Below are 72,089 nucleotides of genomic sequence, written 5' to 3'. Positions count from 1 at the left end.
TGGATGATGCTCTAGTGTATGATGGGCCCTAATAATGCTCCATATATAATGGGCCCCATTTCTCATGCTCCTGTGTATAATGGGCCCCGTACGTACTGCTCCAGTGTCTGATGTCCCCAATCTGGAATGCTCCAGTATATGATGGGCCTCATGGATGATGCTCCAGTGTATGATGGGCCCTAATAATGCTCCATATTTAATGGGCCCCATTTCTAATGCTCCAGTGTATCATGTGCCCCTTAGATGCTGCTCCAGTGTCTGATCTGCCCCATTTATAATGCTCCAGTATATGATGGGCCTCATGGATGATGCTCTAGTGTATGATGGGCCCTAATAATGCTCCATATATAATGGGCCCCATTTCTCATGCTCCTGTGTATAATGGGCCCCGTAAGTACTGCTCCAGTGTCTGATGTCCCCAATCTGGAATGCTCCAGTATATGATGGGCCTCATGGATGATGCTCCAGTGTATGATGGGCCCTAATAATGCTCCATATATAATGGGCCCCATTTCTAATGCTCCAGTGTATAATGGGCCCCGTACATGCTGCTCCAGTGTCTGATGTCCCCCATTTGGAATGCTCCAGTATATGATGGGCCCCATTTAAATTAACCCAGGCATCGTATGTGAAAAGAGCTCCATGGAGTAATCTGAGGTGTGTGCTTCCACATCCTTCACTTTTGGTGTGGGTGAAGGACACAAGGAAAGGGGTTGCTCCTGACCAGAAGCCTGCAGTTACGACTCAATGCTTGCATTTTGTTAAACTTCAGAAGAGGAGGTGATAGAGTTGGAGGCTGTTTCAGCAATGTAAGGCAAAAACAGTTCCTGATGCTCCAGCTTTAAAAGCAGTCTACCTACTCCCAGAAAACGGAGCTTTACAGGCCTTCCAGAGCTACACCATGACGCAGGCTCAACACCTCCTACCTTAGCTGCTATTGTGTTTTTGGCACTACCAGCAGATGCACCACCCTCACCATCAGTACCAGGTGGCCCCCCATTCCCATGTCTGCATCCTCTTCCACCATACTTCCTCATGTTTTGGAAAATGGACCCAAAGTACCAGCAGATATATGGTACTGTATCAGAAGCGTACAGCTCTATACAGTCCAGGGATAACAGTAAATCTCTGTATATATTTCATGAGTCATACACAGACACTCACAGGCTCAGTATGGATTACCCAATAAAATAAGAAGTTGAAAAAGGGTACAGTATCACCAGATACAAGGTATATATAGTATAGTGTAAACATTCTGAATCTCCGTATACATTTCAGGAGGCAGACACAAACGCTCTCAGGCCCAGTATGGAGTACACAAAAATGTGAAAAGCTGTAAATGGGTAATGTAACACAAGCGTACAGCTGTATACAGTGTTGGGGTAATCTTAAAGCTCCAAATATATTGCCGGAGTAACAGACAGCCATTCACAGGCTCATTATGGATTACACCAGAATCTAAATAGCTAAAAAGGTTACTGTATCATAAGCGTACAGCTGTATACAGTGTTGAGAAAAACCATCAGTGCACAATTGGACATAAACGTCTCATGCACCGCAAAGAACCAGAGAAACCAATAGGTCCGTTAAAAAATTCATGCTTTATTAATACAAGTTTATTTCCATATATGAAAAAAAGGACCAATTGTTACAAATAATAAACATGGTGCCAATCTAAAAGACCATACAAGCATTGCAAAATAGCACCAAAAGAATAAAAGGGCGTATTGCATTAAACCACTTAAATCAAGTTGCCCAAAATAGGTGTATAAAGGCAAAAGCTCTCTTGATGCAATACAGCATATATACCTGGATAAAAGATTTTAACCTTAGTAAATTTCCATGCAATTGCCTAGCAAAAAAAGGAGCTTAGAGTTATCCGTATTACCTTAGTTAAATATCAGTGGTGTACACGAGTGGATAAAGTGCTGCAGTGCTAGTAAGTTCCTTCAAACCCCGACGTATGTTTCGTCACTTTCTTCCTCAGGGGGCATATGTGAGTATGGGGAGTTGTTTGGCTTTAAGTAAGGGTCATCAACCAATCACACATCACTCAGCAGATTTACCGCTTAATGCAGCTGTAAGGAAAAAGCGACTGTCTGGATCTAATTAGCGCACCGTCCACTCCGCACATGACCGTATCATAGGTCCACGTCCCCGGTAGTTGGAGCACAAGAAGTCAGCGCCGTCAATAGATGACGGCAGTGCATTCCAGCAACCATGAAACCGGGAGCCGTCAGACCCTAGTCACTGCGCAGTGAGCGGCGCGCAGCCATCAAGACAATCACTTGCCCGGCAAATATAGTTCACCTGCCATGAAATTGTAAAACGCATTAAAGGTCTAAAAAAACCGCTCTTTGTGATTATTGCACAATAAGTTAACAATTCAAAATTACTTATTATATTGACAATAAGTGAAAAAACATGATATGGTCAATAATATGTGCAACAATTCCCTAAGGTATTTGCCGGCCATATAGTTTTAAAAAATCAGAGTATATATCTAGTTAAGTCTTGCAGAAAGGAATAACTGCTCTTTATGTGCAACCTTAAAAGCAAGAACCATCAGACCCTAATCATTACATGGTCAGTAGCGCATAGTAGTCAGGACAATTACAGTACTTGCAGGACAGTTCCACACAGCGATTGCCTGTAATATATGCGTAACGTGTTGTGTGCCTGAAAGAACGTTCTATATATTTGTTAGTATTGATCTATTTAGGCAAAGATAACCCAGAATATTAATAGTTGGTAAGAATAATTTCAAGAAAAACAAACCAAAACCAATATTACGTGGAATAATTCCATGGATAATTACCATCTAAGTTATACATGCTGATCAAGATATAGAAACGCTCCATATGTATGATGCCCTATCAAGTAATTAGGCCAATCACAATAGTGTAAGGTCAAGAGCTATAAATAACATATATTATTAAAGAAAGGAAAAGTGAAAAATCAACCCAAATCAAAAACAAAATATCCGTAATGATTATTCATAATAAAATATATAAATAAATAAAAAACATATAAACCGAAATAATTATCACCCATATGCAATAACAAAGCATAAATACATACATATATATGAAAAAAATAATATATATGAGTGCAGGTATATAAAATAAATAATAATATAATGAAACAAAACACATTAAATAAATAATAAACAAATGCCAAAGTGTTAATATAAATAAATAATATGTCAAAGGAACAGATAAATAAACATATGAAAGCTTTGATTGTAGTGATCTTCATATTCATATCCAACTGACATATAGCCCTTAAGATGAATAATTCAGAATATCAATCTGATCCAGATGGCAGTATATATCTGAAATAAACAAAATACATTAATACCGAACCATAAAAACAAAAACCCACCCATAAAAATGCTACTGAAATAAAAGATAATATGTAGGTGCAAACATGGGCGCTCAAACTTGTTTGCCCAAGCGTGCACACACATCCATATAATAACATCAGAATCAAAGAAATGCACCAAAACCAAAATTCTCGTTTAAACCCATGGGTGCTAGCGTCCCTAGCCGGTATATCCATTTGCTTTCTGTTTGAGCCAAAATTTTGCCCAAATCACCTCCCCGTGAACCTAGGGAAACAATATCAATAGCTTTTACCTTCAATAGGCTAGAGTTACTTTGATGATGAATAGAGTTGAGCGACTTTTGCTTTTTTAGGGTCGCGTTTCGTTTCGTGAAACCCGACTTTTCCAAAAGTCGGGTCGAGCAAGATCGTCCGATTATAGGGAAAAGTCGGGGTCGTCCCGAAACACGAAACCCAATGTAAGTCAATGGGGAATAAAAGTCGGCAGTGAGAGGAGGACAGGAAACACACCTACAGTGCCCATTTGAATGCCAAAAGCATCAATTCTTCTTACTTAAGCTTGTCAACCTTAATTAACTTCATAATCCAAGTTACGCACTGAAAAATGGGGGTTATTTGGCTAAATTTGTGGGGGGGGAGGGCTGGCTGCAGGTTTTCATGTGCCCTGGGCGAAAGAGCGCCCCTTTAACACATACCACAACTCATCATGCTCCGATACGGCAGAGAAATAGCGGTATAGTACAATGAAAAATACCTCACTTTTTACATCTCATGATGAGGCCCATCTATTTCTCCATACAAAATCATTGGTCCCATATAATGTTTGAAACAGTATATGATGAGCTCCACATAATGCTACAGTATATGTTGGTCCCCATGGATGAAGCTCCACTGTCTTATTGGCCCAAATAATGCTCCAAACATAATGGGCCCCATTTCTAATGCTCTAGTGTATAATGGGCCCTGTAAATGCTGCTCCAGTGTCTGATGTCCACCTTTGGAATGTTCCAGTGTATGGTGGGCCCCATCTATCATTCTCCAGAGTATAGTGCTCCCCAAAAATTGCTGTCCCAACATAGAAAACAATCAAATAAGTCTCCTCGCTAGGGAATCCCTGTACTTGTCTGGACAGGTGCTGTAGCTTGCTTAACAGCTCGCCAGCCGTTCTCACGCCCAGTATGGATTGCACGTGATTGCACAAAGGTTAGAAAGGGTACCGTATCCCTGGATAACATGTATGGATAGCGTACACATTCAAAATATATGTCTATACAGCATGAGGCAGGCTCAGACGGTGTTAGGCCCAGTATGGATTGCATGTCATTGCACAAAGGTTAGAAGGGGTACCGTATCCCCGGATAACATGTATGGATAGCGTACACATTCAAAATATATGTCTATACAGCATGAGGCAGGCTCAGACGGTGTTAGGCCCAATATGGATTGCACGTCATTGCACAAAGGTTAGAAGGGGTACCGTATCCCCGGATAACATGTATGGATAGCGTACACATTCAAAATATATGTCTATACAGCATGAGGCAGGCTCAGACGGTGTTAGGCCCAGTATGGATTGCACGTGATTGCACAAAGGTTAGAAAGGGTACCGTATCCCTGGATAACATGTATGGATAGCGTACACATTCAAAATATATGTCTATACAGCATGAGGCAGGCTCAGACGGTGTTAGGCCCAGTATGGATTGCACGTCATTGCACAAAGGTTAGAAGGGGTACCGTATCCCCGGATAACATGTATGGATAGCGTACACATTCAAAATATATGTCTATACAGCATGAGGCAGGCTCAGACGGTGTTAGGCCCAGTATGGATTGCACGTCATTGCACAAAGGTTAGAAGGGGTACCGTATCCCCGGATAACATGTATGGATAGCGTACACATTCAAAATATATGTCTATACAGCATGAGGCAGGCTCAGACGGTGTTAGGCCCAGTATGGATTGCACGTCATTGCACAAAGGTTAGAAAGGGTACCGTATCCCCAGATAACATGTATGGATAGCGTACACATTCAAAATATATGTCTATACAGCATGAGGCAGGCTCAGACGGTGTTAGGCCCAGTATGGATTGCACGTCATTGCACAAAGGTTAGAAAGGGTACCGTATCCCCGGATAACATGTATGGATAGCGTACACATTCAAAATATATGTCTATACAGCATGAGGCAGGCTCAGACGGTGTTAGGCCCAGTATGGATTGCACGTCATTGCACAAAGGTTAGAAGGGGTACCGTATCCCCGGATAACATGTATGGATAGCGTACACATTCAAAATATATGTCTATACAGCATGAGGCAGGCTCAGACGGTGTTAGGCCCAGTATGGATTGCACGTCATTGCACAAAGGTTAGAAAGGGTACCGTATCCCTGGATAACATGTATGGATAGCGTACACATTCAAAATATATGTCTATACAGCATGAGGCAGGCTCAGACGGTGTTAGGCCCAGTATGGATTGCACGTCATTGCACAAAGGTTAGAAGGGGTACCGTATCCCCGGATAACATGTATGGATAGCGTACGCATTCAAAATATATGTCTATACAGCATGAGGCAGGCTCAGACGGTGTTAGGCCCAGTATGGATTGCACGTCATTGCACAAAGGTTAGAAAGGGTACCGTATCCCTGGATAACATGTATGGATAGCGTACACATTCAAAACATATGTCTATACAGCATGAGGCAGGCTCAGACGGTGTTAGGCCCAGTATGGATTGCACGTCATTGCACAAAGGTTAGAAGGGGTACCGTATCCCCGGATAACATGTATGGATAGCGTACACATTCAAAATATATGTCTATACAGCATGAGGCAGGCTCAGATGGTGTTAGGCCCAGTATGGATTGCACGTCATTGCACAAAGGTTAGAAGGGGTACCGTATCCCCGGATAACATGTATGGATAGCGTACACATTCAAAATATATGTCTATACAGCATGAGGCAGGCTCAGACGGTGTTAGGCCCAGTATGGATTGCACGTCATTGCACAAAGGTTAGAAGGGGTACGGTATCCCCGGATAACATGTATGGATAGCGTACACATTCAAAATATATGTCTATACAGCATGAGGCAGGCTCAGACGGTGTTAGGCCCAGTATGGATTGCACGTTATTGCACAAAGGTTAGAAGGGGTACCGTATCCCCGGATAACATGTATGGATAGCGTACACATTCAAAATATATGTCTATACAGCATGAGGCAGGCTCAGACGGTGTTAGGCCCAGTTTGGATTGCACGTCATTGCACAAAGGTTAGAAAGGGTACCGTATCCCTGGATAACATGTATGGATAGCGTACACATTCAAAATATATGTGTATACAGCATGAGGCAGGCTCAGACAGTGTTAGGCCCAGTATGGATTGCATGTCATTGCACAAAGGTTAGAAGGGGTAACGTATCCCCGGATAACATGTATGGATAGCGTACACATTCAAAATATATGTCTATACATCAGGAGGCAGGCTCAGACGGTGTCAGGCACAGTATGGATTTGACGGCCCAGATTACACAGCGGAGGAGCAGGGAGAGGTAAAGATTGCAAATGCTGGGGCCCTGGCCAAGCAAGGGGGGCCCACTCGTGGGCGTCGGTACTGGCACTGGGCCCCTCATAGTACAGCGGTGTGTCTGACGGCGGGTGTGCACCACCACCGTCAGAGACACTTGATTGCACTATGAGGGACCCTGTGCCAGTGCCCGCGCCCAAGAGTCGGCCTACCCACCTGTCCAGGGCAACGGCACTCGCACGGTGTCGTGCGCTAGGTGGTGACCCCGGCCATGGGAGGGGAGGCAGCACAGTTAGGGAGTTTTAGAAAGTGGCATATGTTGATGTTGGACATTCAACTGATGCAAAAGGCGAAATAGGTGAAGTACCAGGAAGAGGTGGACCAAAGCAAGCCATTTTTCTGTCACCCTATGTGTCATCAGGGGAAGGTGGGACAAAATCCTTGGAAACCCATGCGTGGTTCATTTTAATGAAGGTTAGATCATCCACATTTTGGGTTGACAGACGGGTCCTTTTTTCTGTCAGGATTGATCCAGCTGCACTGAAGACTCTTTCCGATAGCACACTTGCAGCTGGGCAAGCGAGCTCCTATAAGGCATATTGGGCCAATTCAGGCCAGGTGTCCAGTTTAGCGGCCCAATAGTCAAAGGGGAATGACCTGTGTGGGAGAACATCGATATGGGAGGAAAAGTAGTTTGTAACCATAGTTGACAACTGCTGTCTCCTGTCACTTTCCATCGATGCAGTATTACCAGTTGTGTGAGCGGTATTTGAAAAATCAGTCCACAACATTGTCATGAAACCCCTGTCTCCAACGCCACTTCTGCTGTGTGCACCACGAACACCTCTGCCAAGCTGCCCCCGGCCCGTACGGCTTGTGTGAGAACCATCACCGCTGCTGTGTGCTGGGAATGCCTCAAGCAACCGATTTACCAGAGTTGCTTGTTTATTAGCCAATATTAGGTCAAGGTTCTCCTGTGGCATGATGTTTTGTAATTTGCCTTTATAGCGTGGATCCAGGATGCTGGCCAACCAGTAGTCGTCATCGTTCATCATTTTGGCAATGCGGGGGTCCCTTTTTAGGATCCGCAAGGCATAATCTGACATGTGGGCCAATGTTCCCGGTGTCAATGATGCACTGCGAGTGCTGGGTGGAGGAGCACTTTCTGGCAAATCCACATCCCTCCAGTCACGCACAAACCCTGTACCAGACCTTGCCACGCCAACATTTTCACTTGCCCCACGAGATGCATCCTCCTCCCCTAAGTAATCATCCCCATCATCCTCCTCCTCCTCCTCCTCTTCTTCCTCCACCTCGTCCAGGAGAGGTCCCTGAGCAGACAATGGCTGAATGTCATCAAGGATTCCCTCCTCCTCTTCCTCCTCATCAACATTGGCTGCAGACGCCTGCTCCTTAAGGTGCGTCAAAGTTTGCATGAGCAGACGCATAAGTGGGATGCTCATGCTTAGTATGGCGTCGTCTGCGCTTACCAGCCGTGTGCATTCCTCAAAACACTGAAGGACTTTACAAAGGTCTTTCAGCTTCGACCACTGCACGCCTGTCAACTCCATGTCTGCTCTCAAAGTGCCTGGCCGTGTATCCTCCCACAAATGCATTATGGCCTGCCTCTGCTCGCACAGCCGCTCCACCATGTGCAGGGTGGAGTTCCACCTTGTTGCAATGTCGATAATGAGGCGGTGGTTGGGAAGGTGGAGCAATCGCTGCAGCTTCTGCATACGAACGGAGTGTACAGGCGACCGGCGGATGTGCGCGCACAGTCTTCGCACCTTCTGGAGCAGGGCTGTTAACTCCGGATAATTTTTGAGGAAGCACTGCACCACCAGGTTCAAGGTGTGAGCCAAGCAAGGTATGTGGCTGAGTTTTGAAAGGGCTATGGCTGCCACAAAATTACGGCCGTTATCACTAACTACCTTGCCTGCCTCAAGATGTACACTGCCCAGCCATGACTCAGTTTGTCGCTTCAAGTACTCGGCCAGCACCTCGGCGGTGTGTCTGTCGCCCAAACACATCATCTGCAACACAGCCTGCTGACGCTTTCCACTAGCTGCTCGATAGGGGGACACATCGTGTGCAACAGTGGCAGCTGCAGATGGAGTGCTCGTACGACTGCGCTCTGTGGACGAGCTGTCGCTTCTGGAGGAGGAGGAGGAGGAGGAGGGTCGAACGCCTACAGCCAACTGTTTCCTAGACCGTGGGCTAGGCAGCACTGTCCCACCACCGCTGTCCCCTGTGGACCCTGCATCCACCACATTAACCCAGTGCGCAGTGATGGACACGTAACGGCCCTGGCCATGCCGACTGGACCATGCATCAGTTGTGAGGTGCACCTTTCCACTCACTGACTGCTTGAGTGCATGGACAATGCGGTCTTTCACATGATGGTGGAGGGCTGGGATGGCTTTGCAAGAGAAGAAGTGGCAACTGGGTAGGTCATAGCGTGGTACTGCATAGGCCATGAGTTCACGGAAAGCTGTGCTTTCCACCAACCGAAAGGGCATCATCTCAAACGAGATTAGTTTGGCAATGTGGGCATTCAAACCCAGTGTACGCGGATGAGAGACTGAGTACTTTCTTGACCTACTCATAGTGTCTGGGAGGGTGAGCTGGACTTGAGAGCTGCATATGGTGGAAGTAGCGGTGGACAGGGCGGACTGAGAGAGGGTTGATGATGGTGATGGAGTTGGTGTTCTTTCTGATGGCCTAGAATCAGTCTTTCGTTGATATAACAGTGGGATTCCCTGACTGCTGTGGCCTTGCAACGACACCTCAACATTTGCTGCTGTGCTAACCGGTGGGCTTACAGTGGGGGAAACAATGTAGCGTTGCTGACTACCTTCGTTGTGATCAGTTGCACATGTGGCACTTGAGGTTTGGTGTTGTGTCCACGCTTGCAAGTGCATGCTGGTTAAATGTCTAAGCATGCAACTGGTATTCAAATTTTTCAGATTTTTCCCTCGGCTAAAGGTCTTTGCGCACTTCTTACAGATAACCTTGGCCTGATCATGAGGATTTTGTTCAAAAAACTGCCACACTGCACTCTTCCTACTTTGGCAGACATTTTGCGGCCTAGCACGCTGTGATCTTTTGACCCTCTGGACAAGCTGTCCAGCAACTCTTTTGATGTTTGGAACCTGTCTTTGGAGTGCTCCGGGTCTGCCAGATAACAGCTGTTGCGATGTCGATGTCTGCTGTGGATGCTCCTCATCTGAGCTATTGGAAGCAGCACCCTCTTCCCCCAATGGATGCCAATCTGGGTCAACAACTGGGTCATCCATCACCTCCTCTTCTATGTCATGTGCACCTTTCTCTGTGTCACCGTGTATGGTGGTATAGTGTGCGGGAAGGGGCACCTGAGTCTCATCAGGGTCAAAATCTGGCTCTGTACACTGCAAGGACAATGTAGTGCTCTGAGTGAATGTACCAGCAGAATCATCCATCAGCGGCTGTGCATCACTGCACTCCATGTCAGATTCATCTTGGCCTGGGTAATTCACCATTTGACTTGATAATCCAGGCATGGTATGTGAAAACAGCTCCATGGAGTAATCAGTAGTATGGCCTGCGTCATCCTTCAATCTTGGTTGGGGTGAAGGACACAAGGAAAGGTGTGGTTCATGAACATGAGCCTCCAATGACGACTCAGTGCTTTTACTTTTTACAACTGAAGAAGAGGAGGCGATAGAGCTGGAGGCTGAGTCAGCAATGTAAGACAAAACTTTTTCCTGATGCTCTGCCTTTAAAAGCGGTTTGCCAACTCCTAGAAAACTAAGCGTTCGAGGCCTTATGTAGACAGACGATGACGCAGGGTCAGCACCTCCTGCATTCGGTCCTATTTTGCTCTTGCCACTACCATCAGATCCACCACCAACACCATCATTACCAGCTGCCAACCCCCGCCCAATTCCACGGCCTCTTCCACCAGCCTTCCTCATTTTTGGTAGAAATGTAGACAAAATCCAACAAACTATATAGTAATGTAAAACAAGGTACAAGGTGTCTATAGGACAGGGGAGTTTTAGAATTTCTGCACACACTTGTGGACAGTGGACACTTGTGGATTGTGTGCGGCCCACTGATATCTGAGCGCTATGTGACACGCTCGATGGCACAGCTGCCTGTGACCAAAGTGACGAGAGGATAATGGAGATTTTGAATCTCTGCGTACACTTGTGGACACTGGACACTTGTGGATTGTGTGCGGCCCACTGATATCTGAGCGCTATGTGACACGCTCGATGGCACAGCTGCCTGTGACCAAAGTGACGAGAGGATAATGGAGATTTTGAATCTCTGCGTACACTTGTGGACAGTGGACACTTGTGGATTGTGTGCGGCCCACTGATATCTGAGCGCTATGTGACACACTCGATGGCACAGCTGCCTGTGACCAAAGTGACGAGAGGATAATGGAGATTTTGAATCTCTGCGTACACTTTTGGACACTGGACACTTGTGGATTGTGTGCGGCCCACTGATATCTGAGCGCTATGTGACACGCTCGATGGCACAGCTGCCTGTGACCAAAGTGACGAGAGGATAATGGAGATTTTGAATCTCTGCGTACACTTGTGGACAGTGGACACTTGTGGATTGTGTGCGGCCCACTGATATCTGAGAGCTATGTGACACGCTCGATGGCACAGCTGCCTGTGACCAAAGTGACGAGAGGATAATGGAGATTTTGAATCTCTGCGTACACTTTTGGACACTGGACACTTGTGGATTGTGTGCGGCCCACTGATATCTGAGCGCTATGTGACACGCTCGATGGCACAGCTGCCTGTGACCAAAGTGACGAGAGGATAATGGAGATTTTGAATCTCTGCGTACACTTTTGGACACTGGACACTTGTGGATTGTGTGCGGCCCACTGATATCTGAGCGCTATGTGACACGCTCGATGGCACAGCTGCCTGTGACCAAAGTGACGAGAGGATAATGGAGATTTTGAATCTCTGCGTACACTTGTGGACAGTGGACACTTGTGGATTGTGTGCGGCCCACTGATATCTGAGCGCTATGTGACACGCTCGATGGCACAGCTGCCTGTGACCAAAGTGACGAGAGGATAATGGAGATTTTGAATCTCTGCGTACACTTGTGGACAGTGGACACTTGTGGATTGTGTGCGGCCCACTGATATCTGAGCGCTATGTGACACGCTCGATGGCACAGCTGCCTGTGACCAAAGTGACAAGAGGATAATGGAGATTTTGAATCTCTGCGTACACTTTTGGACACTGGACACTTGTGGATTGTGTGCGGCCCACTGATATCTGAGCGCTATGTGACACGCTCGATGGCACAGCTGCCTGTGACCAAAGTGACGAGAGGATAATGGAGATTTTGAATCTCTGCGTACACTTTTGGACACTGGACACTTGTGGATTGTGTGCGGCCCACTGATATCTGAGCGCTATGTGACACGCTCGATGGCACAGCTGCCTGTGACCAAAGTGACGAGAGGATAATGGAGATTTTGAATCTCTGCGTACACTTGTGGACAGTGGACACTTGTGGATTGTGTGCGGCCCACTGATATCTGAGCGCTATGTGACACGCTCGATGGCACAGCTGCCTGTGACCAAAGTGACGAGAGGATAATGGAGATTTTGAATCTCTGCGTACACTTGTGGACAGTGGACACTTGTGGATTGTGTGCGGCCCACTGATATCTGAGCGCTATGTGACACGCTCGATGGCACAGCTGCCTGTGACCAAAGTGACGAGAGGATAATGGAGATTTTGAATCTCTGCGTACACTTTTGGACACTGGACACTTGTGGATTGTGTGCGGCCCACTGATATCTGAGCGCTATGTGACACGCTCGATGGCACAGCTGCCTGTGACCAAAGTGACGAGAGGATAATGGAGATTTTGAATCTCTGCGTACACTTTTGGACACTGGACACTTGTGGATTGTGTGCGGCCCACTGATATCTGAGCGCTATGTGACACGCTCGATGGCACAGCTGCCTGTGACCAAAGTGACGAGAGGATAATGGAGATTTTGAATCTCTGCGTACACTTTTGGACACTGGACACTTGTGGATTGTGTGCGGCCCACTGATATCTGAGCGCTATGTGACACGCTCGATGGCACAGCTGCCTGTGACCAAAGTGACGAGAGGATAATGGAGATTTTGAATCTCTGCGTACACTTGTGGACAGTGGACACTTGTGGATTGTGTGCGGCCCACTGATATCTGAGCGCTATGTGACACGCTCGATGGCACAGCTGCCTGTGACCAAAGTGACGAGAGGATAATGGAGATTTTGAATCTCTGCGTACACTTGTGGACAGTGGACACTTGTGGATTGTGTGCGGCCCACTGATATCTGAGCGCTATGTGACACGCTCGATGGCACAGCTGCCTGTGACCAAAGTGACGAGAGGATAATGGAGATTTTGAATCTCTGCGTACACTTGTGGACAGTGGACACTTGTGGATTGTGTGCGGCCCACTGATATCTGAGCGCTATGTGACACGCTCGATGGCACAGCTGCCTGTGACCAAAGTGACGAGAGGATAATGGAGATTTTGAATCTCTGCGTACACTTTTGGACACTGGACACTTGTGGATTGTGTGCGGCCCACTGATATCTGAGCGCTATGTGACACGCTCGATGGCACAGCTGCCTGTGACCAAAGTGACGAGAGGATAATGGAGATTTTGAATCTCTGCGTACACTTTTGGACACTGGACACTTGTGGATTGTGTGCGGCCCACTGATATCTGAGCGCTATGTGACACGCTCGATGGCACAGCTGCCTGTGACCAAAGTGACGAGAGGATAATGGAGATTTTGAATCTCTGCGTACACTTTTGGACACTGGACACTTGCGGATTGTGTGCGGCCCACTGATATCTGAGCGCTATGTGACACGCTCGATGGCACAGCTGCCTGTGACCAAAGTGACGAGAGGATAATGGAGATTTTGAATCTCTGCGTACACTTGTGGACAGTGGACACTTGTGGATTGTGTGCGGCCCACTGATATCTGAGCGCTATGTGACACGCTCGATGGCACAGCTGCCTGTGACCAAAGTGACGAGAGGATAATGGAGATTTTGAATCTCTGCGTACACTTGTGGACAGTGGACACTTGTGGATTGTGTGCGGCCCACTGATATCTGAGCGCTATGTGACACGCTTGATGGCACAGCTGCCTGTGACCAAAGTGACGAGAGGATAATGGAGATTTTGAATCTCTGCGTACACTTTTGGACACTGGACACTTGTGGATTGTGTGCGGCCCACTGATATCTGAGCGCTATGTGACACGCTCGATGGCACAGCTGCCTGTGACCAAAGTGACGAGAGGATAATGGAGATTTTGAATCTCTGCGTACACTTTTGGACACTGGACACTTGTGGATTGTGTGCGGCCCACTGATATCTGAGCGCTATGTGACACGCTCGAAGGGACAGCTGCCTGTGACCAAAGTGACGAGAGGATAAGGGAAATTGGATTGCTTTTAAAAAAGCAGTTTGCGGAGCAGTGGGTAAACAGCAATGCCAGCGTGTCAGGAAGCCTTAGAAGGCAGCCCAACAACCAACACCACTGATACACCACAATATAGCCTCCCCTTGCACTGCACACACAGTGACTTGTGTGTTGTGCAGGCCAAATCGCTAGCAGCAGAAGCAGTTTTTTTGTCTTCTTCCCTGCCTAACGCTCTCCCTACAGAATCAGCAGCAACCTCTCCCTATACTAAGATCGGCAGAAGTAAGATGGCGGTCGGCGTGCACGCCCTTTTATACCCCCTGTGACGACCACCAAAGCAAGCCAATCACTTGCATGCCCTTCTGAAAGATGGTGGTGACCCGTGCCTATGTCATCACGTTGCCCACAGTGTCCGTGGATCCTGATTGGCTGAAAAAGAGCGCAAAACAAACTTTTGAAACGCGACTTTGGCGCGTAAGTCGCCGACCTCGTGGCCGACCTCATCCTAGGGTCGGGTTTCGTTTCATGAAACCCGACTTTGCCAAAAGTCGGCGACTTTTGAATTTTTTCGACCCGTTTCGCTCAACTCTAATGATGAATGAAAAAATGTCTTGAAAGTGTTTTGAGGCCAGATGGATCTTCTACCGATGCACCTTTTTCAATGTCTCTTATATGTTCCCTTGTCCTTATGCGTAGCTCTCTTGTGATGAGACTAATATATATCTTGTCACAAGGACATTTAGCATAATATATCACTCCCTTAGAATAGCAAGAGAGATGATGTCTGATCTCAAAAATCCTATCTCCCTTAGCATTGGTAAAATTCTTACTCTTTTCCATATTATTACAGGCCTTACAATGACCGCAAGGAAAAAAGCCCTTGACAGCCAGCCAGTTATGGTTCTCATTGCTAATATATGATTCGTAATGACTTTTGACCAACAGATCCTTAAGATTTTTAGATCTTCTAGCAGTTATTAATGGTCTTTCAGGAAGACATTTTCTCAGAGTGGGGTCAGACATGAGAACAGGCCAATGCTTACGAATGATATTAACCAAATCAGGCCATTGGCTGTTGTATGTAGTGATTAGTCTAATGTCATTAGACTTTGGTTTACACTGATTGCCATTATATAGCAATTCTGCACGTGTTGCATTTTTGGCCCGATTATAACCATTTTGAATGGACCGACGTGAATATCCACGATTCTGAAATCGTCGTCTAAGGTCCAGTGCCTGATTCTCAAATAAATTGTCATTAGAGCATATCCGTTTTGCACGGAGAAATTGGCCTACGGGTATGCCTTTCACTGTGGAGGGAGGGTGAGATGATGAGGCCTGCAATAGGGAGTTTGTAGATGTCGGTTTTCGATCGATATCTGTGAGGAGCTCACCATCAGGTAAGGTATTGATTTGGATATCAAGAAATTCCAATGAGCGACCCGCTTTATGTGTTAATTTTATATTAAGATTGTTTGAATTTAATCTATTCATGAGTAAATTTAACCCAGTAATATCGCCCTCCCAGATGAACCAAATATCATCGATATATCTCATCCACTGATGAACAGAATCAATTCCAGTTATGGGGTTACTTGCAAAAATTTCCCTCTCCCATGCCCCCATAAAGAGGTTAGCATAGGATGGGGCGCAAGACGCCCTGTAATTGTAGATAGATTTGTTTATTAAAAATAAAACAATTATGGGTAAGGATGTATTTCAGTAATACCAATATCAAATCAATTAACTGTGACTTCATATTACTAGATCGTAAAAATAAGGAGACTGCTGTAATCCCATCCTCATGTCTAATGGATGTATAAAGGGACTCCACATCCGCCGTGACCATCATCATCCCGGGAGAGAGACTGACATGGTCCAATCTTTGTAGGGCGGATGTGGTGTCCCTTATATACGAGGGAAGAGTACTTACCAAAGGTTTTAAAAAGAAGTCAACAGTATCACAAATCAATTCACAAAGACCCCCGTTTCCCGAGACTATGGGTCTGCCAGGGGGGTCCAGGGGGTCCTTGTGAATTTTAGGGATGAGATATAGAGTAGGCAATTTTGGTGATAATTTCTGAAAAAATTCAAGCATTTTTTTAGGAATAATACCCTCCTGACATGCTTTTTCCAGAATAAAGATCAATTCAGCTTGAAATTCGGGGATAGGATTTGAAGAGAGTTTTTTATAGCATCCGGCATCATTTAAAAGTTTTTTAGCCTGTTTCTCATATTGAGAGCAAGGCCAAATAACTAAATTTCCGCCTTTATCGGCCGGTTTGAACAACACATCTCGCCATTGTTTTAATTCACTTAAAGCTATATGTTCATCATAATTCAGATTTGAAATTCTTTTCTTATTATTTGCTATTGATTCCAATTCAGACGTAACTAATTTGGTGAAAATGTCCACTGTTGGACAAATACTGAGAGCGGGAAATTTTTTTGATCTATTAAACAATTGATTAGGGAAATTACTGACCTCAGTAGATGTCAAATTTTCATCAAGAAGGGACTCAAGGTTACGGAGTGCCTCTTGTTCCTCACTAGTGGGGAAAAGTTCTTGTTCATCGGACTTTAGGTGTAATTTACGCAAAATAATATTTCTAGCAAATAGATGTACATCCTTTGTAACTAGAAATGGATCTAAAGAATGAGAAGGAGAGAAGGTTAATCCTCTTTCGAGCACCTGCACCTGTGTTTCAGAAAGGATGTGCGTGGAGAGATTAATTACCTTACTCCTATCCTGATTGAATTTCCTTTCTTTCCTTTGCTGTTTAGATGGTTGGAAAAATCTCCTTCTTTCCGAAAATCTAGTGACAGGGCCAGAAAATGATGAACTTTCATTTTCACTTCTGGAAACATTACTATCAGCTAGTGACACTGTAGAACTAGAAGATTCACTTCTAGAGAGGGAATTTTTAGTTGTTTTATTGTTATATTGCCAGCGAAAAATTTTATTAGCATCATAGTCTGCCACATCTCTGGAAAATTTCTTAAATTTACCATTGCTAATATCAGTTTCCCATTTTTCCAAGTCCTTCTCTATTTCTTTCAAATATTTGTCCAACGTCTCAGCCGGGATCTCTTTGTCCATAGATTCCTGTAGCTTGATAATTTCATCATCTAGTGTTTTCAATGACAGCATATTATGTTCGTTGATGATTTGGATAAATGTCAGGGAGCAGTTGGTTGCTGCTTCCATCCATTTTTTGGTAAGAGTTTCATTATTAAGATCAAAGGAAGGATATAACTGAACTCTCAGGCCCCTAGGGATAATTTTACGTTCAGAATAATTATCTAGTGATGTTTTAGTCCACCATATTTTAGTTTTCTTTAATAGTACACTCTTATATTGGCGTAAAATTTCTTTATTACTTCCAGTAGCATCGATTAACTTATTAGAGGCACCACGTTTGAAGAAATCCGAAGCTTTTGTCCGCCAGGCCATTTCCCTGGCTTTAAAATCCATAATGGTATTCATAATAAATGGACGTCTGTTTATAAACAGAAAACAATACATAAATATCAAAAAAGTCCACAAATGTAAGGTTCAATACATAACATAAGAAAAACCATCAGTGCACAATTGGACATAAACGTGTCGTGCACCGCAAAGAACCAGAGAAACCAATAGGTCTGTTAAAAAATTCATGCTTTATTAATACAAGTTTATTTCCATATATGAAAAAAAGGACCAATTGTTACAAATAATAAACATGGTGCCAATCTAAAAGACCATACAAGCATTGCAAAATAGCACCAAAAGAATAAAAGGGCGTATTGCATTAAACCACTTAAATCAAGTTGCCCAAAATAGGTGTATAAAGGCAAAAGCTCTCTTGATGCAATACAGCATATATACCTGGATAAAAGATTTTAACCTTAGTAAATTTCCATGCAATTGCCTAGCAAAAAAAGGAGCTTAGAGTTATCCGTATTACCTTAGTTAAATATCAGTGGTGTACACGAGTGGATAAAGTGCTGCAGTGCTAGTAAGTTCCTTCAAACCCCGACGTACGTTTCGTCACTTTCTTCCTCAGGGGGCATATGTGAGTATGGGGAGTTGTTTGGCTTTAAGTAAGGGTCATCAACCAATCACACATCACTCAGCAGATTTACCGCTTAATGCAGCTGTAAGGAAAAAGCGACTGTCTGGATCTAATTAGCGCACCATCCACTCCGCACATGACCGTATCATAGGTCCACGTCCCCGGTAGTTGGAGCACAAGAAGTCAGCGCCGTCAATAGATGACGGCAGTGCATTCCAGCAACCATGAAACCGGGAGCCGTCAGACCCTAGTCACTGCGCAGTGAGCGGCGCGCAGCCATCAAGACAATCACTTGCCCGGCAAATATAGTTCACCTGCCATGAAATTGTAAAACGCATTAAAGGTCTAAAAAAACCGCTCTTTGTGATTATTGCACAATAAGTTAACAATTCAAAATTACTTATTATATTGACAATAAGTGAAAAAACATGATATGGTCAATAATATGTGCAACAATTCCCTAAGGTATTTGCCGGCCATATAGTTTTAAAAAATCAGAGTATATATCTAGTTAAGTCTTGCAGAAAGGAATAACTGCTCTTTATGTGCAACCTTAAAAGCAAGAACCAAAAGACCCTAATCATTACATGGTCAGTAACGCATAGTAGTCAGGACAATTACAGTACTTGCAGGACAGTTCCACACAGCGATTGCCTGTAATATATGCGTAACGTGTTGTGTGCCTGAAAGAACGTTCTATATATTTGTTAGTATTGATCTATTTAGGCAAAGATAACCCAGAATATTAATAGTTGGTAAGAATAATTTCAAGAAAAACAAACCAAAACCAATATTACGTGGAATAATTCCATGGATAATTACCATCTAAGTTATACATGCTGATCAAGATATAGAAACGCTCCATATGTATGATGCCCTATCATGTAATTAGGCCAATCACAATAGTGTAAGGTCAAGAGCTATAAATAACATATATTATTAAAGAAAGGAAAAGTGAAAAATCAACCCAAATCAAAAACAAAATATCCATAATGATTATTCATAATAAAATATATAAATAAATAAAAAACATATAAACCGAAATAATAATCACCCATATGCAATAACAAAGCATAAATACATACATATATGAAAAAAATAATATATATGAGTGCAGGTATATAAAATAAATAATAATATAATGAAACAAAACACATGAAATAAATAATAAACAAATGCCAAAGTGTTAATATAAATAAATAATATGTCAAAGGAACAGATAAATAAACATATGAAAGCTTTGATTGTAGTGATCTTCATATTCATATCCAACTGACATATAGCCCTTAAGATGAATAATTCAGAATATCAATCTGATCCAGATGGCAGTATATATCTGAAATAAACAAAATACATTAATACCAAACCATAAAAACAAAAACCCACCCATAAAAATGCTACTGAAATAAAAGATAATATGTAGGTGCAAACATGGGCGCTCAAACTTGTTTGCCCAAGCGTGCACACACATCCATATAATAACATCAGAATCAAAGAAATGCACCAAAACCAAAATTCTCGTTTAAACCCATGGGTGCTAGCGTCCCTAGCCGGTATATCCATTTGCTTTCTGTTTGAGCCAAAATTTTGCCCAAATCACCTCCCCGTGAACCTAGGGAAACAATATAAATAGCTTGATATGGGTTTAAACGAGAATTTTGGTTTTGGTGCATTTCTTTGATTCTGATGTTATTATATGGATGTGTGTGCACGCTTGGGCAAACAAGTTTGAGCGCCCATGTTTGCACCTACATATTATCTTTTATTTCAGTAGCATTTTCATGGGTGGGTTTTTGTTTTTATGGTTCGGTATTAATGTATTTTGTTTATTTCAGATATATACTGCCATCTGGATCAGATTGATATTCTGAATTATTCATCTTAAGGGCTATATGTCAGTTGGATATGAATATGAAGATCACTACAATCAAAGCTTTCATATGTTTATTTATCTGTTCCTTTGACATATTATTTATTTATATTAACACTTTGGCATTTGTTTATTATTTATTTCATGTGTTTTGTTTCATTATATTATTATTTATTTTATATACCTGCACTCATATATATTATTTTTTTCATATATATGTATGTATTTATGCTTTGTTATTGCATATGGGTGATAATTATTTCGGTTTATATGTTTTTTATTTATTTATATATTTTATTATGAATAATCATTATGGATATTTTGTTTTTGATTTGGGTTGATTTTTCACTTTTCCTTTCTTTAATAATATATGTTATTTATAGCTCTTGACCTTACACTATTGTGATTGGCCTAATTACTTGATAGGGCATCATACATATGGAGCGTTTCTATATCTTGATCAGCATGTATAACTTAGATGGTAATTATCCATGGAATTATTCCACGTAATATTGGTTTTGGTTTGTTTTTCTTGAAATTATTCTTACCAACTATTAATATTCTGGGTTATCTTTGCCTAAATAGATCAATACTAACAAATATATAGAACGTTCTTTCAGGCACACAACACGTTACGCATATATTACAGGCAATCGCTGTGTGGAACTGTCCTGCAAGTACTGTAATTGTCCTGACTACTATGCGTTACTGACCATGTAATGATTAGGGTCTGATGGTTCTTGCTTTTAAGGTTGCACATAAAGAGCAGTTATTCCTTTCTGCAAGACTTAACTAGATATATACTCTGATTTTTTAAAACTATATGGCCGGCAAATACCTTAGGGAATTGTTGCACATATTATTGACCATATCATGTTTTTTCACTTATTGTCAATATAATAAGTAATTTTGAATTGTTAACTTATTGTGCAATAATCACAAAGAGCGGTTTTTTTAGACCTTTAATGCGTTTTACAATTTCATGGCAGGTGAACTATATTTGCCGGGCAAGTGATTGTCTTGATGGCTGCGCGCCGCTCACTGCGCAGTGACAAGGGTCTGACGGCTCCCGGTTTCATGGTTGCTGGAATGCACTGCCGTCATCTATTGACGGCGCTGACTTCTTGTGCTCCAACTACCGGGGACGTGGACCTATGATACGGTCATGTGCGGAGTGGATGGTGCGCTAATTAGATCCAGACAGTCGCTTTTTCCTTACAGCTGCATTAAGCGGTAAATCTGCTGAGTGATGTGTGATTGGTTGATGACCCTTACTTAAAGCCAAACAACTCCCCATACTCACATATGCCCCCTGAGGAAGAAAGTGACGAAACGTACGTCGGGGTTTGAAGGAACTTACTAGCACTGCAGCACTTTATCCACTCGTGTACACCACTGATATTTAACTAAGGTAATACGGATAACTCTAAGCTCCTTTTTTTGCTAGGCAATTGCATGGAAATTTACTAAGGTTAAAATCTTTTATCCAGGTATATATGCTGTATTGCATCAAGAGAGCTTTTGCCTTTATACACCTATTTTGGGCAACTTGATTTAAGTGGTTTAATGCAATACGCCCTTTTATTCTTTTGGTGCTATTTTGCAATGCTTGTATGGTCTTTTAGATTGGCACCATGTTTATTATTTGTAACAATTGGTCCTTTTTTTCATATATGGAAATAAACTTGTATTAATAAAGCATGAATTTTTTAACGGACCTATTGGTTTCTCTGGTTCTTTGCGGTGCATGAGACGTTTATGTCCAATTGTGCACTGATGGTTTTTCTTATGTTATGTATTGAACCTTACATTTGTGGACTTTTTTGATATTTATGTATACAGTGTTGGCCAAATTTGAAATCTCTGTATATATTTCCAGAGTCACCCTCAGACGCTCAGTCAGTCTGGGTTTGACCATAATAAAAAATGTTGTAAAAAAGGTACTGGATAACAAGATAGCAAGTATATATTTTTTAGGGTACAATTGAAATCTCCATATACATAGTCCCGTAGTCACTCTCAGACGCTTACTCAGTATGGATTTGACCGTAATACTAAATGTCGAACAAAGGTACTGTATAACAAGATACAAGATGTATCGAGCATAGGGTAAAAATTGGTATCTCCGATTCACTGTATATATATAAGGCATAAACCATGCATGCTCACTCACTATGGATGATACCGTAATACAAAATTTGGAACAAAGGTAATGTATCAGCACATAGCAGATGTATCCAGTCTAGGGGTAATTGTACATTTCCGTCTATACTTACAGCGTCAGACACAGACACTCACAGGCTCACTATGTATTACACCAAAATTTAAGAAGTAGAAAAAGGGAAAGGTAGTCAAAGCGTACAACAGTATACAGTGTTGTGGTACTTTTAAATCTTCGTATATATTTCAATCTCAGTAAGCCAGTCCAGACTCTCCGCTGCTGGAAACTACATGGATACAAGTACAGACGGAAAGTCGAGTGTTAGCAGAAATTTGGGAATTACTCATTGCGGGAAAACCTCCCGGAAGATGTTGCAGAGGCGATGCAGACCCTCAATTACTGTGTCTGTGGAGACAGCAAAAAAGGTTCTTTGTGAAGAAAGGATTGTTTTATCACAGTAACGTGGATCACATCACCGTTACTCGTCTCCATCAAATTGTGATCACAGGGAGAGATGTAGACATGGTCCTCTGTTGTGATTTCATTTTCCCCTTCGTCACTGAGGTCTGGTGAACTCCCTATTCTGGTGAAGGAAGGTAGTGAGCCTGATTATCAGGCACCTGGGACTAATGAGGATGACTGGCTGAGTGGAGTCACTGACTGGATATAAGGCTGCCGACGCCCTTCTGCCCTGCGGGTGATTTCTCTGTGGACTCCTAGGACACCAGTCTGATTCCTGCTTCCCTAAAGCTAAGTTTTCTGCTTTGCCTTTTGCATTTATGTTTTGTTTTCCTTGCTTTTCTGGATTCTGCCATTCCCTGCTGGGGTGAGCTGAATCTCCTTTTGCCTGTTGCTCTGTCTTCAGAATATTCCTGAGTACTGACATAGCTTTTTTGAAGCCTAGCGTCTTCAGGGCCTTTTTCACTGTCAGTCTGTTGGCTCTTATTTTCATAGGGTTTTTCACGGATTGCAGACAGCAGCCTTCCTGTCCTTTCCTATCTAGGTAGTTTGGGCCCCGTCTCTGCTCAGTCTATCTTTCTGTCTGTGTTAGTGTTTTCATCTTGCTTCACCGTCATTATATGTTGGGGGCTGCCTATTGCTTTGGGGTCTGCTCTGGGGCAGTTTAGATTTCCCCTTTCTTTCTGTAGGCCTATTTAATTCTCCGGCTGTGATCGAGGGGTCTAGGGCATCGTAGGAACCCCCCACGGCTACTGTTAGTTGTTGTGATAGGATCAGGGGTCTGCAATCCGATAGCTGCCAACTGCTCTGGTTTTCTGGACTTAGCTAGCATTTCTGTTTTTGCCTCCTACGGTGACTCAATCATAACAGTCCTCACTGCCTATCATGATGTGTCTGGTCATTTTGGAGTGCAAAAGACAGAAGCCACAGGCCGTAGGTGATTCTATTGGATTGGCATGAGAGGAGACATTGAAAAATGGTGGCAGGAATGTCACACATCTGTGACTATCACAACTGTGAAAGGTGATCATAAAGCACCACTGCATCCGCTTGTAAGTTTACGTCCATTACAAACGGTAGCCATTGATCATCTGAAGGTAGAGGCCAGCAGGACAGGCCATAGCTACATCTTAACCATCCTCGATCAATACCCCAAATTTCTAGTGGCCATACTTGTGAAGGATTTAACTGCCCAGTAGAGTTGAGCGACTTTTGGTTTTTTAGGGTCGCGTTTCGTTTCGTGAAACCCGACTTTTCCAAAAGTCGGGTCGAGCAAGATCGTCCGATTATAGGGAAAAGTCGGGGTCGTCCCGAAACACGAAACCCAATGTAAGTCAATGGGGAATAAAAGTCGGCAGTGAGAGGAGGACAGGAAACACACCTACAGTGCCCATTTGAATGCCAAAAGCATCAATTCTTCTTACTTAAGCTTGTCAACCTTAATTAACTTCATAATACAAGTTACGCACTGAAAAATGGGGGTTATTTGGCTAAAGTTGTGGGGGGGGGGGCTGGCTGCAGGTTTTCATGTGCCCTGGGCGAAAGAGCGCCCCTTTAACACATACCACAACTCATCATGCTCCGATACGGCAGAGAAATAGCGGTATAGTACAATGAAAAATACCTCACTTTTTACATCTCATGACGAGGCCCATCTATTTCTCCATACAAAATCATTGGTCCCATATAATGCTTGAAACAGTATATGATGAGCTCCACATAATGCTACAGTATATGTTGGTCCCCATGGATGAAGCTCCACTGTCTTATGGGCCCAAATAATGCTCCAAACATAATGGGCCCCATTTCTAATGCTCTAGTGTATAATGGGCCCTGTAAATGCTGCTCCAGTGTCTGATGTCCACCTTTGGAATGTTCCAGTGTATGGTGGGCCCCATCTATCATTCTCCAGAGTATAGTGCTCCCCAAAAATTGCTGTCCCAACATTGAAAACAATCAAATAAGTCTCCTCGCTAGGGAATCCCTGTACTTGTCTGGACTCCTCGTCGTCCCCATCTTCCATCTCACTGCACAGTATTTCAACTTTGCAAGTGCTGTGATCCTGAGCAAGCAGGGGGGGCCCACTCGTTGGCGACGGCACTGGCACAGGGCCCCTGATAGTACGGTGGTGTGTCTGATGGCGGGTGGGCCGAACCTGCACTTTCATCTGCAGCATCCTCTTTGTCACCGTGTAAGATGGAACTGTATATGGGAAGGGTAACCTGAGTTTAATCAGGGTCAGATTCAGGTCGTGTAGCGTGCGAGGGGAATGTAGTGGTCTGGGTCAATGTACCAGCAGATTCATCGAGCAGTGGCTGGGCATCAGTGCACTTGTGTCGCCCCCAGGAGTACGGTCGCCACAGTGGCATTACCTTCTTCCTAGGGAGTGTGATGTCATGCTTGGGAGCAACGAAGGATCTCTCTAGCAGGTTAACTGATTGGGTGGCGTTATTCCCACGAGACATGACCCTCCAAACAGCGTTCCTGAAGGCAAAGTGTTTGTTTTACGTGGGCAGTATGGTTGCAAAGCTGAACCTTAAAGGAATGTCCAGAAGGGCACCACCAGGAGTGGAGCCTATGGTTAAATTCGTCTCCACCTGGGAAACCTCAACCATGCCAGCTACAGAACAGATGCACACATTGCAAGCTTATTTCCGTTAATGAACGAGACTCCGTCATGCCCCGCGGTCCGAGTCCTGCTTACTAGAGGGACACGTGAGGCTCTGGCACATGAGATTGGCCAATAACTGGTGTGTCATGCCCTTACATGTCCGTGGCTGCATGTGCGCTACACTGAAAAGGCCAGCGTTTGTCGCTTACAGGTGCAGATAACCCGCTGAACAACGTTAGTGATGGGGATCACTGATTACAATTATTACCCGCGAACAATGATTTCCCAGTAAGTGCAGGTCAACCGCAGTTCCGGAATTAGGCCTAACCGTCATTCCTGAAAAAATGAAAAACTTACGTGTGCAAACCACAGGTGCTGTAGCTTGCTTAACAGCTCGCCAGCCGTTCTCACGCCCAGTATGGATTACACGTGATTGCACAAAGGTGAAAAAGGGTACCGTATCCCCAGATAACATGTATGGATAGCGTACACATTCAAAATATATGTCTATATATCAGGAGGCAGGCTCAGACGGTGTTAGGCCCAGTATGGATTGCACGTGATTGCACAAAGGTTAGAAAGGGTACCGTATCCCCGGATAACATGTATGGATAGCGTACACATTCAAAATATATGTCTATACATCAGGAGGCAGGCTCAGACGGTGTAAGGCCCAATATGGCTTGCAAGTGATTGCACAAAGGTTAGAAAGGGTACCGTATCCCCAGATAACATGTATGGATAGCGTACACATTCAAAATATATGTCTATACATCAGGAGGCAGGCTCAGACGGTGTTAGGCCCAGTATGGATTGCACGTGATTGCACAAAGGTTAGAAAGGGTACCGTTTCCCCGGATAACATGTATGGATAGCGTACACATTCAAAATATATGTCTATACATCAGGAGGCAGGCTCAGACGGTGTTAGGCCCAGTATGGATTGCACGTGATTGCACAAAGGTTAGAAAGGGTACCGTATCGCCAGATAACATGTATGGATAGCGTACACATTCAAAATATATGTCTATACATCAGGAGGCAGGCTCAGACGGTGTTAGGCCCAGTATGGATTGCACGTGATTGCACAAAGGTTAGAAAGGGTACCGTTTCCCCGGATAACATGTATGGATAGCGTACACATTCAAAATATATGTCTATACATCAGGAGGCAGGCTCAGACGGTGTTAGGCCCAGTATGGATTGCACGTGATTGCACAAAGGTTAGAAAGGGTACCGTATCCCCAGATAACATGTATGGATAGCGTACACATTCAAAATATATGTCTATACATCAGGAGGCAGGCTCAGACGGTGTTAGGCCCAGTATGGATTGCACGTGATTGCACAAAGGTTAGAAAGGGTACCGTTTCCCCGGATAACATGTATGGATAGCGTACACATTCAAAATATATGTCTATACATCAGGAGGCAGGCTCAGACGGTGTTAGGCCCAGTATGGATTGCACGTGATTGCACAAAGGTTAGAAAGGGTACCGTTTCCCCAGATAACATGTATGGATAGCGTACACATTCAAAATATATGTCTATACATCAGGAGGCAGGCTCAGACGGTGTCAGGCACAGTATGGATTTGACGGCCCAGACTACACAGCGGAGGAGCAGGGAGAGGTAAAGATTGCAAATGCTGGGGCCCTGCCCAAGCAAGGGGGGCCCACTCGTGGGCGTCGGTACTGGCACTGGGCCCCTCATAGTACGGCGGTGTGTCTGACGGCGGGTGTGCACCACCACCGTCAGAGACACTTGATTGCACTATGAAGGACCCTGTGCCAGTGCCCGTGCCCCAGAGTCGGCCTACCCACCTGTCCAGGGCAACGGCACTCGCACGGTGTCGTGCGCTAGGTGATGACCCCGGCCATGGGGGGGGAGGCAGCACAGTTAGGGAGTTTTAGAAAGTGGCATATGTTGATGTTGGACATTCAGCTGATGCAAAAGGTGAAATAGGTCAAGTCCCAGGAAGAGGTGGACCAAAGCAAGCCATTTTTCTGTCACCCTATGTGTCATCAGGGGAAGGTGGGACAAAATCCTTGGAAACCCATGCGTGGTTCATTTTAATGAAGGTTAGATCATCCACATTTTGGGTTGACAGACGGGTCCTTTTTTCTGTCAGGATTGATCCAGCTGCACTGAAGACTCTTTCCGATAGCACACTTGCAGCTGGGCAAGCGAGCTCCTGTAAGGCATATTGTGCCAATTCAGGCCAGGTGTCCAGTTTAGCGGCCCAATAGTCAAAGGGGAATGACCTGTGTGGGAGAACATCGATATGGGAGGAAAAGTAGTTTGTAACCATAGTTGACAACTGCTGTCTCCTGTCACTTTCCATCGATGCAGTATTACCAGTTGTGTGAGCGGTACTTGAAAAATCAGTCCACAACATTGTCATGAAACCCCTGTCTCCAACGCCACTTCTGCTGTGTGCACCACGAACACCTCTGCTAAGCTGCCCCTGGCCTGTACGGCTCGTGTGAGAACCATCACCGCTGCTGTGTGCTGGGAATGCCTCAAGCAACCGATTTACCAGAGTTGCTTGTTTATTAGCCAATATTAGGTCAAGGTTCTCCTGTGGCATGATGTTTTGTAATTTGCCTTTATAGCGTGGATCCAGGATGCTGGCCAACCAGTAGTCGTCATCGTTCATCATTTTGGCAATGCGTGGGTCCCTTTTTAGGATCTGCAAGGCATAATCTGACATGTGGGCCAATGTTCCCGGTGTCAATGATGCACTGCGAGTGCTGGTTGGAGGAGCACTTTCTGGCAAATCCACATCCCTCCAGTCACGCACAAACCCTGTACCAGACCTTGCCACGCCAACATTTTCACTTGCCCCACGAGATGCATCCTCCTCCCCTAAGTAATCATCCCCATCATCCTCCTCCTCTTCTTCCTCCACCTCATCCAGGAGAGGTCCCTGAGCAGACAATGGCTGAATGTCATCAAGGATTCCCTCCTCCTCTTCCTCCTCATCAACATTGGCTGCAGACGCCTGCTCCTTAAGGTGCGTCAAAGTTTGCATGAGCAGACGCATAAGTGGGATGCTCATGCTTAGGATGGCGTCGTCTGCGCTTACCAGCCGTGTGCATTCCTCGAAACACTGAAAGACTTTACAGAGGTCTTTCAGCTTCGACCATGGCACACCTGTCAACTCCATGTCTGCTCTCAAAGTGCCTGGCCGTGTATCCTCCCACAAATGCATTATGGCCTGCCTCTGCTCGCACAGCCGCTCCACCATGTGCAGGGTGGAGTTCCACCTTGTTGCAATGTCGATAATGAGGCGGTGGTTGGGAAGGTGGAGCAATCGCTGCAGCTTCTGCATACGAACGGAGTGTACAGGCGACCGGCGGATGTGCGCGCACAGTCTTCGCACCTTCTGGAGCAGGGCTGTTAACTCCGGATAATTTTTGAGGAAGCACTGCACCACCAGGTTCAAGGTGTGAGCCAAGCAAGGCATATGGCTGAGTTTTGAAAGGGCTATGGCTGCCACAAAATTACGGCCGTTATCACTAACTACCTTGCCTGCCTCAAGATGTACACTGCCCAGCCATGACTCAGTTTGTCGCCTCAAGTACTCGGCCAGCACCTCGGCGGTGTGTCTGTTGCCAAAACACATCATCTGCAACACAGCCTGCTGACGCTTTCCACTAACTGCTCAATAGGGGGACACATCGTGTACAACAGTGGCAGCTGCAGACGGAGTGCTCGTACGACTGCGCTCTGTGGACGAGCTTTCGCTTCTGGAGGAGGAGGAGGAGGAGGGTCGAACGCCTACAGCCAACTGTTTCCTATACCGTGGGCTAGGCAACACTGTCCCACCACCGCTGTCCCCTGTGGACCCTGCATTTACCACATTAACCCAGTGCGCAGTGATGGACACGTAACGGCCCTGGCCATGCCGACTGGACCATGCATCAGTTGTGAGGTGCACCTTTCCGCTCACTGACTGCTTGAGTGCATGGACAATGCGGTCTTTCACATGATGGTGGCGGGCTGGGATGGCTTTGCGAGAGAAGAAGTGGCGACTGGGTAGGTCATAGCGTGGTACTGCATAGGCCATGAGTTCGCGGAAAGCTGTGCTTTCCACCAACCGAAAGGGCATCATCTCAAACGAGATTAGTTTGGCAATGTGGGCGTTCAAACCCAGTGTACGCGGATGAGAGACTGAGTACTTTCTTGACCTACTCATAGTGTCTGGGAGGGTGAGCTGGACTTGAGAGCTGCATATGGTGGAAGTAGCGGTGGACAGGGCGGACTGAGAGAGGGTTGATGATGGTGATGGAGTTGGTGTTCTTTCTGATGGCCTAGAATCAGTCTTTCGTTGATATAACAGTGGGATTCCCTGACTGTTGTGGCCTTGCAACGACACCTCAACATTTGCTGCTGTGCTAACCGGTGGGCTTACAGTGGGGGAAACAATGTAGCGTTGCTGACTACCTTCGTTGTGATCAGTTGCACATGTGGCACTTGAGGTTTGGTGTTGTGTCCACGCTTGCAAGTGCATGCTGGTTAAATGTCTAAGCATGCAACTGGTATTCAAATTTTTCAGATTTTTCCCTCGGCTAAAGGTCTTTGCGCACTTCTTACAGATAACCTTGGCCTGATCATGAGGATTTTGGTCAAAAAAGTGCCACACTGCACTCTTCCTGCTTTGGCAGACATTTTGCGGCCTAGCACGCTGTGATCTTTTGACCCTCTGGACAAGCTGTCCAGCAACTCTTTTGATGTTTGGAACCTGTCTTTGGAGTGCTCCGGTCCTGCCAGATAACAGCTGTTGCGATGTCGATGTCTGCTGTGGATGCTCCTCATCTGAGCTATTGGAAGCAGCACCCTCTTCCCCCAATGGATGCCAATCTGGGTCAACAACTGGGTCATCCATCACCTCCTCTTCTATGTCATGTGCACCTTCCTCTGTGTCACCGTGTATGGTGGTATAGTGTGCGGGAAGGGGCACCTGAGTCTCATCAGGGTCAGAATCTGGCTCTGTACACTGCGAGGACAATGTAGTGCTCTGAGTGAATGTACCAGCAGAATCATCCATCAGCGGCTGTGCATCAGTGCACTCCATGTCAGATTCATCTTGGCCTGGGTAATTCACCATTTGACTTGATAATCCAGGCATGGTATGTGAAAACAGCTCCATGGAGTAATCAGTACTATGGCCTGCGTCATCCTTCAATCTTGGTTGGGGTGAAGGACACAAGGAAAGGTGTGGTTCATGAACATGAGCCTCCAATGACGACTCAGTGCTTTTACTTTTTACAACTGAAGAAGAGGAGGCGATAGAGCTGGAGGCTGAGTCAGCAATGTAAGACAAAACTTTTTCCTGATGCTCTGGCTTTAAAAGCGGTTTGCCAACTCCTAGAAAACTAAGCGTTCGAGGCCTTATGTAGCCAGACGATGACGGAGGCTCAACACCTCCTGCATTCGGTCCTATTTTGCTCTTGCCACTACCATCAGATCCACCACCAACACCATCATTACCAGCTGCCAACCCCCGCCCAATTCCATGGCCTCTTCCACCAGCCTTCCTCATTTTTGGTAGAAATGTAGACAAAATCCACCAAACTATATAGTAATGTAAAACAAGGTACAAGGTGTCTATAGGACAGGGGAGATTTTGAATTTCTGCAGACACTTGTGGACACTGGACACTTTTGGATTGTGTGAGGCCCACTGATATCTGAGCGCTATGTCACAGGCTCGATGGCACAGCTGTGACAAAAGTGACGAGAGGATAAGGGAGATTTTGAATTTCTGCAGACACTTGTGGACACTGGACACTTTTGGATTGTGTGAGGGCCACTGATATCTGAGCGCTATGTCACAGGCTCGATGGCACAGCTGTGACAAAAGTGACGAGAGGATAAGGGAGATTTTGAATTTCTGCAGACACTTGTGGACACTGGACACTTTTGGATTGTGTGAGGGCCACTGATATCTGAGCGCTATGTCACAGGCTCGATGGCACAGCTGTGACAAAAGTGACGAGAGGATAAGGGAGATTTTGAATTTCTGCAGACACTTGTGGACACTGGACACTTTTGGATTGTGTGAGGGCCACTGATATCTGAGCGCTATGTCACAGGCTCGATGGCACAGCTGTGACAAAAGTGACGAGAGGATAAGGGAGATTTTGAATTTCTGCACACACTTGTGGACACTGGACACTTTTGGATTGTGTGAGGCCCAATGAATATCTGAGCGCTATGTGACAGGCTCGATGGCACAGCTGTGACCAAAGTGACTAGAGGATAAGGGAGATTTTGAATTTCTGCAGACACTTGTGGACACTGGACACTTTTGGATTGTGTGAGGCCCACTGATATCTGAGCGCTATGTCACAGGCTCGATGGCACAGCTGTGACAAAAGTGACGAGAGGATAAGGGAGATTTTGAATTTCTGCACACACTTGTGGACACTGGACACTTTTGGATTGTGTGAGACCCAATGAATATCTGAGCGCTATGTGACAGGCTCGATGGCACAGCTGTGACCAAAGTGACTAGAGGATAAGGGAGATTTTGAATTTCTGCACACACTTGTGGACACTGGACACTTTTGGATTGTGTGAGGCCCAATGAATATCTGAGCGCTATGTGACAGGCTCGATGGCACAGCTGTGACCAAAGTGACTAGAGGATAAGGGAGATTTTGAATTTCTGCACACACTTGTGGACACTGGACACTTTTGGATTGTGTGAGGCCCAATGAATATCTGAGCGCTATGTGACAGGCTCGATGGCACAGCTGTGACCAAAGTGACTAGAGGATAAGGGAGATTTTGAATTTCTGCAGACACTTGTGGACACTGGACACTTTTGGATTGTGTGAGGGCCACTGATATCTGAGCGCTATGTCACAGGCTCGATGGCACAGCTGTGACAAAAGTGACTAGAGGATAAGGGAGATTGGATTGCTTTTAAAAAAGCAGTTTGCAGAGCAGTGGGTAAACAGCAATGCCAGCCTGTCAGGAGGCCTTAAAAGGCAGCCCAACAACCAACACCACTGATACACCACAATATAGCCTCCCCTTGCACAGCACGCACAGTGACTGGTGTGTTGTGCAGGCCAAATCGCTAGCAGCAGAAGCAGTTTTTTTTTCTTCTCAGCAGGACAAAAAAAAAAAATTGGGATTGCTTTTAAAAAAGCAGTTTGCGGAGCAGTGGGTAAACAGCAATGCAGGAATGTCAGGAAGCCTTAGAAGGCAGCCCAACAACCAACACCACTGATACACCACTATATAGCCTCCCCTTGCACTGCACACACAGTGACTGGTGTGTTGTGCAGGCCAAATCGCTAGCAGCAGAAGCAGTTTTTTTGTCTTCTTCCCTGCCTAACGCTCTCCCTACAGAATCAGCAGCAACCTCTCCCTATACTGAGATCGGCAGAAGTAAAATGGCGGTCGGCGTGCACGCCCTTTTATACCCCCTGTGACGCCCACCAAAGCAAGCCAATCACTTGCATGCCCTTCTGAAAGATGGTGGTGACCCCTGCCTATGTCATCACGTTGCCCGCAGTGTCCGTGGATCCTGATTGGCTGAAAAAGAGCGCAAAACAAACTTTTGAAACGCGACTTTGGCGCGTAAGTCGCCGACCTCGTGGCCGTCCTCATCCTAGGGTCGGGTTTCGTTTCATGAAACCCGACTTTGCCAAAAGTCGGCGAGTTTTGAAATTTTTCGACCCGTTTCGCTCAATTCTACTGCCCAGACTACACAGCAGGGAGAGGTAAGTATTGCAACTTGCAAGTGCTGTGGCCATGACCAAGCAGGGGAGCACACTCGTGGTTGAGGGTACTTGCACAGGGCCCCTCATAGTACGCTGGTGTGTCTGACGGCGAGTGGGCCCCCCACCGTCAGAGACACTGTATTGTACTATGAGGGGCCCTGTGCCAGTGCCGTCGGCCATCAGTGGGCCCATCCTCCTGTTCAGAGCAACGGCACTTGCCCGGGTGCGCCAGGTGTTGACCCCAGCCCTTGGGGGGGCAGCCCAGTTAGGGAGGTTTAAAAAATGGCATATGTTGATGTGTTGGCTGGACATTCATCTGCTGCAAAGGGCGAAATTGGGCAAGTCCGAGGAAGAGGAGGACAAGAGCGAGGCAGTTTTCTGGCAACCTATGTGTCATCAGGGGAAGGTGGGAAAAAATCCTTTGAAACCCATGCATGGTTCATTTTAAGGAAGGTTAGATCATCAACATTTTGGGTCGACAGACGGGTCCTTTTTCTGTCAGGATTGATCCAGCAGCACTGAAGACTCTTTCAGATAACACACTATCAGCAAGGTAAGCGAGCTCCTGTAAGGCATATTGTGCCAATTCAGGCCAGGTGTCCAGTTTAGAGGCCCAATAGTCAAAGGGGAATGACCTGTGAGTGAGAACATTGATATGGGAGGAGAAGTAGTTTGTAATCATAGTTGACAACTGCTGTCTCCTGTCACTTTTAATCGATGCAGTATTAGCAGTCGTGTGCGCGGTACTTAAGAAATCATTCCACAACATGGTCATTAAACAACCTTTCTCCAATGCCACTACGGCTATGTGCACCACGAACACCTCTTCCATTGTACCCACTATGGCTCGTGGGAGAACCAGCACCGCTGCTGTGTGCTGGGAAAGCCTCAAACAAACGGTTTACCAGAGTTGCTTGTTTGTTAGCCAATATTATCACTAGGTTCTCCTGTGGCATGATGTTGAGTAATTTGCCTTTGTAGCATGGATCGAGGATGCTGGCCAGCCAGTAGTCGTCATCCCTCATCATTTTGGCAATGCGGGGGTCCCTTTTTAGGATCCGCAAAGCATAATCGCACATGTGGGCCAATGTTCCAGGTGTCAATGCTGCACTGCCACTGCTGGGTGGAGGAGCACTTTCTGGCAAATCCACATCCCTACAGTCACGCACAAACACTGTACCTGACCTTGGCACGCCCACTAGAGTTGAGCGAAACGGGTCGAAAAAATTCAAAAGTCGCCAACTTTTGGCAAAGTCGGGTTTCATGAAACGAAACCCGACCCTAGGATGAGGTCGGCCACGAGGTCGGCGACTTACGCGCCAAAGTCGCGTTTCAAAAGTTTGTTTTGCGCTCTTTTTCAGCCAATCAGGATCCACGGACACTGTGGGCAACGTGATGACATAGGCACGGGTCACCACCATCTTTCAGAAGGGCATGCAAGTGATTGGCTTGCTTTGGTGGGCGTCACAGGGGGTATAAAAGGGCGTGCACGCCGACCGCCATCTTACTTCTGCCGATCTTAGTATAGGGAGAGGTTGCTGCTGATTCTGTAGGGAGAGCGTTAGGCAGGGAAGAAGACAAAAAAACTGCTTCTGCTGCTAGCGATTTGGCCTGCACAACGCACAAGTCACTGTGTGTGCAGTGCAAGGGGAGGCTATATTGTGGTGTATCAGTGGTGTTGGTTGTTGGGCTGCCTTCTAAGGCTTCCTGACACGCTGGCATTGCTGTTTACCCACTGCTCCGCAAACTGCTTTTTTAAAAGCAATCCAATCTCCCTTATCCTCTCGTCACTTTGGTCACAGGCAGCTGTGCCATCGAGCGTGTCACATAGCGCTCAGATATCAGTGGGCCGCACACAATCCACAAGTGTCCAGTGTCCAAAAGTGTACGCAGAGATTCAAAATCTCCATTATCCTCTCGTCACTTTGGTCACAGGCAGCTGTGCCATCGAGCGTGTCACATAGCGCTCAGATATCAGTAGGCCGCACACAATCCACAAGTGTCCACTGTCCACAAGTGTACGCAGAGATTCAAAATCTCCATTATCCTCTCGTCACTTTGGTCACAGGCAGCTGTGCCATCGAGCGTGTCACATAGCGCTCAGATATCAGTGGGCCGCACACAATCCACAAGCGTCCAGTGTCCAAAAGTGTACGCAGAGATTCAAAATCTCCATTATCCTCTCGTCACTTTGGTCACAGGCAGCTGTGCCATCGAGCGTGTCACATAGCGCTCAGATATCAGTGGGCCGCACACAATCCACAAGTGTCCAGTGTCCAAAAGTGTACGCAGAGATTCAAAATCTCCATTATCCTCTCGTCACTTTGGTCACAGGCAGCTGTGCCATCGAGCGTGTCACATAGCGCTCAGATATCAGTGGGCCGCACACAATCCACAAGTGTCCAGTGTCCAAAAGTGTACGCAGAGATTCAAAATCTCCATTATCCTCTCGTCACTTTGGTCACATGCAGCTGTGCCATCGAGCGTGTCACATAGCGCTCAGATATCAGTGGGCCGCACACAATCCACAAGTGTCCACTGTCCACAAGTGTACGCAGAGATTCAAAATCTCCATTATCCTCTCGTCACTTTGGTCACAGGCAGCTGTGCCATCGAGCGTGTCACATAGCGCTCAGATATAAGTGGGCCGCACACAATCCACAAGTGTCCAGTGTCCAAAAGTGTACGCAGAGATTCAAAATCTCCATTATCCTCTCATCACTTTGGTCACAGGCAGCTGTGCCATCGAGCGTGTCACATAGCACTCAGATATCAGTGGGCCGCACACAATCCACAAGTGTCCAGTGTCCAAAAGTGTACGCAGAGATTCAAAATCTCCATTATCCTCTCGTCACTTTGGTCACAGGCAGCTGTGCCATCGAGCGTGTCACATAGCGCTCAGATATCAGTGGGCCGCACACAATCCACAAGTGTCCACTGTCCACAAGTGTACGCAGAGATTCAAAATCTCCATTATCCTCTCGTCACTTTGGTCACAGGCAGCTGTGCCATCGAGCGTGTCACATAGCGCTCAGATATCAGTGGGCCGCACACAATCCACAAGTGTCCAGTGTCCAAAAGTGTACGCAGAGATTCAAAATCTCCATTATCCTCTCGTCACTTTGGTCACAGGCAGCTGTGCCATCGAGCGTGTCACATAGCGCTCAGATATCAGTGGGCCGCACACAATCCACAAGTGTCCAGTGTCCAAAAGTGTACGCAGAGATTCAAAATCTCCATTATCCTCTCATCACTTTGGTCACAGGCAGCTGTGCCATCGAGCGTGTCACATAGCGCTCAGATATCAGTGGGCCGCACACAATCCACAAGTGTCCAGTGTCCAAAAGTGTACGCAGAGATTCAAAATCTCCATTATCCTCTCGTCACTTTGGTCACATGCAGCTGTGCCATCGAGCGTGTCACATAGCGCTCAGATATCAGTGGGCCGCACACAATCCACAAGTGTCCAGTGTCCACAAGTGTACGCAGAGATTCAAAATCTCCATTATCCTCTCGTCACTTTGGTCACAGGCAGCTGTGCCATCGAGCGTGTCACATAGCGCTCAGATATAAGTGGGCCGCACACAATCCACAAGTGTCCAGTGTCCAAAAGTGTACGCAGAGATTCAAAATCTCCATTATCCTCTCATCACTTTGGTCACAGGCAGCTGTGCCATCGAGCGTGTCACATAGCACTCAGATATCAGTGGGCCGCACACAATCCACAAGTGTCCAGTGTCCAAAAGTGTACGCAGAGATTCAAAATCTCCATTATCCTCTCGTCACTTTGGTCACAGGCAGCTGTGCCATCGAGCGTGTCACATAGCGCTCAGATATCAGTGGGCCGCACACAATCCACAAGTGTCCACTGTCCACAAGTGTACGCAGAGATTCAAAATCTCCATTATCCTCTCGTCACTTTGGTCACAGGCAGCTGTGCCATCGAGCGTGTCACATAGCGCTCAGATATCAGTGGGCCGAACACAATCCACAAGTGTCCAGTGTCCAAAAGTGTACGCAGAGATTCAAAATCTCCATTATCCTCTCGTCACTTTGGTCACAGGCAGCTGTGCCATCGAGCGTGTCACATAGCGCTCAGATATCAGTGGGCCGCACACAATCCACAAGTGTCCACTGTCCACAAGTGTACGCAGAGATTCAAAATCTCCATTATCCTCTCGTCACTTTGGTCACAGGCAGCTGTGCCATCGAGCGTGTCACATAGCGCTCAGATATCAGTGGGCCGCACACAATCCACAAGTGTCCACTGTCCACAAGTGTACGCAGAGATTCAAAATCTCCATTATCCTCTCGTCACTTTGGTCACAGGCAGCTGTGCCATCGAGCGTGTCACATAGCGCTCAGATATCAGTGGGCCGCACACAATCCACAAGTGTCCAGTGTCCAAAAGTGTACGCAGAGATTCAAAATCTCCATTATCCTCTCGTCACTTTGGTCACAGGCAGCTGTGCCATCGAGCGTGTCACATAGCGCTCAGATATCAGTGGGCCGCACACAATCCACAAGTGTCCAGTGTCCAAAAGTGTACGCAGAGATTCAAAATCTCCATTATCCTCTCATCACTTTGGTCACAGGCAGCTGTGCCATCGAGCGTGTCACATAGCGCTCAGATATCAGTGGGCCGCACACAATCCACAAGTGTCCACTGTCCACAAGTGTACGCAGAGATTCAAAATCTCCATTATCCTCTCGTCACTTTGGTCACAGGCAGCTGTGCCATCGAGCGTGTCACATAGCGCTCAGATATCAGTGGGCCGCACACAATCCACAAGTGTCCAGTGTCCAAAAGTGTACGCAGAGATTCAAAATCTCCATTATCCTCTCGTCACTTTGGTCACAGGCAGCTGTGCCATCGAGCGTGTCACATAGCGCTCAGATATCAGTGGGCCGCACACAATCCACAAGTGTCCACTGTCCACAAGTGTACGCAGAGATTCAAAATCTCCATTATCCTCTCGTCACTTTGGTCACATGCAGCTGTGCCATCGAGCATGTCACATAGCGCTCAGATATCAGTGGGCCGCACACAATCCACAAGTGTCCACTGTCCACAAGTGTACGCAGAGATTCAAAATCTCCATTATCCTCTCGTCACTTTGGTCACAGGCAGCTGTGCCATCGAGCGTGTCACATAGCGCTCAGATATAAGTGGGCCGCACACAATCCACAAGTGTCCAGTGTCCAAAAGTGTACGCAGAGATTCAAAATCTCCATTATCCTCTCATCACTTTGGTCACAGGCAGCTGTGCCATCGAGCGTGTCACATAGCGCTCAGATATCAGTGGGCCGCACACAATCCACAAGTGTCCAGTGTCCAAAAGTGTACGCAGAGATTCAAAATCTCCATTATCCTCTCGTCACTTTGGTCACAGGCAGCTGTGCCATCGAGCGTGTCACATAGCGCTCAGATATCAGTGGGCCGCACACAATCCACAAGTGTCCACTGTCCACAAGTGTACGCAGAGATTCAAAATCTCCATTATCCTCTCGTCACTTTGGTCACAGGCAGCTGTGCCATCGAGCGTGTCACATAGCGCTCAGATATCAGTGGGCCGCACACAATCCACAAGTGTCCAGTGTCCAAAAGTGTACGCAGAGATTCAAAATCTCCATTATCCTCTCGTCACTTTGGTCACAGGCAGCTGTGCCATCGAGCGTGTCACATAGCGCTCAGATATCAGTGGGCCGCACACAATCCACAAGTGTCCACTGTCCACAAGTGTACGCAGAGATTCAAAATCTCCATTATCCTCTCGTCACTTTGGTCACAGGCAGCTGTGCCATCGAGCGTGTCACATAGCGCTCAGATATCAGTGGGCCGCACACAATCCACAAGTGTCCACTGTCCACAAGTGTACGCAGAGATTCAAAATCTCCATTATCCTCTCGTCACTTTGGTCACAGGCAGCTGTGCCATCGAGCGTGTCACATAGCGCTCAGATATCAGTGGGCCGCACACAATCCACAAGTGTCCACTGTCCACAAGTGTACGCAGAGATTCAAAATCTCCATTATCCTCTCGTCACTTTGGTCACAGGCAGCTGTGCCATCGAGCGTGTCACATAGCGCTCAGATATCAGTGGGCCGCACACAATCCACAAGTGTCCACTGTCCACAAGTGTACGCAGAGATTCAAAATCTCCATTATCCTCTCGTCACTTTGGTCACAGGCAGCTGTGCCATCGAGCGTGTCACATAGCGCTCAGATATCAGTGGGCCGCACACAATCCACAAGTGTCCAGTGTCCAAAAGTGTACGCAGAGATTCAAAATCTCCATTATCCTCTCGTCACTTTGGTCACAGGCAGCTGTGCCATCGAGCGTGTCACATAGCGCTCAGATATCAGTGGGCCGCACACAATCCACAAGTGTCCAGTGTCCAAAAGTGTACGCAGAGATTCAAAATCTCCATTATCCTCTCGTCACTTTGGTCACAGGCAGCTGTGCCATCGAGCGTGTCACATAGCGCTCAGATATCAGTGGGCCGCACACAATCCACAAGTGTCCAGTGTCCAAAAGTGTACGCAGAGATTCAAAATCTCCATTATCCTCTCATCACTTTGGTCACAGGCAGCTGTGCCATCGAGCGTGTCACATAGCGCTCAGATATCAGTGGGCCGCACACAATCCACAAGTGTCCACTGTCCACAAGTGTACGCAGAGATTCAAAATCTCCATTATCCTCTCGTCACTTTGGTCACAGGCAGCTGTGCCATCGAGCGTGTCACATAGCGCTCAGATATCAGTGGGCCGCACACAATCCACAAGTGTCCAGTGTCCAAAAGTGTACGCAGAGATTCAAAATCTCCATTATCCTCTCGTCACTTTGGTCACAGGCTGCTGTGCCATCGAGCGTGTCACATAGCGCTCAGATATAAGTGGGCCGCACACAATCCACAAGTGTCCACTGTCCACAAGTGTACGCAGAGATTCAAAATCTCCATTATCCTCTCGTCACTTTGGTCACAGGCAGCTGTGCCATCGAGCGTGTCACATAGCGCTCAGATATCAGTGGGCCGCACACAATCCACAAGTGTCCAGTGTCCAAAAGTGTACGCAGAGATTCAAAATCTCCATTATCCTCTCGTCACTTTGGTCACAGGCAGCTGTGCCATCGAGCGTGTCACATAGCGCTCAGATATCAGTGGGCCGCACACAATCCACAAGTGTCCACTGTCCACAAGTGTACGCAGAGATTCAAAATCTCCATTATCCTCTCGTCACTTTGGTCACAGGCAGCTGTGCCATCGAGCGTGTCACATAGCGCTCAGATATCAGTGGGCCGCACACAATCCACAAGTGTCCAGTATCCAAAAGTGTACGCAGAGATTCAAAATCTCCATTATCCTCTCGTCACTTTGGTCACAGGCAGCTGTGCCATCGAGCGTGTCACATAGCGCTCAGATATCAGTGGGCCGCACACAATCCACAAGTGTCCAGTGTCCAAAAGTGTACGCAGAGATTCAAAATCTCCATTATCCTCTCGTCACTTTGGTCACAGGCAGCTGTGCCATCGAGCGTGTCACATAGCGCTCAGATATCAGTGGGCCGCACACAATCCACAAGTGTCCAGTGTCCAAAGGTGTACGCAGAGATTCAAAATCTCCATTATCCTCTCGTCACTTTGGTCACAGGCAGCTGTGCCATCGAGCGTGTCACATAGCGCTCAGATATCAGTGGGCCGCACACAATCCACAAGTGTCCAGTGTCCAAAAGTGTACGCAGAGATTCAAAATCTCCATTATCCTCTCATCACTTTGGTCACAGGCAGCTGTGCCATCGAGCGTGTCACATAGCGCTCAGATATCAGTGGGCCGCACACAATCCACAAGTGTCCACTGTCCACAAGTGTACGCAGAGATTCAAAATCTCCATTATCCTCTCGTCACTTTGGTCACAGGCAGCTGTGCCATCGAGCGTGTCACATAGCGCTCAGATATCAGTGGGCCGCACACAATCCACAAGTGTCCAGTGTCCAAAAGTGTACGCAGAGATTCAAAATCTCCATTATCCTCTCGTCACTTTGGTCACAGGCAGCTGTGCCATCGAGCGTGTCACATAGCGCTCAGATATCAGTGGGCCGCACACAATCCACAAGTGTCCACTGTCCACAAGTGTACGCAGAGATTCAAAATCTCCATTATCCTCTCGTCACTTTGGTCACAGGCAGCTGTGCCATCGAGCGTGTCACATATCGCTCAGATATCAGTGGGCCGCACACAATCCACAAGTGTCCACTGTCCACAAGTGTGTGCAGAAATTCTAAAACTCCCCTGTCCTATAGACACCTTGTACCTTGTTTTACATTACTATATAGTTTGTTGGATTTTGTCTACATTTCTACCAAAAATGAGGAAGGCTGGTGGAAGAGGCCGTGGAATTGGGCGGGGGTTGGCAGCTGGTAATGATGGTGTTGGTGGTGGATCTGATGGTAGTGGCAAGAGCAAAATAGGACCAAATGCAGGAGGTGCTGACCCTGCATCATCGTCTGTCTACATAAGGCCTCGAACGCTTAGTTTTCTAGGAGTTGGCAAACCGCTTTTAAAGGCAGAGCATCAGGAAAAAGTTTTGTCTTACATTGCTGACTCAGCCTCCAGCTCTATCGCCTCCTCTTCTTCAGTTGTAAAAAGTAAAAGCACTGAGTCGTCATTGGAGGCTCATGTTCATGAACCACACCTTTCCTTGTGTCCTTCACCCCAACCAAGATTGAAGGATGACGCAGGCCATACTACTGATTACTCCATGGAGCTGTTTTCACATACCATGCCTGGATTATCAAGTCAAATGGTGAATTACCCAGGCCAAGATGAATTTGACATGGAGTGCACTGATGCACAGCCGCTGATGGATGATTCTGCTGGTACATTCACTCAGAGCACTACATTGTCCTCGCAGTGTACAGAGCCAGATTTTGACCCTGATGAGACTCAGGTGCCCCTTCCCGCACACTATACCACCATACACGGTGACACAGAGAAAGGTGCACATGACATAGAAGAGGAGGTGATGGATGACCCAGTTGTTGACCCAGATTGGCATCCATTGGGGGAAGAGGGTGCTGCTTCCAATAGCTCAGATGAGGAGCATCCACAGCAGACATCGACATCGCAACAGCTGTTATCTGGCAGGCCCGGAGCACTCCAAAGACAGGTTCCAAACATCAAAAGAGTTGCTGGACAGCTTGTCCAGAGGGTCAAAAGATCACAGCGTGCTAGGCCGCAAAATGTCTGCCAAAGTAGGAAGAGTGCAGTGTGGCACTTTTTTGAACAAAATCCTCATGATCAGGCCAAGGTTATCTGTAAGAAGTGCGCAAAGACCTTTAGCCGAGGGAAAAATCTGAAAAATTTGAATACCAGTTGCATGCTTAGACATTTAACCAGCATGCACTTGCAAGCGTGGACACAACACCAAACCTCAAGTGCCACATGTGCAACTGATCACAACGAAGGTAGTCAGCAACGCTACATTGTTTCCCCCACTGTAAGCCCACCGGTTAGCACAGCAGCAAATGTTGAGGTGTCGTTGCAAGGCCACAGCAGTCAGGGAATCCCACTGTTATATCAACGAAAGACTGATTCTAGGCCATCAGAAAGAACACCAACTCCATCACCATCATCAACCCTCTCTCAGTCCGCCCTGTCCACCGCTACTTCCACCATATGCAGCTCTCAAGTCCAGCTCACCCTCCCAGACACTATGAGTAGGTCAAGAAAGTACTCAGTCTCTCATCCGCGTACACTGGGTTTGAACGCCCACATTGCCAAACTAATCTCGTTTGAGATGATGCCCTTTCGGTTGGTGGAAAGCACAGCTTTCCGCGAACTCATGGCCTATGCAGTACCACGCTATGACCTACCCAGTCGCCACTTCTTCTCTCGCAAAGCCATCCCAGCCCTCCACCATCATGTGAAAGACCGCATTGTCCATGCACTCAAGCAGTCAGTGAGCGGAAAGGTGCACCTCACAACTGATGCATGGTCCAGTCGGCATGGCCAGGGCCGTTACGTGTCCATCACTGCGCACTGGGTTAATGTGGTGGATGCAGGGTCCACAGGGGACAGCGGTGGTGGGACAGTGCTGCCTAGCCCACGGTCTAGGAAACAGTTGGCTGTAGGCGTTCGACCCTCCTCCTCCTCCTCCTCCAGAAGCGACAGCTCGTCCACAGAGCGCAGTCGTATGAGCACTCCATCTGCAGCTGCCACTGTTGCACACGATGTGTCCCCCTATTGAGCAGCTAGTGGAAAGCGTCAGCAGGCTGTGTTGCAGATGATGTGTTTGGGCGACAGACACACCGCCGAGGTGCTGGCCGAGTACTTGAAGCGACAAACTGAGTCATGGCTGGGCAGTGTACATCTTGAGGCAGGCAAGGTAGTTAGTGATAACGGCCGTAATTTTGTGGCAGCCATAGCCCTTTCAAAACTCAGCCACATACCTTGCTTGGCTCACACCTTGAACCTGGTGGTGCAGTGCTTCCTCCAAAATTATCCGGAGTTAACAGCCCTGCTCCAGAAGGTGCGAAGACTGTGCGCGCACATCCGCCGGTCGCCTGTACACTCCGTTCGTATGCAGAAGCTGCAGCGATTGCTCCACCTTCCCAACCACCGCCTCTTTATCGACATTGCAACAAGGTGGAACTCCACCCTGTACATGGTGGAGCGGCTGTGCGAGCAGAGGCAGGCCATAATGCATTTGTGGGAGGATACACGGCCAGGCACTTTGAGAGCAGACATGGAGTTGACAGGCGTGCAGTGGTCGAAGCTGAAAGACCTTTGTAAAGTCCTTCAGTGTTTTGAGGAATGCACACGGCTGGTAAGCGCAGACGATGCCATCCTAAGCATGAGCATCCCACTTATGCGTCTGCTCATGCAAACTTTGACGCTCCTTAAGGAGCAGGCGTCTGCAGCCAATGTTGATGAGGAGGAAGAGGAGGAGGGAATCCTTGATGACATTCAGCCATTGTCTGCTCAGGGACCTCTCCTGGACGAGGTGGAGGAAGAAGAGGAGGAGGAGGAGGAGGATGATGGGGATGATTACTTAGGGGAGGAGGATGCATCTCGTGGGGCAAGTGAAAATGTTGGCGTGGCAAGGTCTGGTACAGGGTTTGTGCGTGACTGGAGGGATGTGGATTTGCCAGAAAGTGCTCCTCCACCCAGCACTCGCAGTGCATCATTGACACCGGGAACATTGGCGCACATGTCAGATTATGCCTTGCGGATCCTAAAAAGGGACCCCCTCATTGCCAAAATGATGAACGATGACGACTACTGGTTGGCCAGCATCCTGGATCCACGCTATAAAGGCAAATTACAAAACATCATGCCACAGGAGAACCTTGACCTAATATTGGCTAATAAACAAGCAACTCTGGTAAATCGGTTGCTTGAGGCATTCCCAGCACACAGCAGCGGTGATGTTTCTCACACGAGCCGTACGGGCCGGGGGCAGCTTGGCAGAGGTGTTCGTGGTGCACACAGCAGAAGTGGCGTTGGAGACAGGGGTTTCATGACAATGTTGTGGACTGATTTTTCAAATACCGCTCACACAACTGGTAATACTGCATCGATGGAAAGTGACAGGAGACAGCAGTTGTCAACTATGGTTACACTTTTCCTCCCATATCGATGTTCTCCCACACAGGTCATTCCCCTTTGACTATTGGGCCGCTAAACTGGACACCTGGCCTGAATTGGCCCAATATGCCTTACAGGAGCTCGCTTGCCCAGCTGCAAGCGTGCTATCGGAAAGAGTCTTCAGTGCAGCTGGATCAATCCTGACAGAAAAAAGGACCCGTCTGTCAACCCAAAATGTGGATGATCTAACCTTCATTAAAATGAACCACGCATGGGTTTCCAAGGATTTTGTCCCACCTTCCCCTGATGACACATAGGGTGACAGAAAAATGGCTTGCTTTGGTCCACCTCTTCCTGGTACTTCACCTATTTCGCCTTTTGCATCAGTTGAATGTCCAACATCAACATATGCCACTTTCTAAAACTCCCTAACTGTGCTGCCTCCCCCACATGGCCGGGGTCACCACCTAGCGCACGACACCGTGCGAGTGCCGTTGCCCTGGACAGGTGGGTAGGCCGACTCTTGGGCACGGGCACTGGCACAGGGTCCCTCATAGTGCAATCAAGTGTCTCTGACGGTGGTGGTGCACACCCGCCGTCAGACACACCGCTGTACTATGAGGGGCCCAGTGCCAGTACCGACGCCCACGAGTGGGCCCCCCTTGCTTGGCCAGGGCCCCAGCATTTGCAATCTTTACCTCTCCCTGCTCCTCCGCTGTGTAATCTGGGCCGTCAAATCCATATTGTGCCTGACACCGTCTGAGCCTGCCTCCTGATGTATAGACATATATTTTGAATGTGTACGCTATCCATACATGTTATCCGGGGATACGGTACCCTTTCTAACCTTTGTGCAATGACGTGCAATCCATACTGGGCCTAACACCGTCTGAGCCTGCCTCATGCTGTATAGACATATATTTTGAATGTGTACGCTATCCATACATGTTATCCGGGGATACGGTACCCCTTCTAACCTTTGTGCAATGACGTGCAATCCATACTGGGCCTAACACCGTCTGAGCCTGCCTCATGCTGTATAGACATATATTTTGAATGTGTACGCTATCCATACATGTTATCCGGGGATACGGTACCCCTTCTAACCTTTGTGCAATGACGTGCAATCCATACTGGGCCTAACACCGTCTGAGCCTGCCTCATGCTGTATAGACATATATTTTGAATGTGTACGCTAGCCATACATGTTATCCGGGGATACGGTACCCCTTCTAACCTTTGTGCAATGACGTGCAATCCATACTGGGCCTAACACCGTCTGAGCCTGCCTCATGCTGTATAGACATATATTTTGAATGTGTACGCTATCCATACATGTTATCCGGGGATACGGTACCCCTTCTAACCTTTGTGCAATGACGTGCAATCCATACTGGGCCTAACACCGTCTGAGCCTGCCTCATGCTGTATAGACATATATTTTGAATGTGTACGCTAGCCATACATGTTATCCGGGGATACGGTACCCCTTCTAACCTTTGTGCAATGACGTGCAATCCATACTGGGCCTAACACCGTCTGAGCCTGCCTCATGCTGTATAGACATATATTTTGAATGTGTACGCTATCCATACATGTTATCCGGGGATACGGTACCCCTTCTAACCTTTGTGCAATGACGTGCAATCCATACTGGGCCTAACACCGTCTGAGTCTGCCTCATGCTGTATAGACATATATTTTGAATGTGTACGCTATCCATACATGTTATCCAGGGATACGGTACCCTTTCTAACCTTTGTGCAATCACGTGCAATCCATACTGGGCCTAACACCGTCTGAGCCTGCCTCATGCTGTATAGACATATATTTTGAATGTGTACGCTATCCATACATGTTATCCGGGGATACGGTACCCCTTCTAACCTTTGTGCAATGACGTGCAATCCATACTGGGCCTAACACCGTCTGAGCCTGCCTCATGCTGTATAGACATATATTTTGAATGTGTACGCTATCCATACATGTTATCCGGGGATACGGTACCCCTTCTAACCTTTGTGCAATGACGTGCAATCCATACTGGGCCTAACACCGTCTGAGCCTGCCTCATGCTGTATAGACATATATTTTGAATGTGTACGCTATCCATACATGTTATCCAGGGATACGGTACCCTTTCTAACCTTTGTGCAATCACGTGCAATCCATACTGGGCCTAACACCGTCTGAGCCTGCCTCATGCTGTATAGACATATATTTTGAATGTGTACGCTATCCATACATGTTATCCGGGGATACGGTACCCCTTCTAACCTTTGTGCAATGACGTGCAATCCATACTGGGCCTAACACCGTCTGAGCCTGCCTCATGCTGTATAGACATATATTTTGAATGTGTACGCTATCCATACATGTTATCCGGGGATACGGTACCCCTTCTAACCTTTGTGCAATGACGTGCAATCCATACTGGGCCTAACACCGTCTGAGCCTGCCTCATGCTGTATAGACACATATTTTGAATGTGTACGCTATCCATACATGTTATCCGGGGATACGGTACCCCTTCTAACCTTTGTGCAATGACGTGCAATCCATACTGGGCCTAACACCGTCTGAGCCTGCCTCATGCTGTATAGACATATATTTTGAATGTGTACGCTATCCATACATGTTATCCGGGGATACGGTACCCTTTCTAACCTTTGTGCAATCACGTGCAATCCATACTGGGCGTGAGAACGGCTGGCGAGCTGTTAAGCAAGCTACAGCACCTGTCCAGACAAGTACAGGGATTCCCTAGCGAGGAGACTTATTTGATTGTTTTCTATGTTGGGACAGCAATTTTTGGGGAGCACTATACTCTGGAGAATGATAGATGGGGCCCACCATACACTGGAACATTCCAAAGGTGGACATCAGACACTGGAGCAGCATTTACAGGGCCCATTATACACTAGAGCATTAGAAATGGGGCCCATTATGTTTGGAGCATTATTTGGGCCCATAAGACAGTGGAGCTTCATCCATGGGGCCCAACATATACTGTAGCATTATGTGGAGCTCATCATATACTGTTTCAAACATTATATGGGACCAATAATTTTGTATGGAGAAATAGATGGGCCTCGTCATGAGATGTAAAAAGTGAGGTATTTTTCATTGTACTATACCGCTATTTCTCTGCCGTATCGGAGCATGATGAGTTGTGGTATGTGTTTAAGGGGCGCTCTTTCGCCCAGGGCACATGAAAACCTGCAGCCAGCCCTCCCCCCCCACAAATTTAGCCAAATAACCCCCATTTTTCAGTGCGTAACTTGTATTATGAAGTTAATTAAGGTTGACAAGCTTAAGTAAGAAGAATTGATGCTTTTGGCATTCAACTGGGCACTGTAGGTGTGTTTCCTGTCCTCCTCTCACTGCCGACTTTTATTCCCCATTGACTTACATTGGGTTTCGTGTTTCAGGACGACCCCGACTTTTCCCTATAATCGGACGATCTTGCTCGACCCGACTTTTGGAAAAGTCGGGTTTCACGAAACGAAACGCGACCCTAAAAAAGCAAAAGTCGCTCAACTCTAACGCCCACATGTTCACTTGCCCCCTGAGAAGCATCCTCCTGCCCAAAATAATCATCCCCCTCCTCCTCCTCTTCCCCTTCTTCCTCCACCTCGTCCAGGACAGTTCCCTGACCAGACAATGGCTGACTGTCATCAAGGCTTCCCTCCTCCTCCTCCTCCGCTACAGACGCCTGATCCTTAATGTGCGTTAAACTTTGCATGAGCAGACGCATAAGTGGGATGCTCATGCTTATGATGGCGTCGTCTGCGCTTAACAGCTGTTAGGAGTCAGGTTCCTGCGTCTGCTCTGCAGGAATCTAGACCCTTACATTCTGTGGTCTCTTGCTCTTTATCTACCGCAGAGGAGATTGCCTTGCAGCAAATCTCTCCAGGGGCTAAGTCCCTCTGTCCTCCTACTGAGCATGCTCTTGAGACGGTTTCCCATTGGAGATCGGGAGTCATGTGCTCAGGTCCTGCTCCAGATCTCATTGGTCCATCTCGGAGATCTGGAAGCTTCCGGTAGGTCCCGGCTGCTATAAAAAGCGCGCATGGCCGTTCCGCCATGCGCTAGTATAGACTATACTGCTATGTATGAATGGTGACGGATGTATGATTCAGGTGACTGAATTATTATGAAACCCCTTCCCTCTGATATTACGCATGTGGTTAGGGAATTAGTTCAGTAGTCTGCGCCAGTCTGTGGCAAGCCTTAGGCCACTGTGCACACCGCACCTCTGTGCTAGCGTCCGACATAGCACCTGCTTTGTAGCTGTGTCGTCCAGCGGCAGTGTCCTGCACCGCGCTGCAGTTGCAGCCCTTCTTGGCGTTCACAGTAGCGACACCGCACACACGGTAGGTCTAGACGGACACGGCCCCTCTGTCTTAGTTCCTGCTCCTGTGACCTTATGCCGTGTGTGCATTTACCTGAGGCCTGTGACTCTAACATGCTCAGCATTTTTGTAAGTTTTTGTTGCGGCGCCTCTGTGTGTGAACAGAGCCCGCTCTGCGCACTTCGGGTGAAGTTGAACCCATGCGCATTATATCGCCATATTGCTCGTCTGCCATTACTCAGCAGCGGTTGTAACACCTACTGCACGGTGGATCCCGAGCGGCGAACGCACTTTATTATTATATTTATTTAGTGCGTTCCACCATTCCTAACACCAGCTGTGTGCATTCCTCAAAACACTGAAGGATTTTACAGAGGTCTTTCAGCTTTGACCACTGCACACCCGACAATTCCATGTCTTCCCTCAAACTGCCTGCCCATGTATCCTCTCACAAATGCATTACAGACTGCCTCTGTTTGCACAGCCTCTCAACCATGTGCAGGGTGGAGTTCCACCTTGTTGCAACATCTATGATTAGGCGGTGCTTGGGGAGGTGGAGCAATCGCTGCAGCTTCTGCATACGAGTGGAGTGGATGTTTGAGCGACGGACATGCGAGCACAGTCTTTGCACCTTATGTAGCAGGGATGTTAACTCCGGATAATTATTAAGGAAGCACTGCACCACCAGGTTCAAAGTGTGAGCCAGGCAAGGTATGTGTGTGAGTTTTGCACGGGCTATGGCTGCCACAAAATTACGGCCGTTATCACTGACTACCTTGCCTGCCTCAAGATGTAGACTGCCCAGCCATGACTCAGTTTGTCACTGCAAGTAGTCAGCCAGTACCTCCACGGTGTGTCTGTCACCCAAAGACATCATCTTTAACACAGCCTGCTGGCGCTTACCACTAGCTGTTCGATAGTGGGACACCTCGTGTGCAACACTGCCAGCTGCGGATGGAGTGCTCGTGCGACTGCGCTCTGTGGACGAGCTTTCGCTGATGGAGGAGGAGGGTCGAAAGCCTACAGCCAACTGTTTCCTATACCGTGGGCTAGGCAGCACTGTTACACCTCTGCTGTCCCATGTGGAGCCTGCATCCACCACATTAGCCCAGTGCGCAGTGATGGACATGTAACAGCCCAGGCCATGCCTACTGGTCCATGCATCTGTTGTGAGGTGCACCTTTCCACTCACTGACTGTTTTAGTGCATGAACAATGTGGTCTTTCACATGCCGGTGGAGGGCAGGGATGGCTTTTCGAGAAAAGAAGTGCCGACCGGGTAGGTCATAGTGTGGGACAGCGTAGGCCATGAGCTCGCGGAAAGCTTCGCTTTCAACCAAACGGTAGGGCATCATCTCTAATGAGATTAGTTTGGCAATGTAGGCATTCAAACACAGTGTACGCGGATGAGAGGATGAGTACTTTCTTGTCCTACTCAGAGTGTCTGGTAGGGTGAGCTGGACTGGAGAGGTGCATATGGAGGAAGTAGCGGTGGACCGGACGGAGTGAGAGGGGATTGGTGATGGTATTGGTGGTGATAGCCTAGATTCAGTGTTGTGTTGCAAAACCATTGTGATTCCCTGAGTGCTTTGGCCTTGCGACAACACCTCCACATTTAGTGCTGGTGGTGTGCTTAACGGTGGTGGTGGTCTTACAGTGAGGGAAGCAATGGAGCATTGCTGGCTACCTTCAGTCATAGCAGGTGCACATGTGCTACCTGAGGTTTTGTAGTCCGTCCACGCTTGCAAGTGCATGTTCATTAAATGTCTAAGCATGCAAGTGGTATTCAAATTTCTGAGTTGTTTACCTCGGCTAAAGGTCCTTCCACACTTCTTACAGGTAACCTTTGCCTCATCAGTAGGATTTTGGACAACGAAGTGCCACACTGCACTCTTCCTACTATGGTATACATTTTCTGGCCTTGCACGCTGTGCTAAGTTGACTGTCTGGCCAAGCTGTCCTGCAACTCTTTTAGTTTTTGGTCCACGTTTTTGGACAGCTACGGGCCTGCCAGATAACCGCTGCTGCGATGTCAATGCTGCTGCGGATCCTTCTCCTTATCTGAACTATTGCCAGCGCCACCCTCCTCCCTCAATGGATGCCAATCCGGGTCAAGAACTGGGTCATCCATCACCTCCTCTTCAAAGTCATCTGCACCTTCCTCTTTACCTTCCTCTGTGTCACCGTTTAAGGTGGTATAGTATGCGGGAAGGGGCACCTGAGTTTCATCAGGGTCAGATTCTGCCTCAATAGTGAGGGCAATGTAGTGCTCTGGGTCAATGTACCAGCAGAAGCATCTAGCAGTGGCTGTGCATCAGTGCACTCCATGTCAGATTCATCTTGGACTGGGGAATTCAGGATTTGATAGGATAACCCAGGCATGGTATGTGAAAACAGCTCCATAGAGTAATCTGAAGTGTCGACTGCCGCATCCTTCAATTTTGGTGGGGGTGAAGGACACAAGGAAAGGTGTTTTTCCTGACCAGAACCCTGCACTGATGACTCCGTGCTTGCAGGTTTCGAACGTTCAGAAGAGGAGGCAATAGAGCTGGTGGCTGTTTCGGCAATGTACGCCAAAACCTGTTCCTGATGCTCTGGCTTTAAAAGCGGTTTTCCTACTCCAAGAAAAGGCAACCTTACAGGCCTTCTTGGGCCAGATGATGACGCAGGCTCAACACCTCCTGCCTTAGCTGCTATTGTGCTTTTGCCAGAACCAGCCGATGCACCACCACCATCAGTACCAGCTGCACCCCCCTGCCCATGTCCGCTGCCTCTTCCACCATACTTCCTCATGTTTGGAAAAATGTACCAAAAATACCAGCAGAGAGATGGTACTGTATGAGGAGCATCCACCTGTATAAGGAATATTAAAAAAATTAAATCTACGTATATATTTTGTTAGTCACAGATGCTCTCACAGTATGTATTTGACCGTAATCCAACAAGCAGATATACAGAACTGTATCAGAAGTGTACAGCTGTATACATTTTTTGTGTAACTAACAATCTCCGTATATGCATTTACGGAGTGTCACACACACACGCTGACTCTGTATAGATGTGACTGTAATGTGAATGGCAGATATACAATACTGTTTGAGAATTGGACAGCTCTATACGGTGTGTGTATGGAAAATTGTCAATCTCCATCTATTTGTATACGGACTGACACACGCTGTCTCTGTCTAGTTTTGACCGTAATCAAACAGCAGATATACGAAACTGCTTGAAAAGCGGACAGCTGTCTAAGGTGTAGGTCTGGAAAAATGGAAAATCTCCTCGGCTTGTTTTTCCAGAGTCACACACAGATAGCTTCTATTTGTCCGTGATACAAGGCGGTACACAGTAGTGTGTGAGGAGCAGAAATTGCCAATCTCCGTCTATTTGTATACGGACTGACACACGCTGTCTCTGTCTAGTTTTGAGCATAATCAAACAGCAGATATACGAAACTGTTTGAAAAGCGGACAGCTCTCTAAGGCTGGTTTCACACTTGCGTTTTTTTGCGCTGGATTTTAGCGCTAAAAAACGCATGCGTTTTTTTTCCCTATATTTTGCATGGGATGCGCTTATGTGCGCATACACATGCGTTTGTATGCGTTTTTCCGCGCATGCGTTTTTTTGCGGTATGCGCTCGGGCGCACAAAATGCATCCTGTTGCATTTTTTGGGCGTTCGACTTGCCTCAAAAAACGCATGCACGCGCAATGCGTTTTTTTACAGCAAGACACCCATTATAAGTCTATGGGTGCGCATATGTGCGCACTGGCATGCTTATGTATGCGTTTTTTTGCGCATGCGTTTTTTTTTTTACCATTAGTTAGACAATGGAATTTAGGGGTTTGGGTTAGAGTTAGGGTTAGTTAAGGGGGTTTAGGGTTAGGGTTAGCTAGGGTTTAGGGTTAGGGTTAGGATTTGGGTTAGGGTTAGTAGGGTTTGGTTAAGGGTTAGGGTTAGTATGGTTTGGTTAAGGGTTAGGGTTAGGGTTAGGGTCAGGGTTAGGGTTAGGGTTAGGATCAGGGTATGGTTTGGCTAAGGGTTAGGGTCAGGGTTAGGGTTAGGGTCAGGGTTAGTAAAGTCATGGTTTGGGTTAGTGTGAGGGGCCACCTAATGTTGGAAAAAACGCAAACGCGGTAAAAACGCACTAAAAATGCATACAAACGCATAAAAACGCTGTTTTTTTCATGCATGCTCATAAAAATGCTTGAAAAAAACGCAGCATTTGTATGCGTTTGTATGCGTGTTTCAATGCGTTTTTTTGCGGGAAAAACGCACTGCAAAAAAAAGCAAGTGTGAAAGTAGCCTAAGGTGTAGGTCTGGAAAAATGGAAAATCTCCTTGGCTTGTTTTTCCAGACTCACACACAGATAGCTTCTATTTGTCCGTGATACAAGGCGGTACACGGTAGTGTGTGAGGAGTGTACACCGCTATACAGTGTGTGAAAAAATGAACGCTCAGTAACTCACCAGAACAAAATAATAAAAGTTCGAGTGCTTTGAAAAAAGCAGTTTGAACAGCAGTATGCACACAGCAATTCAGCTAGCAGGTTGCCTTAAAAGGCAGTCTAATCATCACCAGCGCTGCTGCACACAACAAAAATCCTCCCCTTTTACTGAACACTAACTGTACAGTGAAATGCGCTAGCAGCAGAAGCAATTTTTCTTTTTCTTCTTCCCTGCCTAACGCTCTTCCTATTCAGAATCAGCAGCAGCACCTCTCCCTATTGTAAGATCGGCAAAAGTAAGATGGCGGTCGGCGGTCAAGGCTTTTTACACCCACTGTGACGACACACAAAGCCAGCCAATCACTTCAATGCCCTTCTCTAAGATGGTGGTGGCCGCTGCCATGTCATCGTGTTGCCCACAGTGTGCGTCCACCATCATTGGCTGAGAAAAGGCGCTGGAAGCATTATTTGAAACGCGACTTTGGCGCTCTGATCAGCGACCTCATGGCTGACCTCACGCTATGGTCGGGTTTCGATCGGCAAAACCCGACTTTAGCTAAAGTCGGCTATTTTTTAATTTGACCGACCCGTTTCGCTCAACTCTACCCACAATACATTATATTGATCCCACAGTGCCCCAACACATTATGATGCCACTACATTGCCTCCCCCACACAGCATGATATTGCCACATTTGTGCCAAAACACATGAGGTCCCTTAAATGGCTCCCATCACATTATTATGCCCTCACAGTATGATCCCCGAGTTATCCTCCCTCAGCATGATGCTCCACAGTACCCTACACAGTATAATCCTCCCCAAAGTATAATTTCCCCTACCACCCCATACAATATGATGCTGTCACAGTCCTTCCCTCCACAGTGCCCCACAGAATGCAATGATCCCACAACCCCCCATACAGTATAATAGTTCCCATAGCTCCCCCACAAAACACGATGGCCCCAAAGTGGGTCACACACAGATTGATGCCACCCCACACATAGTATTATAACTCAACAGACAATATAATGCCCCCTCCAGCCACAGTGTGATGACACCTACAGCCACTCACACTATATGATGGCACAAACAGCCCTTCACACACAGTATGATGAACCCCACAGCCCTACACACAAAATATTATGCCTCCCCCTGTTCCCTTATACAGTTTGATGATCCCCACAGTTCCCCACACAGTTGATCCAAACAGCATGATGCCCCACAGTTCCCTCACCCTATACACAGTAAGATGGCAAAATAAAAAAAATACTCACCTAGTCCTGTTTCCCAGATGCACTGCTCTGATCTGTCCAATGTGTGGACTGAGGCTCCATGCAGCAGATGTAATCTAGTGATGTCATCAGGCCTGCTGTTTCGAATATGCAGATATTATTGAAATCCAGACAATCAGGGGGGGGAGGGCGGTATCTCTCTGTGTTGGGCCCCCCTGAACTCACGCTCCCATAGTGGCCGTATGGTTTGCTATTAGTAGTAGTATGCTTAAAAGGAGGCAGACACAGCTGGTGAGGAAGAAGATGTGCTACAACAATTCAAAAAAGAAGTAATAAGAGAAGAAAATCCTGAAAAAGAATGAACAGATTTGGTTATATCAATAGCAAAGGTGCAAACATTACATCGATTATTAGCACATTTAAACAATCAGGGGGGGGAGGGCGGTATCTCTCTGTGTTGGGCCCCCCTGAACTCACGCTCCCATAGTGGCCGTATGGTTTGCTATTAGTAGTAGTATGCTTAAAAGGAGGCAGACACAGCTGGTGAGGAAGAAGATGTGCTACAACAATTCAAAAAAGAAGTAATAAGAGAAGAAAATCCTGAAAAAGAATGAACAGATTTGGTTATATCAATAGCAAAGGTGCAAACATTACATCGATTATTAGCACATTTAAAAAACCTTTTGCCGATAACCACGTTTCAGAAGAAGACTGGCATTTCAAAAGACTAGGTGACAATGCATTGCCCAAACTGTATCCTCTCCTGGAAACAAAATTACAGCTGACAGATACAATCTGATGCAATTTGTCATCCTGGTTGACTATGGGTAAATATTTTTTTAACAATGTAGGTATAGTTGCTGCTGAGCTAGGGAGAGATTTGTTTGCTTTGTACTTAGTGTGGGTAAACCCTATGTAATACACATATCCATCTCAACTAACAGTCCATCTGAGGACTAATAAAGCTGTTTAGATATCAGTACTAGACAGGCAGACAGTGTATATGGAGGCTGCAGTGCATATAGCAATAGGGTACATTCCAGTTCTGTCTGCTGGTGCTGCAGCCTATCACAGATATTTGTAGACATAGCCCCAGGTATCAGGGGCCAGGAATAATTTTTTTGGGATCTTAATCCTGATTATTTGCTTTAAAAGCAATCCAGAGAACACCGTTTTACTGCTCTATTTGCTTGTTGGCACTACAGAATACAGCCAGATCCTTTCCATATTTCAGCACTAAAAAAAGCTTAAACTGGAGTTTCTCCGTTACACGGATCACATGCGCTCAAAACTGTGCCATTTCAGGCCTCAATTTAAATTTTGTTGCAGTGTCTTAGGCAAGTTATTGACACCAGTTTGCTGAAAAAAAAAATAGTTACCTACATGCCAGATATTTTAAACTGGGGTTTCTCCGTCATACGGATCACATATCAGTGCACTCAAAATTGTACCAGATGCTTTAAACTTGGGTTTGTTCACCATATACAGCACATATCAGTGCGCTCAAATTTGTGCTATTTCTGGCCTCCATCGAAATTTTGTTGCAATGTCTTAGCCAAGTTATTGTCACCAGTTTGATGAAAAAGAAAAAATTACCTACAGGCCAGATATTTTAAACTGTGGTTTTCCCTTACACGGGTCACATATAAGTTTGCTCCAAATTCAGCCATTTGTAGTGAACGTGGAAAGTATTTTACTCCTTTTAAAATGGGCAAGGCACGTGGCAAGGGATGGGGAACTGGACGTGATGGTGAAGGTGCATGCAGAGGCTGAGGTCGTGCGCAAGATGAAACTGTGCCACAGCAAACACCCACATCTTCTCGCCCGACCTTCCTGTCCCAATTACTAGGGGATCGCAGCACACCACTATGTAAAAGCAATCCAGAGAACACCGTTTTTCTGCTCTATTTGCTTGTTGGCACTGCAGAATACAGCCAGATCCTCTCCATATTACAGTGCTAAAAAACAGCTATTTTAAACTGGGGTTTCTCCGTTAAACAGATCACATATCAGTGCAATCAAAACTGTGCCATTTCAGGCCTCAATTTAAATTTTGTTGCAGTGTCTTAGGCAAGTTATTGACACCAATTTGCTGAGAAAAGAAATAGCTACCTACAGGGCAGATATTTTAAACTGGAGTTTCTCTTTTAAACGGGTCACATATCAGTGCACTCAAAACTGTGCCATTTCAGGCCTCCATTGAAATTTTGTTGCAGTGTCTTAGCCAAGTTATTGACACCAGTATGGTGAAAAAAAATAGTTACCTACAAGCCAGATATATTAAATTGTGGTTTTTCCTCACACCGGTTACATATAAATTTGCTGCAAATTCAGACATTTGTAATGAACGTGGAAAATATTATACTCCATTTAAAATGGGCAAGGTGCGTGGCAAGGGATGGGGAACTGGATGTGATGGTAATGGTGCATGCAGAGGTCGAGGTCGTGGGCAAGCTGAAATTGGGTCACAACAGACACCCACATCTTCTCGTTCAAACTTCCTGACCCAATAACTAGGGGACCACAGCAGCACACCACTATTGAAACCACAGCAGTGTCAAAAGGTTGTTGGTTGGATAGCGGATAACGATTCCAGTCACTCAGTCACTTTGCAACCTCCACGACCCTGTTTTCCATAGGGTCAAGTCTCAGTAGCCGTGAGTCTGGCCCACATATTCCTCATCCTAATCCTCCTTCCTCCCACCATGCCGAGTGCCCGCAGCAACTAATCCCACCCTTGGACATTCCAAAGAGCTGCTCACTTTTCCATTTATAGATTCGGGCCTCTCGCCCAGTCCACTTGAAGCGGGGCAAGAGAAGATCGCATGTAGCGATGCCCAAATATTTGAGCAGCCACGGTCACACGAAGACGATAGTGGGAAAGTGTCACAAGAGGTCGATTATGATGAGACACCATTGCCAGAAAGTCAGGAGGAGGACCAGCATGGGGAAGTGGAGGATGAGGTTGTGGAAGACATAGTAACTGACCCAAGCTTGAAGGAGGACATGCAGTGCAAGGGCAGCAGCACACAGGGGGAGGGAGGCGTAGCGTCCCAACAGGCAGAAAGAATCAGTGTGGTGGTGTGGGGAAGGTGACTTGATGTGACGAACTTGACTGGGGGAGGAGGGGATGGTTTGTGCACTGTAGACAGAGATTGGCAATGACAGAAGGGTAACAACTAGGGAAGATAGAAAAGGGAGTGCAATACCTGGATTTGACCACAAGATGGCAGGGGGGAGCGTAGTTTAGGACTTGACAGCAGCTTACGGCTATAGAAACCGCTTAGTCTTGGGGAGCGGGGAGATAGGAACCCAGGAGGGAAATTCCTGAGGGAGGGGATAAATAGGACAGGATAGGGTTCCAGGCGAGTCTAGTCCCAGGAGGAGCTCAGGAGCAGAAGACTGACAACGGTGGAGAGCTCGACCAGGGGACTGATGGGAAGAGACAGTCAGGGGGGTGACCCTGACAGCAAGAACAGCAAGACAGACGAGGCCCCGGGGGTACCGATTGGACGACGACCTCGTGCAGGTGAACCGCTGGCGGTAGATAGGTCTAGGACAGCCCCAGCGAAAGATCCACGAGGAACATCACTACGACTGAAGGAAGGAGAAGGTACCCGGGCCTGAGTACGGAGGGCTGTAAAGGAACTGCGGTGTATGGCTACGGTCGTCAGGAGGACGGCCAATAAAACCCGGACCTGTTGCAACTGAAATCTGCCTCCGTCTCGTCTCTGTGTCGGCTGTGCATGGTAAGCAGTGGACCACCCCCCTATCTGGGCCCCTACTACAGTGGCTGCAGACAGAAGGCGGGCAACCGTTCCTCCTGACACTAACATGACAGAAGTTGCCAGTCCAACTGTTAGGTCATCCCGAGTCTGGTTGTTTTTTAAAGACTCTGCCGATAACCCCAAAAAGGCCATTTGCACTACCTGCCAGGCCAGCATCAGCAGGGGTTGCAAAACTACAAGCCTGACCATCACCAGCATGATCAGGCACATGGCCGCAAAGCAACCGACTTTGTGGGCCAAACCCCAGGGTCCAGGAACAGTGTCTGCGGGTGACACCACTGCTTCTTCTGCTGTTGTGCGTGCAAGCCAATCCCCTGTCCATGGTGCATGCGAAGATACCTCCTGCCCTGCACCTGTCATTGCACACACTCAACTAGCTCCATCAGCAAGCATGTCCACGTCCTTGTCCCAGCACAGCGTTCAGTTGTCCATACCCCAGTCCTTGAAATGCAAGCGCAAATACTCAGCCATTGCCCCACAGGCCACACACCTAAATTCACACATTTCGTGACTGCTTACACTTGAAATGTTGCCTTTTAGGCTCGTGGAGACGGAATCTTTCTGCAACCTGATGGCGGCGGCTGTCCCTCGGTACTCGGTCCCCAGCTATCACTATTTCTCCCAGTGTGCCATCCCGCATTACACAAGAACGTGTTCAACAACATTAGCTGTGCAATCAACAATGCATTTACTGGAAAAGTCCACCTAACCACGGACACATGCTTGTAGACAGGGATGGTTCATCTTGCTGATGGCACACTGGGTTAACATAGTGGAAGCCAGGACCCAGTTGGACCTTGGGATGGAACACGTCCTCCCGACGCTGAACATTGCGGGCCCTATGTCAATAGGTTGCCCAAACAGTCTACAGCTCCTGCACCTCATCCTCCTACTCCTCCACGTCAGCTTCCATCTCTGAGATGACCACATTAGTCACTAGCTAGAAGCACTGCAGCACTGCCTCAGCCAAGCGTCAACAGGCTGTGCTGAAGCTAATATGATTAGGTGAAAAAACGCACAATGCTGAAGAATTGTGGACAGCTCTGAAAGAGCAGGCAGATCTGTGGCTGATACCGCTGAACCTACAGCCAGGCATGGTTGTGTGTGAAAATGGCCGAAACCTGGTGGAGGCTCTGAGGTGAGGCGAGCTCATACATCTACCAAGCCTGGCCCATGTGCTTAACCTCGTGGTTCAGCAGTTTCTAAAACATACCCGGAGCTGCTGGATATGCTTGTCAAAGTACACCACCTGTGTGTCCATTTTAGAAAGTCAGCTACAGCTTCCACCGCCCTTGCCGTGCTTCAGCAGCGTTTGCAGCTTCCGGCTCACCATCTGGTGTGTGATGTCCCCACGTGTTGGAACTCTACACTTCCGATGTTGGAAAGGATTTGTGAGCAGAAGAGGGCAGTTGATGACTACAAGCATCAACAAGGCCGTCGGAATTCAGTTCAGACTCCACACATAAGACCTCAGGAGAGGACATGGATGTCAGACTTATGTACCATCCTCCAAAACTTTGAGGACTCCACCAAGATGGTGAGCGGCGATGATGCCATAATTACCATCACCATCCCGCTTCTTTGTGTTCTGAAACACTCTCTGCTCACAACCAAAGAGGATGCATTGCAGGTGGAGCACGATGAGATGGAGCAAGGTATTATACAGGGTGATTACACAGAGCCCAGCCTCATCTCATCCCAGCATGGATTGGGTGACAATGAGGAAGAGGAGGAGGAAGAACAGGAGCTACTTTCATGCGCTATAGACAGTACTACCTGCACAACTGTCATACCTTCTGTTCAGCTTGGATGACCTGAGGACAGGGAGGAGGAGGAGAGCATGGTCAGTCATCCTCTTGGTGAGGACATGGAAGTCTTGCCTTTAGCAGTCTGGCACACAAGGTTGAGTTTATGTTACACTGCCTTTCCCATGACCCTCATGTTCTCAAAATTTTGGTTGACAATCATTACTGGTTGCTGACACTTCTAGACCCACGCTCCAAGGAAAACTTTCTTTCTCTTATTCCAGAGGCAGACAGGTCTACTAAAATGGGGCAGAACGAGAGGGCCCTTTTCGGAATTATTAAAAAAATTCCCATCCGAAAATGCTGGCAGCAGAGGTCACAGTTCGCTGGACAACCAAGGAGTACAGGGGAGAGAGACACAACTGCCGCTGGCGTTTTGTCAGGGCGGGTTTTTAGTGCCACTGGTGGATCATAACTGATAAGCATATTTGCCTGTCAAATGAAAATGCTGACAAGCTGACTATTATAAAAATCAACAAGGTCTGGATTGGGCCAGACTTCCCAACACCACCGAATGATATCAGCATAACATAAACTCAAATCCAGTGTCTTTTTTTGGCAGGTCTATTCCCATGCACCTTTTCACACCCACACATGGGTATACGCAGGCTCGGACTGGCCCATAGGGGAACAGGTGAATTCACCAGTGGGCCCCTGTGCATATCTGGTCCCCCAACCCCATTGTATGGGCAGTACTTGGCATAATTCACTTGATTTACTCTGTACAGAAAAAAGCAGCATCTTGTCATTCATTAACCAAACTACACAGTTTATTATTCTATAGAGATATGGGTAAATTTGTGATTGAGGGTAGCATAATATTTGTATACAGGTGAAAAGTAGGCCCCCCCCAAAGTCCAAGTTACTGGTGGGCCCTAGGCAACCCAGTCTGACACTGGGTATACACTTCCTGATTTTGGCTATTTGCAGTTGTCCTCCTCCTTCTCCGCATCTTCATCCTCCACCACCAGATCACCAGGGTGACCATGGTCCATGATGCAACACCCATATAATTTTTTAAAGGGTGTTTATGATGCCCGTACAAAAGAAAGGTTATAAAGTATGTTCATGTATACCCCCCAGGGGTAAATGTTTGTCAGCCCATACACTTAGTGCATGAGCATTACAAGTATAAGAGACCCGCTCCTTTCTAATGGGAACATTTTTTTTAATGAGGCCCTCCTGCATGTCTCTTCCAAGGGGCATTGGAGTACCTCCAAATTTTTTGTCAACCCTTGCATTCACTGCATAGGCAAACACTATGGGAGACCCACTTCCTAATAATGTGAACATTTTTTCATGAGGCCCTCCTGTACGTCACATCAAAGGGGTATTGGGTGCGTCCAAATTTTTGGCAGCCCTTGCATAGGCAAACAATATGGGAGACCAACTTCCTAATAATAGTAACATTTTTTCATGAAGCCCTCCTGTACGACTCTTCAATGGGATATTGGGGTGTGTCTAAATTTTGGACAGGGCTTGCATTCACTGCATAGGCAAACAGTATGGGAGACCCAATTCCTAATAATGGGAACATTGTTTTCAGGAGGCCTTGCTGTACATCTCTTCAAAGGGGTATTGGGGTGCATCTAAATTTTGGTCAGGCCTTACATTCACTGCATATGCAAAGAGTATGGGAGAACCACTTCCTAATAATGGGAACCTTGTTTTCATTAGGCTCTCCTTTATGTCTCTTCAAAGCGGTATTTGGATGCGTCTAAATTTTGGCCAGGCCTTCCACTCACTGCATAGGCACACAGTATGGGAGACCCACTTCCTAATAATGGGAACATTGTTTTCAGGAGGCCCTTCTGTACGTCTCTTCAAAGGGGTATTGGGGTGCGTCTAAATTTTGCCCAGTCCTTGCATTCATTGCATAGGCAAACAGTATGGGAGATCCACTTCCTAAAAATGGGAACATTGTTTTCAGGAGGCCCTCCTGTATGTCTCTTCAAAGGGGTATTGGGATGCGTCTAAATTTTGGCCAGGCCTTGCATTCACTGCATAGGCAAACAGTATGGGAGAACGATTTCCTAAAAGTGGGAACATTGTTTTCAGGAGGCCCTGCTGTCCGTACGTCTCTTCAAAGGGGTATTGGGATGCGTCCAAATTTTGGACAGGACTTTCATTCACTGTATAGGCAAACACTATGAGAGACCCACTTCCTAATAATGGGAACATGGAACATTGTTTTCAGGAGGCCCTGCTGTACATCTTTTCAAAAGGGTATTGAGGTGCGTCTAAATTTTGGCCAGGCCTTACATTCACTGCATAGGTAAACAGTGTGGGAGAATGACTTCCTAAAAGTGGGAGCATTGTTTTCAGGAGGCCCTGCGGTACGTCTCTTCAAAAGGGTATTGGGGTGCATCTAAATTTTGGCCAGGCCTTACATTCACTCTATAGGCAAACACTATTAGAGACCCACTTCCTAATAATGGGAACATAGAACATTGTTTTCAGGAGGCCCTGCTGTACATCTCTTCAAAAGCGTATTGGAGTGCATCTAAATTTTGGCCAGGCCTTGTATTCACTTCATAGGTAAACACTATGGGAGACCCACTTCCTAATAATGGGAACATTTTTTCATGAGGCCCTCATGTACGTCTCGTAAAAGAGGTATTGGGGTGCGTCCTAATTTTTGGCAGCCCTGACACTCACTGCATAGGAAATAACAGTATAGGAGACCCACTGTTTAATAATGGGAACAACAATGCATAGTCGGCTGATGGATCTCTAAGAATAGTAAAGGCCCACTGATGGATCTATAAAAATAGGCTTTGTGACTTTCAGAGTCACTCCTTCATAAATGAAACAGGATGTGTCTGATTATGTGTCACACACCACATGGCCAGCTAAGCTTGTAAAATGTTAAAATGACATTTATCAGTGAATGCATTTGCCTTGATTGAAAGCAATGCTAAAGTTCAAAAACGCATCAAAAACGCTACGTGTGAACGTAGCCCAAGCTGTGGAGGAGCATTTTTGTTTTTAATTATTTATTTTGCCTTACATACAAGTCCTTACCCTGGAAAGGATGTTCTTTAACATATTTCCCAGGAAAATCCATTTTGGTTTTGTTTTTGTATGTTTAGGCCTCTTTCACATGTCAGTGTCTCCTGTATGTGTGGTGACAGTTTTCACACATACCGGAGACACTGACACAAGAAGACCCATTCAAATGAATAGGTCTGTGCACATATCAGTGTTTTTTCACGGACCGTGTGTCCGAGTGACCCACACGTTGACATGTCCGTTTTTGCAGCTGCACGGATCACATGGACCCATACAATTCAATGGGTCCGTGTAAACACGTACCTCACACGGATGACGTCCGTGTGCCTCATCAGTACCACACAGATGGCCACCGTGGAAGAAGTGCTACAGTAAGCGCTATTCCCTGGCGGCAGGTGCTGAAGACAGCTCTCATCATTCTCCCCTGCTCTGCCGGGGATCGGCGAAGCAAAAGAGAATGATGAGTTATATTAAAGTCAGAACAATGACAGCAGGTGGGGGCTTTTGGGACTACTACTCCCATCATCCGACACCTGCTGCCGCTAATAACAGTGACAGCAGGAACGGATGATCGGGGTATTCCTCTCCCGCCGCCTGCGATCTAACTAAATAAATGAATGAAAAACCCGATGTAGAGCAATGAGGCTGTGTGCCCACATAAGCGCTTTTTTCGCATTTTTTAAGCATTTTTTCCATGCAAAAACACTTAAAAAGCGCATACATTAAGCATCCCATTCTTATAATGCATGCTGCAATTTTTGTGCACGTGATACGTTTTTTCTGCAAAAAAACGCATTGCGGTAAAAAACGCAGCATGTTCATTAATTTTGTGGTAAAAAACGCATTTCCAACTATATTCTATGAGAATGTGGATGCTCTGTAAAAAAAACGCATAAAAAAAGCGCACAAAAACGTGTTTTTCCTGGGAAGGAGTCCAGTTTTTAGTCAGGAATTTCCTGCATACGTGGGTACATAGCCTTACAGCATTGGGGGCAATTACTTCTTTTCCCTATATAATCTGGACTCTATTACTAATCCTCGTCAGAGGTAGCGTAGTGCTTCATGGTTAAAGGAGGGAGCGACTGTTGCTTGGTTTGTACACTTGGTAATTCCTTATCCTTTCCTATTTTGGATCATCCCATTCCTGCACACACTGGTGGATTCCTCCTTTATATGTGAATGAATATATGGTGTGCGTGGAGTTTTCAGTTACCCCTTGTCTTTGTCCCCTGTTTGTCGGGTTGGTGTACTGCAGTGCAGAGTAACGCCCCCTTCTCCCTGGGTGGGGGAAGAGAACAGACGGAGGGCTATTTTAGGAGATAAGGCAAGGGTGGAGGCCAGGCGTCTTTGCCATCTCAAGTATCCTGGGGAACAGGGCGAGCTAGGGCGCACCCTAGTGTTAGGGTCAGAAAAGGAGCCCCTGGACCCAAGTGTAATGAATGGAAACAGAGGCACAGATGTTGCAGTGTACATTCATTTATTGCAATTTTGTGGAACCACGGTTCCACAGACCAGGGGGCTCCAAAGAGGGCGTGACTAAGCGAGCCCCAGACACCCGAAGTAAGACCCCTCAAACAGGGTCAGATGTGAACGTCTGGGGGACACTGGTGCTACCTCCAGTTAGCCCCCTGACACGTGTAAGCTGATCCAGTGGAGCAGGCAGACAGATAGGTATTGTAGGTAGTGATGAGCTCGGCAGATGGCAGGTGGCAGAAACAGGTAGCGAGCAAGAGCGGGTAGGAACTGGTGCAGGTAGCTCTGGCGTTGTCCAAGGTGATATAGAGAGGCACGGCAGGCTCTCTGAGGAGACAAACAGGATTAGCAGGATACTGGCGAGATACTGATGAGATACTGGTGGGATATTGGCAAGATGCTGACACTACAGCACAGGGAAGCTGAGACAGCAACAGGAAACACTTGTTGCTCAGGCACCTCCTCTAGGACAGAGGGGCCAGAAATAGTATCAGCAACTCAGTCATTGGTTCTGATCAATTTTGAAAAAGGCACGCTGTCTTTTTAAGAGACCGGGAGTGCACACGCTCGTGCTCTCAGTGCCATGCCGAGAGATCTGCCGACCGCGTGCCAAGAAGCAGCAGCGCAGGAGGAGAACCTGTGGACCCAGGGACGGAGGGCAGGTAGCGAGGAACCGACGCTACACCAAGTTACCCGACAGCAGTGTCGTGACAGGTGTCTCAAGCACCTCACACTCGCAGCCTTGTTCTGGAGTCAGAATAGTAAAAAAGACATCTTCCAGATACAGGTGCTTCTAACAAAATTAGAATATCATCAAAAAGTTAATTTATTTCAGTTCTTCAATACAAAAAGTGAAACTCATATATTATATAGAGTCATTACAAACAGAGTGATCTATTTCAAGCGTTTATTTCTGTTAATATTAATGATTAAGGCTTACAGCCAATGTAAACCCAAAAGTCATTAACTAGTAAATTAGAATATTTTATAACACCAGCTTGAAAAATGGTTTTAAAATCCAAAATGTTGTCCTACTGAAATGTATGTTCAGTAAATGCACTCAATACTTGGTCGGGGCTTCTTTTGCATCAATTACTGCATCAATGTGGCATAGCATGGAGGCGATCAGCCTGTGGCACTGCTGAGGTGTTATGGAAGCCCAGGTTGCTTTGATAGCAGCCTTCAGCTCGTCTGCATTGTTGGGTCTGGTGTCTCTCATCTTCCATTGTCAATACCCCATAGATTCTCAATGGGGTTAAGGTCAGGAAAGTTTGCTGGCCAATCAAGCACAGTGATACTGTTGTTTTTAAACCAGGCATTGGTACTTTTGGCAGTTTGGACAGGTGTCAAGTCCTGCTGGAAAATGAAATTTCCATCTCCAAAAAGCTTGTCAACAGAGGGAAGAATGAAGTGCTCTAAAATTTCCTCATAGATTACTGCACTAACTTTGGTCTTGATAAATTACAGTGGACCTACATCAGCAGATGACATGGCTCCCCAAACCATCACTGATTGTGAAAACTTCACACTAGACCTCTATCAGCTTGGATTGTGGCTAGAGTTGAGCGATACCGTCCGATACTTCAAAGTATCGTATCGGATGGTATCGGCCGATCTTCAAAAAAAGTATCGGTATCGCCGATTCCGATACCGGAAGTCCCATTCAAGTCTATGGGACTTCCGGTATCGGAATAAGAAAAACCCTTTCCTGCCCTTGTACAGCCTCTCTGGGGTCTGTACGGGCCTTTCGGGGGGCTGTGCCGGCCTGCCAGGGGGTCTGTGCAGGCTCCGGTGGTCTGTGCCGGCCTGCCGGGGGGCTGTGCCGGCCTGCCGGTGGTCTGTGCAGGCTCCGGTGGGCTGTGCCGGCCTGCCGGGGGGCTGTGCCGGCCTGCCGGGGGGCTGTGCAGGCTCCGGGGGGCTGTGCCAGCCTGCCGGGGGGCTGTGCCGGCCTGCCGGTGGTCTGTGCAGGCTCCGGGGGGCTGTGCCGGCCTGCCGGGGGGCTGTGCCGGCCTGCCGGTGGTCTGTGCAGGCTTCGGGGGTCTGTGCAGGCATCGTCCGATGGGACTACAAGTCCCATCGGGCGATGCCTGCTACCATGACAGTGATTGACACATTAGCCAATGATGGGACAGTAATAGTCCTATCATCCGGCTAATGTGTTGAATGTAAAAAAAAAAAAAAAAAATTACATGCTACATACATGCTACATTCATACTACATACTACATACATGCTACATTCATACTACATATATACTACATGCATGCTACATACATACTACATGCTACATACATACTACATATATACTACATACATACTACATACATACTACATGCATGCTACATACATACTACATACATACTACATGCTACATACATACCACATACATACTACATACATACTACATGCTACATACATTCATACATATATACTACATGCATGCTACATACATACTACATATATACTACATGCATGCTACATACATACTGCATGCTACATGCATGCTACATACATACTACATACATACTACATGCTACATACATACCACATATATACTACATACATACAATACATTCATACAATACATACATAGACATACAGTACATATAACATAGAGTAACATACTTACCAATACTTGTCACATTGTTCCCCGAAGCCATTGTCTTTTCCGGAATAAATATTAACATAACAAACCACAAAAATACTCACCCATGATCCGAAGCAGTCCACGAGTGTGTCCCACGACGATCTTGGGTAGAGAACTGCAGCATCAGCTGATGCTGCCGTTCTCTACGGGCTGCAGGAATCCAATGACGGAAGGTAGGTATCCTTCCGCACTGTATTCCTCCGCCACTTAAAAAAAAAAAAAGTCCCTAGTCTCACTTTATGCCATTGCTGTGTGGGAAATTCCCACGCAGCAATGGCATAAAGTGAGACTAGGGACTTTTTTTTTTTTAAGTGGCGGAGGAATACAGTGCAGAAGGATACCTACCTTCCGTCATTGGATTCCTGCAGCCCGTAGAGAACGGCAGCATCATCTGATGCTGCAGTTCTCTACCCAAGATCGTCGTGGGACACACTCGTGGACTGCTTCGGATCGTGGGTGAGTATTTTTGTGGTTTGTTATGTTAATATTTATTCCGGAAAAGACAATGGCTTCGGGGAACAATGTGACAAGTATTGGTAAGTATGTTACTCTATGTTATATGTACTGTATGTCTATGTATGTATTGTATGAATGTATTGTATGTATGTAGTATATATGTGGTATGTATGTAGCATGTAGTATGTATGTAGTATGTATGTGGTATGTATGTAGCATGTAGTATGTATGTAGCATGCATGTAGTATATATGTAGTATGTATGTAGCATGCATGTAGCATGCAGTATGTATGTAGCATGCATGTAGTATATATGTAGTATGTATGTAGCATGCATGTAGTATATATGTAGTATGTATGGAGCATGTATGTAGCATGTAGTATGTATGTAGCATGTAGTATGTATGTAGCATGCATGTAGTATATATGTAGTATGTATGTAGCATGTAGTATGTATGTAGTATGTATGTGGTATGTATGTAGCATGTAGTATGTATGTAGTATGTATGTAGTATGTATGTAGTATGTATGTAGTATATATGTAGTATGTATGTAGCATGCATGTGGTATGTATGTAGCATGTAGTATGTATGTAGTATGTATGTGGTATGTATGTAGCATGTAGTATGTATGTAGCATGCATGTAGTATATATGTAGTATGTAGTATGTATGTAGTATGTATGTGGTATGTATGTAGCATGTAGTATGTATGTAGCATGCATGTAGTATGTATGTAGCATGCATGTAGTATGTATGTAGTATGCATGTAGTATGTATGTAGTATGTATGTAGTATGTATGTAGTATATATGTAGTATGTATGTAGCATGTATGTGGTATGTATGTAGCATGTAGTATATATGTAGTATGTAGTATGTATGTGGTATGTATGTAGCATGTGGTATGTATGTAGCATGTAGTATGTATGTAGCATGCATGTAGTATGTATGTAGCATACATGTAGTATGTAGGTAGCATGCATGTAGTATGTATGTAGCATGCATGTAGCATGCATGTAGTATGTATGTAGTATGTATGTAGTATGTATGTAGCATGCAGCATGTATGTAGCATGTATGTAGTATGTATGTAGTATATATGTAGTATGTATGTAGCATGTAGTATGTATGTAGCATGCATGTAGTATGTATGTAGTATTTTTTTTTTTTAACATTTAACACATTAGCCGGATGATGGGACTACTACTGTCCCATCATTGGCTAATGTGTCAATCACTGTCATGGTAGCAGGCATCGTCAGATGGGACTTGTAGTCCCATCGGACGATGCTTGCACAGACCCCCGGACATCAGCACAGCCCCCCGGCAGGCCGGCACAGCCCCCCGGCAGGCCGGCACAGACCCCCACAGGGTGCACAGACCACCGGCAGGCCGGTACAGACCCCCACAGGGTGCACAGACCACCGGCAGGCCGGCACAGCCCCCCGGCAGGCCGGTACAGACCCCCCACAGGGTGCACAGACCACCGGCAGGCCGGCACAGCCCCCCGGCAGGCCGGTACAGACCCCCACAGGGTGCACAGACCACCGGCAGGCCGGCACAGCCCCCCGGCAGGCCGGTACAGACCCCGGGCAGTCCACACAGCCCCCCGGCAGGCCGGCACAGCCCCCCGGCAGGCCGGCAGAGACCCCCGGAAGGCCCGAAATGACGGCGCATCATGATGCGCACACACCGCGCATCATGATGACGTCAGGCCGTCAATCAACTGAACTTCCGATTCCAATGCCGAATTCCGATATTGAAAAAATATCGGAAGTCGGTATCGGAATGCTCAACACTAATTGTGGCCTCTCCACTCTTCCTCCAGACTCTGGGACCTTGATTTCCAAATGAAATGCAAAATTTACTTTCATCTGAAAACAACACTTTAGACCACTGAGCAACAACCCAGTTCTTTTTGGCCCAGGTAAGACACTTTTGGTGTTGTCTATTGGTCGTGAGTAGCTTGACACAAGGTATGCAACACCTGTAGCTCATGTCCTGGATATGTCTGTGTGTGTTGGCTCTTGAAGCAATGATTCCAGCAGCAGTCCACTCCTTGTGAATCTCCCCCAAATTTTTGAATGGCCTTCTCTTAACAATCCTTTCAAGGCTGTGATTATCCCGGTTGCTTGTGCACCTTTTTCAACTACACTTTTTCCCTCGACTCAACTTTCCATTAATATGCTTGGATATGGCACTCTATGAACAAACAGCTTCTTTAACTTTTTGTGGCTTACCCTCCTTGTGGAATGTGTCAATGACTGCCTTCTGGATATCTGTCAAGTCAGCAGTCTTACCCATGATTGTGGAGCCTACTGAAACAAACCAAGGGACTTTTTAAACACTTAGGAAGCCTTTACAGGTGTTTTGTGTTAATTCTTCTAATCTACTGAGATAATGACTTTTGGGTTTTCATTGGCTGTAAGCCATAATCATCAACATTAACAGAATTAAACTCTTGAAATAGGTCACTGTTTGCAATGACTCATATACGAGTTTCACTTTTACTTATTGAACTGAAATAAAATAACTTTTTGATGATATTCTAATTTTGTGAGAAGCACCTGTATATCTTTAAAGCCAGTTTACAGCTTCTACAGAGATGCCACACAGATATAGAACTGGGAGATAGAAACCCGTAACCCACAAATCTGTACAGATCCACTCTGCTTGTGAGGTACAATGGCTGAAAGGAAGACAGCACAGTCTTTGAAAGTTCCGCAGTCAGATGACAAATGTAGGGATCCTAATTAGAGATGAGTGAGTACTAAAATGATCGAATGCTCGTTACTGGAGCCAAGCTATTCCTAATGCTCAAATGCTCTTTTCAAGTAACAAATATAATGGGAGTCAATGGGAAATGCACACATTTTTCGGCAGACCCTACAAAGAAGTCTCGTGGGCAGTGAAAATGTTGAAATGGATGGAAAAAGTGCTCTCTACCAGATAGCTGCTGAGAATATTGGTATCAAAGGACTAACAAAAACATTAAAAATTGACAAGTAGGATCTACAGTGTATATGACAATCGTCAATTTTTTGAACAATATTTTGTGAACTGTACCAGACCAAGCTTTTTTTTAAAAAATGTAAACCCACCGTAGTTTTACACAAAGCATGTTAAACTGTATGCATGAATCATTGAATCCATAAAAAGTTTTGGAAAGTTTTTTTGTGAGTTCAATATACCAATGAAATGTAACAAGAACCCAGTTACAGTGTGTGGATGAATCCTTGAATCCATAAACATTTTTTTATTTTTATATAACACCAAAATGCAACAGAAAGCACTTAATACTGTATGGATGAGTGTTAGGAACGGCGGAACGCACTAAATAAAAAAACTAATAAAGTGCGTTTGCCGCTCGGGGTCCACCGTGCAGTAGGTGATATAACTGCTGCTAAGTGGTGGCAGGAGCAATATGGCGGAGGTGCGCACGGGGTTAAACTTCACCCAGGTGTGCAGAGCAATCTCTGTTGAGTCACAGAGATGCCAAACACAAGACAAATACAATAGGGCTGAGCCTGTTAAAGTCACAGTGCTCAGGAAACTTGCACACACGGTATCAGGTCACAGGAGCAGAGCCAAGGACAGCAGTACTGCGTCCCTCTAGACCTACCGTGTGTGCGACGTCGCAACTGCGGACGCCAAGGAGTGCTGCTACTGCAGCGCGGCGTGGGACACTGCCGCTACACGAGAATGCAAGCGCAATGTCGGATGCTAGCAACTGTGGATGATGAAGCAGAGGCGCACTGGCGCTGGTACTAAACTCAATCCCTAACCACAAACGTAATATCAGAGGGTAGGGGTTTCAAATGAGTCATTCACCAGAATCATGCATCCATCCTCATTCACACAGCAGCAAGTATGACTATACTAGCGCATGGTGGAACAGCCATGCGCGCCTTTTATAGCAGTTGGGACCTTCCGGAAGCCTCCAGATCTCCGAGCTGGACCAATGAGATCTGAAGCAGGACCTGAGCACATGACTCCCGATCTCCAATGAGAGATCGTCTCATAAGCATGCTCAAAAGATGGA

This window comes from Dendrobates tinctorius, unplaced genomic scaffold (genome assembly GCF_039654945.1).
Source record: "Dendrobates tinctorius isolate UK_male_01 unplaced genomic scaffold, ASM3965494v1 ptg000011l, whole genome shotgun sequence".
NCBI lineage: Eukaryota > Metazoa > Chordata > Amphibia > Anura > Dendrobatidae > Dendrobates > Dendrobates tinctorius.
Note: the sequence above shows the minus strand (reverse complement) of the source record.